Source organism: Rattus norvegicus, chromosome 3, assembly GCF_036323735.1.
Source record: "Rattus norvegicus strain BN/NHsdMcwi chromosome 3, GRCr8, whole genome shotgun sequence".
Classification (NCBI taxonomy): Eukaryota; Metazoa; Chordata; class Mammalia; order Rodentia; family Muridae; genus Rattus; species Rattus norvegicus.
The window spans coordinates 135,281,260-135,351,567 of NC_086021.1; the positions used below are offsets into that span (position 1 = coordinate 135,281,260).

At 47.4% G+C, this 70,308-nt stretch overlaps 2 protein-coding genes and 3 long non-coding RNA genes across 8 annotated transcripts in view; 4 read left to right on the forward strand and 1 right to left on the reverse strand.

Moving 5' to 3' along the window:
- Mrps5 (mitochondrial ribosomal protein S5) overlaps positions 1-9,318 on the forward strand; it is a 16,245-nt gene extending 6,927 nt beyond the window's left edge. Inside the window, exons 4-12 of the mRNA NM_001106505.1 lie at positions 300-425; positions 1,470-1,703; positions 2,694-2,728; positions 4,064-4,154; positions 5,795-5,841; positions 6,610-6,667; positions 6,898-6,960; positions 7,353-7,489; positions 8,325-9,318. Coding sequence (NP_001099975.1) covers positions 300-425; positions 1,470-1,703; positions 2,694-2,728; positions 4,064-4,154; positions 5,795-5,841; positions 6,610-6,667; positions 6,898-6,960; positions 7,353-7,489; positions 8,325-8,549 — 1,016 coding nt within the window. The 3' untranslated portion in view covers positions 8,550-9,318. The remainder of the gene's footprint in view (positions 1-299; positions 426-1,469; positions 1,704-2,693; positions 2,729-4,063; positions 4,155-5,794; positions 5,842-6,609; positions 6,668-6,897; positions 6,961-7,352; positions 7,490-8,324) is intronic.
- Positions 9,319-16,991: 7,673 nt separating this feature from the next.
- Positions 16,992-19,770, forward strand: LOC108350459 (uncharacterized). Of its 3 annotated transcripts, none has more exons than XR_010065368.1 (3): positions 16,992-18,645; positions 19,032-19,284; positions 19,366-19,770. It is a non-coding gene; the product is annotated as an uncharacterized LOC108350459 (long non-coding RNA). The 3 variants fall into 3 exon arrangements; XR_005502427.2 differs by having other exon boundaries at positions 16,992-17,984; positions 18,545-19,284; XR_010065367.1 differs by having other exon boundaries at positions 16,992-19,284.
- A 16,634-nt stretch (positions 19,771-36,404) lies between these two features.
- Mal (mal, T-cell differentiation protein) lies at positions 36,405-60,164 on the reverse strand. Its single transcript, NM_012798.2, has 4 exons — positions 59,995-60,164; positions 43,709-43,876; positions 42,112-42,237; positions 36,405-38,212 (listed from the first exon to the last, which is right to left on the reverse strand). Exons 1-4 carry the CDS (start codon positions 60,085-60,087, stop codon positions 38,138-38,140), a joined length of 462 nt encoding a protein of 153 aa, NP_036930.1. The 5' UTR covers positions 60,088-60,164; the 3' UTR covers positions 36,405-38,137.
- Positions 38,267-41,673, forward strand: LOC134486437 (uncharacterized). The gene is made up of 2 exons (XR_010065371.1): positions 38,267-40,868; positions 41,096-41,673. It is a non-coding gene; the product is annotated as an uncharacterized LOC134486437 (long non-coding RNA).
- Positions 60,165-63,359: 3,195 nt separating the features above from the next.
- LOC134486436 (uncharacterized) lies at positions 63,360-69,646 on the forward strand. Of its 2 annotated transcripts, XR_010065370.1 has the most exons (3): positions 63,360-66,105; positions 68,521-68,607; positions 69,516-69,646. It is a non-coding gene; the product is annotated as an uncharacterized LOC134486436 (long non-coding RNA). The 2 variants fall into 2 exon arrangements; XR_010065369.1 differs by having other exon boundaries at positions 63,360-68,607.
- Positions 69,647-70,308: the final 662 nt, after the last annotated feature.

The following is a 70,308-nucleotide window of genomic DNA, read 5'->3' on the forward strand; positions in this document are numbered from 1 at the left end:
CCAGCGGAGTAATTAATGTGGAGGAAGAGAACAGGGAAACACCCTAAGTCATAGCTGACCAAACAGAGGCTGGTAAAGACCTGGGCTCAAGTGTCGGCTGTCTTTTGTGAGGAGTAAAAGCATTGTCTCTTCTTGGGCTCTCCAAATGTAACTGTGTGGTACACAAAGAGTGACTTTGCTGCTTTTCTAATGTCACTGCAAGGGTATACATGAAGAACTTCTGGCTTGTTCATTCAACAGAGACTGTAGAATTGCTTTTAGAATGCAGAATTTAAGTCAGCAGACCTGTTTCGTTGCAGTGACTGCAGAAGAACTCTGGAAAGGTGCACTAGCAGAGACTGGAGCTGGAGCAAGGAAAGGCAGAGGCAAAAGGACAAAGAAGAAGAAGAAGAAGGATTTGAACAAAGGCCAGATTATTGGTGAAGGTAACTCACATTTAGAACATCTAATCCCATGTTTTTTATATCCCAGGCTGACCTTGAACTCATGATCCTCCTGCCTTAGTCTCCCTGAAAGTAGGATTACAGGTCTGTGCCAGAACACCTAGCTAATAAGCTGACCTTTGTTTTTTAGAATTAGAAAAGGACATGTATATCTTGCCAGTTAAAAAAAAAAAAAAGCAAGAATTGCAGAGAAAGTTGGACCCCTTTTCAGCGCCCCTAAATGCCTTTCTAAAGATAACTTAATTATGCTGTATGCTGTGCAGAGGTGAGTTTTGACATACTCCAGAGTTACCTGGGAAGAGTCTCTGGTTGTCTAGGTCTAGTTGGCCTGTGGGCATGTTTGTGGGGTGCTGTCTTGCCTGTCAGTTGATGTGGGTAGACAGCCTAAAAGTAGGAGGCACTATTCTTTGGGTTTGGTTCCTGGACTGTATGAAAAAGGAGAAAGTGCGCTGTGTCTGCTCTTGACTGTGGCTGTGGCTCGATGCATCTTTGACGTCCTGCAGTGATGGACGGGAACTTGACTCTGAGTTAACGTAAATCTTCCTGTGAGTTGCTTTCATCAGAGTATTTTATCATAGTAGAAAAGGAAATAGGATATACCGTCTTAAAATCTGCTTGTTTTGGCCAATAGTAGGTCTTGGAAATCAGTCGACGCCCAACCTTCGACAGTGACTTTGTTCTGTGGATTCCACACAGTATTTCCTACATACCAGCTGTGCCTCGCCTGGACACTTAGAAAGCGCTATTTTGGCTTTCACAGTAACAGTTCAGTCGATATGCTTGTCCAGGCCCAAGTATGCCTTGTCCTGACAATGAGTCTTTCCTTAGGTAGCATGGATACAGGGATTGCATGGATACAGGGATTTATGCATACATTGACAAGTTTGATAGCACAGAGTGACATGCTGAGCAGTCATGTTACTTAAGCTCCACCAGCCTGGGTTATCTGTTCATATCTTGCTTGGCATTTTAATACTAGAAAAATGAATCTTCAATTTCTTATTTGTGAGTGTTTTGAATCTTCAGGGCGTTCTGGTTTCCTGTGGCCTGGTTTGAATGTTCCTCTTATAAAAAGTGGAGTTGTTCAGAACATTGGCCAGCGAAGCAAAGAAGAGCAGCAGAAGGTGGAGGCCGACATGGCTGAGCAGAGGGAAGAGTGGGACCGGAAGAGGAAGATAAAAGTTAAACGGGAGCGCGGCTGGAGTGGGAACACGTGGGGAGGTGTCAGTATTGGCCCCCCAGACCCGGGACCCAATGGAGGTACTGAGCTCCCGTCTTCTTTGCCAGTGACAGTACTAGGGTAGCTTTTGAAATAATTTTATTTACTTTCCTGTTTAAGGTTTTCTTTTTCCTGAAAAGGGTTTGAGCATCTTTGAATAAAACTACTTTATTGTCCAAACTATATGATAGAAAACACTGCCAAGAAGTGTGGATAGAAATTTTCTGTAACAAGAAGTTACACTCGTGCAGTTTGCCTTAACTAAACTCAATGGTTTATTATTTTCTTTTTAAGGAAAACAAAAGCCATGAAAGTAGAAGAGAGAGAGAGATGCTGGGAAGAAGGGTTTCAGGCGAGCATGAGGGGAGTGAGCGTGATTCTTATCCCAGACGTTACACACGTGTAAATTTTCAAAGGATAAAAATGTTTTAAAAAGTGAGAAAATGGAATATGGAGAGTGAGCTGGGAGGCCACAGGCAGGGTGTCAGCAGAGCTAGAGACATGAGTTTTGAGTGGCTAAGTGTGTAGTGCCTTGACTTCTGTCCTGCCATGCCCAATAGTCAGGGTGTGGCCAGAGAGCTGCACTGCAGTATCCAGGGAAGGGAGTGTGGGGAGACGCTTAGGGAGTCTGGAAAATGACAGGCTTCGGTGTCTTGACCCAGTGGCAGATGGGGGTGCAGATGGGGGTCAAAGCTCTGGAGCTGGCGCAGACTCAGAGTGATGAGGAACACTAAGGAGTGGGCAGAGGGTGACCCAGTCATGAATCCAGAGGTAGAACCATCTATTGAGGATGGGGGCTGGGGGTGGTGGTGCAGGATGTAGCCTGAGACGGGTAACAGAGGACCCGAGACTTACTAACATTAGAATCTGTGATGGGCTGCAGCTCCTTGGTAGAAGGCTTGCCTAACAAGTACAAGGCCCTGGTTCAATCTTCATTAATACCCCATCAAAGAAAAATATCTGTGATGGTGCCATGTTGAAATGTGTTAATACTACGGACTCATTTATCTATATGCTTTCTCTTTTTGTAGAAACCTATGAAGACTTTGATACCAGGATTCTTGAGGTAAGCACCCTGCCAAGCCCACAGGAGAGGCTGGGATGTAGGAAGTGGGTGAGGCTAGTGCAAGAAGACTGGGAAGAAAAGCCTTTGATGATGGCAGTGTCTCAGATGCAGAGCTAATCTGGGTAAGAAGATAGCGAAACTCCATGCTACGTTAGTTAGCACAGGCTGTCCTGTTTCCCTTCAGGGGTCCATAGTGAGATCTCATGACAGGGTGACTGACGTCGTGGTTGTTTAAGAACAGATTTGGAGCTTATGTGTACATGTCTCCATCCTAAACTCAGGAAGGGTTAGCAGTTGATCACTGAGTTAGAAACTAGGTGTAGGCAACACTCAGACTGAGGGATAGAGGAGGTGAGCACATCACTGGTACAAAGCCGTTGTGAAGCTGGCTGATTGTCTAGCTTCGCTGGGAAATAAGCTGTGGGCCCTTTCCAGCCCTTGCAACTGAACCCTGCTCAAGTGAGCTTGCAGAGCGCATTGTTGTCTAGTGCTGCACACTTGCTGTTCAGAGGCCTGGGAAGCAGTCGCACGAGCTGTGCTGTGCTGAGCTGAGCATGCGTGTACCGTCCTGCCAGCCCTGCCCCTCGGCAACATTGCTGTTATCCAAGATGGAGTTTGAACACTGACTTCTATTATACGTCAGTAGTTTTTATGTGATTATCCACAAGAGTAGGTGCAACCTCCCTTCCCTTTAATTCCACTTCATAGTAAAGGAGCACCCTGAGCCAGGGGTGTAGCTGCCCTGGGAGTGGTAAAGTGAACAGTTTCATAGTTCTTGGCCTTTAAAACGGGCCAGCTTAAACCAGACAAAACCGCGTGCGTGCGTGCGTGCGTGCGTGCGTGCGTGCGTGCGTGCGTGCGTGCGTGTGTATGTATGTATGTGTGTGTGTGTGTAGTTCATCATAAGCAGCACTACCATTTTTCCTGTTTCCCATTAAGCCTGATCCTTACCTGTCACCCCGTCCTATGCAGTTACTTTTATATGCTGTGTTTTACCATATGTAGATAGGTGGACATCTGTTGCTGGGCTGTCTCCTGCTCACTGATAAGCCATTCTATTTTTATCCAAAGTGTTTGCTTTCCTGTGGCATATTCATGAAAGTAGGCCACTTAGAGTTGCAAAGTTTCAAGTTCCTTTAAACATCTTAGTTGAATCTTCCACTAAGCCTGTGAAATAGAAAGAAAGTCTTACTTCCATTCTCTTCCTGAGGAGATGACTCTTGGGGCAGGTATGGGAGCCTTTGTTTGGAGAAAGTCTGTTGCTTGCCTCGCAGCACAAACTGGTCTCTTTCCAAATCTTCCTAAGGCAATATTGATGAGACATTCGTCTTTCAGGTAAGAAATGTTTTCAATATGACAGCAAAAGAGGGAAGAAAGAAGTCAGTCCGTGTCCTGGTTGCTGTTGGGAATGGAAACGGTGCTGCAGGTAAATGGATGGTGGTGGTTGGGCTTGACCTGGCCTTGCTGAAAAGAGAGTCCCATGTTGCTGGCCAGATCTTTCCTCCTGATTACATCTTTTAGTGGTTTGGGCTTACGGACCCAAATTTTCACTATGTAACAAAACCCAGCACACCTCGTTTGTTACTTTTGCTGCTGGTGCAGGAGTAGGGGAGACTTCTTCAGTAAGGTCACTACCCTTTCAGGTGCTGATAAGGATGTCAGGTCGCCTCCCATCATACCCCTGTCTGACACATCAAGTTTCAGTGATTGACAGCATTCTGTGAGCGCCATACCTTTTAGTTTTGGTTTGCACATCTTTAACTAGGAAGTGTGGGCACAGTTTTGCTTGTTTATTGATCATGACATTTTCTTTTGAGCTTTGCCAGTTCCTGTATTTGGCCTAACTCTGTATTTATAGAGTTTTTCCTACCTGATCAGCATAAGCTTTTTATAAGTTAAAGACATCAGCTCACTGCCTTTCAGATGCTTTGACTTAGTTTTAGTTTCCCTCTTCACAGTGTTAAACCCAGGGATGTTGTAAGCTTTTACATAGCAAACCTGTCACTCTTGCATCACTTCCACCTGTGCTTTGGTTAGAGTCTCTGTTTGGAGATTGTAAATAAATCTGCTCATATTATTCTCTGCGATATGTTTTGTTTTATTTATCTGAAAATTAGAAAATGGAATTTCTCTGTCCGGGTCTCAGGTCTCTTGCGTTTCATGTCTTATGTAAAACCTACAGAGTCACAGTCACTGAACTTCACACTCAGTAGTTGGCAGTGACAGCAGATGCCAGGAGCTTTCCAAGAACCTACGCAAAACTTTACTTAAAATACTCTCGGGTTGAAGGACCACTGATCTCATCTCTGGCTAAATTACAACGTGATTCATCTTGACAGTCCCAGTGAGAGCAGGTTGTCCGTCCGGAGCTCCTCACTGTAGTCTGTTTCCGGGGTGTGCAGGATCATTTGCCTAGTTTTAAAACTGGAGTGCAGGGACTGGCAGGATAGCTCAGGGGTTCAGGTCACTTGCTGCTCTTCCAGAGACTAGTGTTTAGCTCCTGGTGTCTGCATGGCACTCACAATCATTTGTAACTCTAGGTCTAGGGGATCTGACGCCTCTTCTGACCTCCTTGGACTCCTGCATGCATGTAGTTCACAGACATGCACTCACACACATACACAGAAAATTAATTAATTAATAGCCCGGAGCCTTTAATCCCAGAACTCAAGGAGGCAGGGGCAGGCTGATCTCTGAGTTCAAGGCCAGCCTGAGCAGCAGAGTAAGTTCCAGGATAGCCTAGGGTTACACAGAGAAACCCTATTTCACAAAACCAAAATATATAAATAAATTAATAAGCTAAGCTCACTTCACTTCAGTAGAAATTTATTGAAGGCAATGCAGTGCCTCTAATGTTAAATTTTATGAACATATTCAAAAGTGAAATGTTCACAACAGACCAGTAAGGGCCTGTGGCTCTGTGCTTGCTGGTTGTGGGAACAGCTTTTCTGTGGGTGGTGGGAAGATGGAATGCCTGGGAACAGTGGGAGCCCAACTGGGACTGAGGTGGAGAGCCTGTCGTGTGCAGGGCTGTCTATCTCCATGTCTGTGTCTTTTCTTTGAAAGGTTTTGCCGTCGGGAAAGCCGCTGACCGGGCAGACGCTTTCAGAAAGGTGAGTGCTTTCTCTTTGTCTGAGAGAGGGTCCTGCTAGCACCTGAGCAGCTCCAGGCCCTCCTGCCTCTGACTCCAGAGTGGGAGTTCACGAGTGTGTGCTACCACATCCAGCTGCAAACACTTCCTTTTGCTTTTAGTAAAAGAGAATGAGCCTTGCCTACGACCTGGGAACCATAAGAAAATAATTTGTTCTAGAATGTTCTCCTGGGGCTTGCTGTCGATGGTGGTTTATCCCATAGGAAGCCGTTTCTCATGTGCCTGTCACAGGCCTGTGATTGCTGTCTGTGATGAGCCTCCGTGGAGGCTTGTGTTCCAGTGGGCTCTTAAGAGCCACTCAGGAAGTTCACCTCGTGGAGCTGTGAAACTTGCTTGTGTCTTTTGTTGTTTTAAATACTAAAATTTTCATATAGGTAGAATTGCTTGTAATAAAATATTTTATAAAAGATGTTTTTGAACTCCAGCAAGAAGCTCAACGTGGTGATATACCTCTTTAATCCCAGTACTTGAGAGGTTATGGCAGGAGGATTTTGAGTTTAAGAAAATATATAGTGAAACCCTGACTCAAAAACAAATTTTTTTGACGGTGAGGTCTCTCTAAATAGCCCTGGTTATCCTAGAACTTAGTATGTAGACCAGGCTGGCCTTGAATTTCCAGAGATCTGCCTGAATCCGCATCCTGAGTGCTAGGATTAAAAGTGTGTACAACCATTCCCAGTTAGCCAACAAAATAAAAAATATTTTCCTTCCCTCCTTTTTTCTTTTTTAGGCAAAGAACCGAGCGATTCATTATTTGCATTATATAGAACGATATGAAGGACACACAAGTGAGTGGGGGCACTTCTGAGGTCTGCAGGAGTGTATCCATTGCAGACCGTGTCACTAGGTGTTTTTGTGTTCTCCGATATGTATGTGAAAATAGACCTAACCTGGAGGCCACGTTGTCTGTCCTTGGCCTGTGTGCTGCCGGGCCAGTGCCAGGATGGGTGGCTTTGGGATGCTCAGAGGCCGTTGACGCCTCACACCTGAGCCTTCCTGTGTTTGCTTTTACCTCCAGTATTCCATGATATTTCACTAAGATTCAAAAGGACACATATCCGGATGAAGAAACAGCCCAGAGGTAAGCAGCCCTTGCTGTTTGTTGACTACACAGAGAATGGCAGCAGCCCAGGCCTCTGCCCCTTTTTGTCACCTTTCTTAATCTTTTGGAGGCATTCTGTCACCTGAGGTTCCCTCTGCTCTTGGTGGCACAGAGCTGGCCAATATAACCACTAAGCTCTGTCTCCAGATTCTCTCCCGCATTGAGCGCTATCTTCTGTGGGGTCTCTGTTGAAGCACTGAGCGTGCAGAAATGGCTCTTCGCCTCTGTGACCCTGCATCGCCTTTTTTTAGAGAGTTGGTTTAGACACATTTGTTCTCCAGTGTGGAGACCAGAGCCACATAGGAGACAGCGGATGGAGTGAGACCTTCTCCAGGAGGGTTGTTGGGTGTTTCATTTTGATCTTCTTGTAGGTTACGGCCTCCGCTGCCACAGGGCCATTATCACCATCTGCCGCCTCATCGGCATCAAGGACATGTATGCGAAGGTCAATGGGTCCGTGAACATGCTCAACCTCACCCGGGGCCTCTTCCATGGCCTCGCCCGCCAGGTAACCCGGCTGGAAAGGCACAGTGCTAGTTTATGTTCCAGGCTGTGCTGTTGTGGCCTCCTCAGAACCTCTCCAAGTGAGGCAGAGGGAGTCTAAGCCAGGCCCGGGCCTAGTTAGACAACCCAGGGCTCTCATCTGTTAGGAAATACATCCTTGCTTGTTAGTGGTCATAGTTCTACCTAGCTCAGTCAGTGTGAACCCTGCATGGGCAGCACAGACTGATGTGCTCCTCCCAAATGGAGGGGCCCTAGGTGCTTCGCCAAATCCAACAGATAGGATTAAACTAGCGAGCGGGCTTCCTCTTTTCATTTGGCATTTTCATATGATAGACCAAGCATGTTTTATGATAGAACAAGGTGATTACTGACCTTCTAAATGTTGAAGTTTAAACTTGAGGAAGTCCATGAGGCATTTGTTTAAAAGTTGCTTGAGTGGCGCAGTCACTCTGGTGTAGCCATAGAAGCAGAGGGTGCTGTGTCCTCCCAGAGATGGGCCCTGAGTTGCTCTCCAGGGGCCTGGTTCAGGGTCCTTCCACCCTCACAGAGGGGTGGTTTGTAACTGTGAGGCTGGCTGGTAGCCCAGAGACTTTGGCAGGTGCGCCTTCTTCCATATTCGTTTGGTGTGTTGATATTAGGCTGAGGTAAATCTGTGTGGACTCACCCTCCCCGTCTGGCCACACACATTTCCCAAATCAAGTAAAATAATTACTTTACTTTCCCAAGCTGCTAAGGGCTCTTGATGCTGCCTTCCTTCCAGTTGACAAAAGCCCTGATCCTTATATACGTTTCAGGAGGCCTTCACAAATCTAGTCTTTTCTCTGCTTGCTGTCTTCCAGGAAACCCACCAGCATCTGGCTGATAAGAAGGGTCTCCACGTGGTGGAATTCCGGGAGGAATGTGGGCCTCTGCCTATTGTGGTTGCCTCCCCTCATGGGGCCTTGAGTAAGGAGCCTGAGCCCGAACCTGAGGTCCCTGATACCAAACTGGACTGGCAAGACGTAAAGGCCATGCAGGGAATGAAGCGCTCTGTGTGGTTTAACTTAAAGAGGTCGGCCACCTGAACATCCAGCCTGCCCCGCCTGTGCCGGCTGCTGACAGCACCTGAAGACTCCACCCCTCGCCTGGATGTGCTGTCTTTTTTATTTTAAAAAAGTCTAACCTTTGTTTTCAAATAAATAATTATAGACTTGGTTTACTGAGCGCATGGCATATTGCGGTGTGACAGGAAAGTTGCATGCAAATAGCAGGAGCGATTCCTTATTTAAACTAGTAAGGACGAGTGAACTGGAACAGCTGTTGCCGTGACAACTAAAGCTTTACAACTAAAGTAGTAAAGTGTTTACTACTGAGTCATCCAAAAATGAATGCTTTCAACTACATTTTACAGAGAAGTGGGGTAGCCTGACCCACTGAGCCACTCACCTCCAGGCAGACGCCAGCAGTGTGCCGTTTCTGTTCTATAACTTCTGTACCAGGCTGTGGTCTCACCCCTGGCTCTGTTTACTGGTCTCTGGGTGATGGTGATTCCGGTGTGTCTGAAGTTGTCTCCCTGTCACCTTCACTCACAAGCCCCTGAAAGCTAATGGTGTTGTGTCCTCATTGCTTATTGGGTATTGATGCGGCCCATTCAGATCCTTTGCCCACTTAGAAAACTGGGCTATTTGTGCTTTATTATCAGCTATAATTGTTCTTTGTTGTGCATTTAGACACAGCTCTATCATACAGTTGGGTTCTGGGATTTTTGTTGTTTTGTTTTTTGTCTTCTCTGACAGACTTGCCTTACTTACCTTTAATTGGCATTTTTAGGTCATCAGCATATAAAGTGGCTGTTTGCAGTGGTCAATATCTGCCAGTATCAGTTAACTTCCTTGTCTTTTGTAGTTGTTCTAGAGTTTGCTCTGTCTGTTTACAACAGACCCAGGTCTCTCTCCCCTGGGCAGCACCATCCTGCTTTGTAGCCAGTGTAGTCAGGTACCTTACAGTGCTGGAGGCTTGGGTTCCTGTCCTTTCCCTCATGCTCTGCTGCCGTTCATTCATAAACATGAGCAACGCTCGTGGGGTCACCATTTCTATTACGGTTTTGAACAAATATCTGTTAAATCTAATAAGAAAGTTAAAGGGTTTTGTTTTTGTTTTTACTTTTCCTTCTCATCCTTTTTTTTTTAACGGAAGTCTGTGTTTCTGACCCCCATCTCCTCATTTTCTTGTATCTTAGTTTACACGGCAGGTTCATTGTTTGCCTGAGTCTTTGCTTAGTTCTAGGTCCGTGAGACTTCTCTTTGAATATTTTCTCTCACACTTTCTGAGAGGTTGGGTGCACTGCTTATTTCTGCCCCTCTCTAGGTAGCATATCTCTGTCGCCTTGCAAGACTTCTTTCCCCTTTTCTGTGCTCCTTAGCAGACAGACTGTGAGGTGCCGAGTGTGGGTCTAAGGCTCAGCCTCCCCTCCTCTTTCCTGCTTGTAAGGTTCTCTGGATGCAGCCTCCAACTAGAAGTCCTTGTGTTCAGTCTAGCAATAAACCCATCAAAGATGCTCCTCGCTTTGATTGCGGCTTTCTGGCTGTTTTGTCTTTGTTTGTTTATTCATATTTTGAGACTGGGTGTGGTGGTTTGAATGAGAATGGCCCCCTTGCGCTCATACGCGCATATATTTGAATGCTTGGTTCTGTTAACGGAACTATTTGGGAAAGATTAGGAGGTGGGGCCTTGTTACCGGAGGTGTGTCACTGGGGATGGGCCTTGAGGTTATCCTTGTGCCTGTTGTCTGTAGATCAGGATTTAAAGCTTCCAGCTCCGTATCTGCTGCCTAGCGCCATGCTTCCTGCCTTGATGGTAATGAACTAACCTTCTGAAAGTGTAAAGAAGGCCCTAATTAAATGCTTCCTTTCATCAGAGTTGTCCGGGTCCTGGTGTCTCTTCACAACAATAGATCAGTGACTGACTCCCCGTGTGGCCAGGGCTGGTCCTTCTGCTAAGTGTCGTGATAACGTGGTGTGCCAGTGTGCGCCCCTTAGAATCAGATACCTTGTTTTCAGCTTACGGTCAGAGATAGAGCCCGGAATCTTGGCCGAGCTAGACAGGTGCTCTGCCACGGCACACCCCTAGCGTGCGTTTGATTCTTTCATAGAATCTCCCTATCTGTGCACATCACTGTCTGTTCTTTGGTGGTGTCCTACCTTAACATACTAATCTTAGTTGTGTTAAACATGGCTGGGGTGGTGACTCTAACGACCCATTTCTACTGTGTGTCAGGCCTGCTTTGTTCAGACTGCACCTCTGCTTACAGTGTGCCTTGTCACTGTTGCTGGGAGCTAGACATGATGTACCGGGTAAGGAGCTGAGTAAGAAGGCGGTTAGTGATGTAAGGGCTGAGACGAGGGAGCTGCGAAGTTTTCTGTGGCGATGGGGTTAGTTCTTCTGGTGAGCCTGTCACTGGGTTGCTTCTCAGTTCTACCCCATAGGTTCTGGAGGAATCCCCATTCCCAGAGTCACACAGTCTAATAAACCAGCAGTGATTTGTGTGCTAAAGCACCCTCTCTTCCCCTGCCTAGTGTGTTCAAGGCCCTGGGTCCAGTGCCCTGCTCATACATACGTACTCCCAAAAGAATGTTTTCTCGAGTTACATTATTCAAAGGTGTAGATAGAGGCTAATTACTGGGAAAGAATTACCTTTAAATTAGATATGTTGGAAACATCGAAGATTTTTTCTTTTCAAGTAGAATCCACAGAAAAATAGTTGGGTCTGGTAGTGCTGGAGTGTGAGGGCAGAGCCTTGTATTCTCCATTGAACTGTGCCCCAGACCTCTCTGTATTTTTGAAATTTTATTATTGTCCTAAAAAAGCAATGAGCTTTACTGACTTCTATTAGTCTAATCTGTTATTTTTTACACCTCTTTTTAAAATGTCATTTTTCCAAATTACTAACAACCACATTGACATTGGGGAAAAACTGTTTGAGACTAGTTTGGCATCTAATTTTCCCTCCAAAAAACTTAGCAATAAAATGGAAATTGAAGTAGATGTTTGTCTTGAGAGCAAAGCCTCATCACTAGCAAGGCTGTGTCTCAAAGGATGCTTTTTGCTCCTCCCACCAGAAGCATGATGAACCCGCTGAGCTGGAGGTAGAACGCCAAGTTCTGTAAGTGTGGAGGCCCTGTGACTTGGAAGCCTGGCTTGTCAGCACAGCCTCTAGCTTCCCTCACTGCCTTGGACGGCATGCAGAGAAATGCACCTAGGAGTGATAGTTGTAAGCAAAAGGGTAGAGATGTGCCAGGCGACCGGACCCATGGATGCCCTGGCCTCAGGAGGCATTGCTGTATCTGGAGCATCCGTTACTTAGCAATGGAAGGAACCGGAGAGTGATACCTAGCAGAATAATTGTGTTGAGTGAAAGAATCCAGGTTTCCTTAAAACGAGATGTGAAAGTTTCCCAAAGTATAAACTATAATCGTGGAATTGGGTTAATGGTTGTGTAGGGATGGAAGTGGGCGTTACTGAGGGGCATGAAGCGGCTTTTGGAATAGTAGGTGTCGGTGGTGTGGTAATAGTGTCACAGTGTGTACAAACATCAAGACTCCCAAGAGTATGCTTCAAGCATGCTGTAGAAAGGGGTCTTAGCTTGGGCTCTTAACCCTCCCTGCAGAAATGGAGAAGGCAGACAACAAAGGATGAACAGACAGAGGTGACTTTTTAGTGGCCGGTCAGTAACAATGCAAATGCAAAGGTAATATTCTGAGCTCATCTCGGGCCACAGGATGCAAGCCGGGCCACAGGATGCAAGCCGGGAGAGGTTTCCAGTGTGGCAGCTCTATCCTCAGCTAGCCTCTGGGTGCCAGGGAGAGACTGCCGATAAATGTCAGGGTTCTAAGCTCTTGGGTAAGAGCAATTCTTGGCAGAGCCAGTCTGCAGAGAGCAGATCCCTAGTCCCTGGGAAATACAGAAGTCTAGGGCCCTGCCTCCTCCTTACAGGCCAAGTGGCTTCTCAAGGCAGGATCCGCTGCCCTGCATGTGGAGCAGGCACAGTCCTAGCAGGAGTGGGCACCAGTTCCTCTGCATGTGACAGGCCTACAGGTTCCACCTCGGGGTGGGTGTCCCAGGAGCATCTTCCTTCCCTGAGAGCCAGACTGAAATCTTTAGGTTTCCTTGGAAGAGAACAGGTAAGTAAGTCTGGGAATTGTCCCCAACCCCAGCTGGGACCCAGCAGAGAGATGGCATCCCCCATTACATAGTGCCTGGCGGGGGCCGTGTGCAAGTGAAATTAAAAATGTAAATTGGGAGAGAGCTATCAAACCCAAGTGGGGAAAGAATAGGCCAGGCAAACCTGAGTGAGTCCTCAGTGAGAATGCAGCCCTCTCCCCTCTGAGGCAAAGGAAACAGACATGTCCCGCAGGGCCTTGTGGGTATTAAATGCAGCTAGGAGTTTTCGCATGGGTCTGTGCCAGTTGGGCTATTAAAGCTTCATTCATTAGGAGTAGATACCTGGTTGTTAAAGGGGCAGTTCTTATCATTAGTGGGGTGGGTTTAATTCATTATGACTGCAATCTGTCAAAGGTAGCCCTGGGAGCCGGGGTTTGCATTTGGAGGTCTGATTGGTTGCCTTAGCACTCAGCTGTCCACGCTTGGCTGTTGTGGAGCTCAGACAGATGTTGGGGGCCTCCTGAAGCTCTAACCAGCTAGGATAGCTGTAGTGGGAGGGTGGACTCTTCACTCTATTATTTAAATTGCGTTTGTGTTTCAAGATTGCAACCACTAGAGGGCAGAATTCCTCAATAGACTTCTATCATGTAGATAGAAATCCAGCTGTCTTGTCACAGAGATGTGCAGTTTGAAGTGACTTTCTACTAGAGAGGGGGTTGTTCTTTCAAATGCAGGATACCAATTCCTTTTAAACATCCACTTTGCCTCACAAATGCGCTTTCTTCATAAGGTGTGGGGGTGTTTCTGGCATCTTCCAAGTCACAGATCACAGGGTGTTCAAACAGGTTTATTTAATTTTATTATTTATTTGAGACAGAGTCTCACTATGCAACCTTGTCTGGCTTTGGATTTGCTATGTGGATAAAGCTGACTTAGAACTCACAGAGATCCTTTCCTGCCTGTCTCCTGAGTGCTGGAATTAAAGCTGTGTACCCATGCTGGGCCTCAGACAAGTTTATCCCGGGTCCAACTTGAAGTCAGGATTGTGGGACAACTGCAGAGTCATTGACCTGCAGGTGTGGCATTGTTCAAGTTGAATTACTCTCTACCCCTAGACTCAGCTTAGCTTTCTAAGAGTGAGTAGTGAGGAAAGCAGAAATACACAGAGCCTACATTTCCTGCCAGGGCAGCACAGGTGAGCGAGTCAATGACAGATCAAGGAGCTGAGACTCCTTGGGCTCTGGCTTGTGAGGCACTGGCATCTTAACAGCAGGCCATTGTTTCAGAAAAATTCCAGAAGTGACTGGGGTGAGAATAGAGAGAGCCTGGCAGAGGCAGGAGATGCCTCTGGGATTCTTGGGGAGCAGCTGAGTGTCAGGCACCCAGCTGTGTCACTGCTGGGGGTGGGGTCGGATGCCAGTGGAGGCACTCAGTGCTTAGCATGAAATCCGATCCCTGCCCTTCAGAGATTGGCTGCTACTCTGATGTTGTTGTATTGGACCCTCCTAGGAGCCAGAAATGCTACTGGGGGAAGGGGTGTCTCAATGCTTTTACAATGGATACAGAAAGGTCAGCATTTATTGAGCATTTAACACGTGACATATGCGGTGTTTCAGTCCACTTGTGCAAGTAAACTAAAAACCCTTGAGTACTGAGATTCCTAGATTAGATGGAATTTGCTCAAGGTAGCAGCAGGTTAGAGGTTGCCAGAGCAGCTGGCCTCCAGTCAGCTCCTGAGGCCAGTATGCTAAGAAGGCAAGGTGAGTGCCTTTATCAGGGTTTTGCTTTGTTTTTCTTTGGGAGTTGGGATGAGGTGGGAGAGAGAGGTACAGAAGACAGGAGGTTTCCAGGGAAAGGAAGTAGAGTTTCGAGGAAGGAACAGTTATTTCCTTAAGGTCTTGAGTGCAGACGGGGCTGTGTGTGTGCCTGTGGTCACACTATGCTCCATGTGAATGAAGAACACAGCTGGGGGATGCTTGAAACAGCAAAATGAGGAGGGGACAGCCAGCCCCTAGCCGCTTCCTGCAATCCCAGTCCCCTGCCTGGTCAATCCCAGCAATACAAACTCTGGGTCACTGCTGGAAGGTGGCACCTAGTAGGGACAGCTCTTGAGGCAGTGAGGCAGGTTCACCATAATTTGAGCTGTGAATGGCTGGCTCCTGGTCTGGGATGGACAGCTGGATTCATCTGCGGGAGGCTGCAGCATTGCTGTCCAGGAGGGCTTCTCCCGGAAGGCTCTGCACCAAAGGACTTCTCCCAGGCTGTCCTTGAGGAGCAGCTGCGTGATGAGCACTGAGCTGGGGCAGCAGGACGGGGTGGGCGCTATGTGTGGGACCTAAAGTCCTCAGGCAGGAGCTGACAGTGCCACCTGGCAAACAAGCCCCTGGCTGTGTACCACTGCGGGGCGCCAGGCACCAGGCACCCTGGGACCTGGCGACCTGATGTCTGCAGAGGATGGGGAGCAGCCAAGGCCAGAACTCTGTGGTGACTGATTTTCAAACACAATTGGAAGCAGTAAACCCATGAATTTCACACTTTCATGTCCAGATACAAAGTGGGCAACAGAGTTGGATGGCATCAAAACTCTGGGAAGTTTTTAAACACAGACTTGCAATTGATTTAAGGACTGAAAGAGAATACATCTCTTCCTCATGATGAGTGAAAATCCTACCCACATGAGTCAGTGAATGAAAAAAAAAAAAAAAAAAAGGAACATGTGGCCAGGCTGCTCTTGCTTGCTTCCTCAGTTTACCTAAGTAGAAAGCTAAGAGGCAGACGGAGTGGTTGACAGACTAAGAGCATGCTGTCAGGGTTACAGCAATCTGCCTGGGGAGAGGAGAGACTGACTCTGCACAGGTGGGGTCGGGGTTGGGGGGGGGTGGTAGGGGGATGGGGGATGGGGTGGGGCTGAAGCTCTTAGCCGAAGGCAGTGTTCAACAATGGGGATTCCTTGAACGTTATTCCTTGTTGGGGAATGTCCATCCGTGTCCACACGCCAGGGCTGCATGACTTTTGTCTTATTCCTGCAGCACCTAGTAAGTAACTAGAAAGTTCTCTAGTTAGCAATAGTGTGTGGGTTGGCTAGAAAGATGGCTAGTGATTAAAAACACAGACCGCTCTTCCAGAGGACCTCAGCTGGGCTCCCAACATCCACAACTGCCTATAACTCAGGCTTTCAGGAAGATCTGTAGTCTCCAAGAGCACCTGCACTTACTATACATACATGCATGCATGCATGCAGGCGTGCACGCACACACACACACACACACACACAAACACACACACACAAACACTATAAAAATAACCCAAATAATATTAAAGCTGGGTGTGGTGGTGCACACCTTTAATCCTGGCACTCTGGGAGGCAAGGCAGAGGCAGGCATATTTCTGTGAGTGCAAGGCCGGCTTGGTCTACAAAGGGAGTACAGAATAGCAAGGGTTACAAAGAAACCTTGTCTTGAAAAACCAAAATCACCATCATCGTCTTTAAAAAGAATAGTACAGATACAATAGAAAAGGCAGGATGAGGATTTTGCCTTCCAGGCTCAGTCTTCTCCCAAGTGCTGTCCAGACCCAACAGGAATTCTAAGGTACTGCCCTAACCCTAGCCTGAACCCCTGAAGATCAAGTCTTTCCCTCTAACTTATAAGAAGGGCCAGGGTGCCAGCACAGACTCTAAAGTGTGTAAGAGGTACTTGTGACACTGAGGGAACCTGGAGGGCAATATGTGTCTCTCTGCCAGTGATTGGGGTAATGGCTCCTTTTGGTAGAGAGCAACCAGCTTCATAAGTTCCTGAGGAATTCTGGCTTTTGTTCAACCATCAGAACTTGGGGAAATAGAGTTTCCTTTGGACCTGACAGGTTCCACTGGGTCCCTCCCTTCCTCTGGTTGAAGAGAACATAGAGGAATTGCTTGTTCTCACTACCACATAAAAACTTCAGAGAACAGTAGGTCTTCAGAGAATGTACACAAGTTCAGAGCGTTCTGTTGGTTCTCACAGGGCAGAAGAAAAAATAGACCCTGAAGCCTTTTTGAGAAGGTAGCATTTCTTTCTTTCTTTCTTTTTTTTTTTTTTTTTTTTTTTTTCATTTTTTCGGACCTGGGGACCGAACCCAGGGCCTTGTGTTTGCTAGGCAAGCGCTCTACCACTGAGCTAAATCCCCAACCCCGTAGCATTTCTTTCTTAATGACCACATTTACCTGGGACCAAGCAGAACTGCTCAGCTGAGGAGAGTGGGGCTTAGAAAAGATGATTTGAAAGGGGGTTCAAGGTAGCTTAGGAACAGTATCTCACCCCAACAGCACCTCAGGCCCGGGGTTTTCTCAAGGTCTTTTTTTTTTTTTTTTTTTTTTTTTTTAAGAAATACTTTGCTTTTAAGAATTTAATGAGCATTGGTGTTTCACCTGCATGTGTGAGGTTGTCAGAACCTCTGGTGCTGAAGTTACCGGCTGTTGGGAGTTGCCGTGTGGGTGCTGGGAACTGAACCCATTGGAAGTGCAGTCAGTGCTCCTAACCACTGAACAATCCCTCCAGCCTTTCTCAAGGTCTTTATGAGTTTGGCTTCTTGTGCTAGAGCGATAGACTCAAGGGAACAAGGTCTGTTCTCTCAGTGGATAGCCACGAGAGACTCGGAGTCCTGGCTCTTGACTAGAGTCTTTAGGGTCATTGACATCCAGAATCTTCCACTTGATGCTGGACAGGCTGAGAACTCTAGAATTGAAGCCAGCCTGTGTCAGGTAGTGGTGAGGAACTCACTCAACATGGCTGCTGTGGTACTCTCACCCCCACCCCAAGTTGTTCTGTGGTCCAAAGGCTCACTCTGTCCTCTCCTCTGAGATGACATGATGACACAAGTTCTGGAGAGCACCCAAGACAGCTGGTCACCAAAGTGGGGTGGGAGGAATGGGGTGATGGCCTGCCTGGTGGTCAGGCCACTAGCCACCAGCCACTGCTGCTCCAGAAAGGCTCAGACCCAAAGAATTCCCAGCCTGTCCCCATGTGAATATCCCGTTAAATATCTATTTGTTATCTGTAAAACATGGCTGCTGTTACAGCTCAGTCGGTTGAGTACTTTCCTAGCATGTGTGAAACTCTGGGTTCAATCTTCAGCACTACATAAAACCAGGCATGGTGGTTGTATTAGTCTAGAGTTACAGAATCTTGAAATGTCTCTATATATTGACAGGAATTTATTGGAATGACTTATGGTCTGCAGTCCAACTAGCCCAACAATGGTCAGCGGTGAATGGGAAGTTCAAGAATCTAGTAGTTGCTCAGTCCCATGAGGCTGAGTGCCTCAGCTGGTCTTCTGTATAAGAAGTATTTCCAACAGAGGTGCTAGGAGATAAGTGCCACCAGGTAATGAAGAAGGAACCCTTTCTTTTTCAATCACCCTTATGTAGGCCTCCAGCAGAAGGTATTGCCCAGATTAAAGGTGTGCACCAGCACTCCTGCACCTAAGCTGTTCTTTCCTTGGAGCTTGCTCTGTCCCAGACTGGTCTTGAACTCAGAGACCTTCTTGCCTCTGTCTCCTGGGACTAAAGGTGTGGATCACCTTGGCTGGGCCTAAGCTTTTCATGGCCACTATACCTCAATAACCAAAAGCATGTGTCATCCCAAGTCAAGATCTGGATCAGAAGCCTGCGTCTTCCAACCTAAAGATCCAGATTAGAGATGTACCTATTTCTGGATTGTAGTTCATTCCAAATGTAGTCCAGTTGACAACCAGAAATAGCCATCACAGTGATGAATGCCTATAACCCTAATATGAGGGAGGTAAAGGCAGAAAGATCAGATATTCAAGTTATCCATGTCAACATAGTAAGTCTGAAGCCAGCTTGAGCTTCCCTCTCCACACACACACCCAATTTTATTTCATTTGTTTTGTTTTGTTTTGTTTTGTTTTATTGGTTAAACAGTTGTCCCTCTACTGGTGTGGGGCAAGTGGACTGCGCCACCAGACAAAAGAACTGGTAAGGTTGAGTGAGCGGCTAACCCTGTGAACTCAGAATTGAGTAAGGTAGGTAGGCGTGGGACCAGCTCTCTGCCAAACTACCTTCTCTGGACCATGTAACCACAATAACCGCTGAGAGGGCCATGACACTCAGTCACGTAGAGGAAATGCCTGAAGTCCATCCCCATGCTCATAGGGCATCACTAGCATTTCAGAATGAGCCAATGGGAAATGTCTACCCCTGGATCCTACCCTCTTCTGTAACTTTACTTTTTTAAGGCTTATTTTTAATGATGGTTCTTAAACATTTTGACCTCCCTTTCAGTCCACCATCCACCAGAGGTAGTGGAAAAGAAAGGATATGGGGTGTGTTTGGGGGTGGGTGGACCTGTTTAGAAAGGGTTCTTTGGAGCAACTCCCATCGCCTATCTGCAATGTCTGGAAATTGATAGTTCTGTTCACAGGTCAATAGTGGCAGCTCGATCTACTTGCAAACATTTTACCAATATACAGCAGTCCAGTTTGGTAGAGTGGGGACAGCAAATGAGAATCAGCAGCAGTGGCACTTCCCAGCAGAGACAGCCTCAGCACAAGACAGCTAGAGAGTCCATGGAGGAACACCAGAAAAAGTTCTTGGCTGTGCCTCTCTAGCAAAGTGAAGATCAGCAAAGACTCAAGACCAACAAGCCTTGCACAGCGAGCTCTGTAAGCAAGCCAAGCTTAGCCTCCATCACTGTCCATTGAGTCCTTTGTATACTGTCTCCAAACATCACGTGTCCTCCACAGGTCTTGGGTCAGCACGTGAGTCTGTCTCAGCTGACATCACTCTGCCAATCAGCCCCGATCCGCAGAAGTGGCAAGAAGCCATGCACACCACCAGACGTTTTTTGGTGCATGTCTCTCTATGGAGTCCTGACAAATGCAGCTCAACTTGTCAGTGTAAGGCGGGCCAATTCATGCATGTCTTTAGCAAAGAATCCTTCATCACGTGTGCTTTCACATGCTTTCTTTAGCAGAACATTCTTTCTCCTGTGTCTGCTTCAGTGAAGTGTTCCTTCATGAGTTTGTCCCAGCAAAAAACCATCCAACACAACTGACTTCCTAAAGAACTTTTGAGTTTCCACTTCACTACTCAAAGTCTATAAAGTCTTTATCTACGTGGAATAAAGTGCACAAATTATTTTACTGAAAGTCATCTGAGAGTGGCTGTTTTACTGAGTTGTAATACTTTGGGGAAGAGTTTTCTCTCCGGAAACATTGATCAATAGACCTTAGGTCCCCAACCCTCCCCAGCAGGCTGAGCTCACACCCCTGCTGTTCCTACCATCCCTGCTGCTGCCATCCACTGCTGCCACTGCCTCTGCCACTGGCATTGGCACTGCCACGGTAGCAGGTGAGACTTGGGATCCCAGCTACATGCCCCTGTTTGGGCTTCCCTTCTGAGAACTGTAACACTTTGGCCATTTCCGGCTGGAACAGAGTCCTACAGAACATCTGGTTCCTTGAAGGACAATACCTGGTGACAAGTATTGGTAATGGGTATACTTCCAGTGACTGATAATAGAGGGAATTAGAATCTAAATGTTGCTTTGACTTCAGCGACGCTGTGAATATGGGTATCACATATATTTGTCTATATTTGCAAACCAGGATTATGCGCTATATGGACTTGAGTTGGGCAGGAGTAGGGGGCTCAGATCCAGTTCAAGGTCCCTCAATGTATAAGCCACAGTGGTTTTTGTTTGTTTGTTTGTTTGTTTTTGTTTTTGTTTTTTAGATTTTGAGACAGGTTTTCTCTGTGTAGCCCAGGCTGTCCTGGAAGTTGCTCTGTAGACCAGGCTGGCCTCGAACTCACAGAGATCTGCCTGCCTCTTCCTCCTGAGTGCCCACCATGCTTGGCAGAGGGAGGTTCGTTTTAAGAAGTGATAGGCAATGAAGATAAAGAGTTGGCTCAGCAGTTCAGAGCACTTTTTGCTCTTGCAGAGGACCCAGGTTTAGTTCTCAGCATCCATACGGTGGCTTGCAACTCCAAATAAATCATGGCGCATTCAAAGCCTGGCATTTGGGCTGCAAATATAACTCAGTAGTGGTGCATAGTCTATCATGCATGAGATTCAAATCCCAATACTTTAAATAATTAATAAAGGAATAAAGAAATTTAAAACTGATAAAGCAAACCTCAGAGTGTTTGTCTGATGGAACTTGCTGCAGTTCATTGATATTTCTGTTCTGGTGAGGATATACTTAGATGTCTCTGCTGTCTGGAAAGAGAAACTGCGAGACAAGAGGTGAACACTCTGAAGGGGTTGCCACCTCTGCCACCTCTGTCAGTGCACACTTTCCCCCAAGCCTGAACATCCTTAACTTCACCATGGGTGACTCAGTGGCCCCAAAGATTGACACAGAGGGCTGCAATCCAGAGCCAGGCTCTGAGGGCCTGGTTGGCATGGATATGTTCTCGGTGCTTCCTTACAACCCGTAGAACATGTGACATGGAGTTGGGGGCTCAGGCTAATGAGGCTCATCCTTCAGGGCCTGGATCTGAACCTGCTCACCAAACCATAACCAGGCTCAACCTCCAAAGAGATGAGAAAGCTTCACGGGTCCATGTACTACTGCGCCTGTCAAGAGGGACTCATTGGAGTGAGATTGAAGGTTTCTTCTGCACACCCCAGATCCTGGTTCAATTCTTTGTGAAAGAGAAACCATCACAATACACACACACACACACACACACACACACACACACACACACACACACACACAAACTACAGGACTGGTTCAAAGAAGAGAGAACATGAGTCGAGTGGGTCCCATGGAAATCAGGCATGGTGCTGCACACCTGAGAGGGCCAGAGGTTTCAGATCAAGCTCAGCTACAGGTTTGAGTTCAAGGCCAGCTTGTCCGAGAGAGAGAGAGAGAGAGAGAGAGAGAGAGACATACCTGGAATCCCAGCAATTCAGGAGGTAGAGGCAGGAGGATCAGTAATTCAAGGCCAGTCTGAACTATGAGTAGAACCATCTCAAAAAACTTTTTAAATGTCAAACTCGTAGAGGTAGAGCAGGATGGTGGCGAGCAGACGCTTGAGCGATAATTATGACTGTGTATGTCCACTGAGCAGATACTTGAATGATGACGGTTACGACTGTGTATGTCCTTACATGAGAGAGGGTTGAGCAGATGCCTGGGGGATAATCATGACTGTGCATCCAAACTCGAGGGCTATGACGACTGCAGCAGTTGCTTTATGATGGGCGTCGGCCGAGTGCTCCACGTGGGACAGGGGTCTTGTGGACCACCTTACCTGTCTTAACCATCAACCTCTCAGCAGCTCCAGGAAGTAGTCAGCAGACCAGACAATTACCGTTCACCTGACTGGTTAAGCCCAGGCAATACACATAAAAGGCTTATTGTGGTCTTAGCGGAAATGCTAGGGGAGCACGTTTGTGACCTGGACATAGAGAAGGTGTGCCAGCACTGTGGAGGACACCAAGCATTCTCCACCCACACAAACTGCTTTTCTACCATAAGGCTGCTGAGGTGGTTCTGGGTAAAGGCCTTTGCAGCTAGCTTGAGTTGGCTTTGAGCCCCACCTCCACTCTACCTACCCCTCCCCCACAGCCACCCTCGACTCCACACAGTGGACAACTGACTTCCACAAGTTGTCGTCTGTCCTCCACACACTTGTACCCACCGCATACATATACGCAAGATAAAGTGCAATACAGTTTCTTTAGAAATAAAATAAACCCTGCTGATAATATAAGGTGAACCACTTGGAGGGGAAAAACAACCCAGTGAGAAAGAGACGTGGGTTGTAAACGAGCGACCCTCATAAGAAAGGGCACAACTAATATGTACCTGGAAGACTAAAAGCCCAACGGACAGACAACAGAGTTCAAACAAAATCATTTTGTGCAAAGAATAAGAATGGTCATGACCTGTTGGGAAAGGACAGAAAGACAGGCTCTTTTGTGTACTCTGGAGCCGCACTTAAACATTACCTTTACGCTCTTTTCTTTTGTGTTATGTGTATAGGTGCTTTGCCGGAATGTATACCTGTGCACCACATGTGTACAGTCCATAGAGGTCAGAAGACGGCATCAGATCCCCTGGAACTGGAGCTACAGACCGTCATGAGCCTTTATGTGGGTGCTGAGAATTGAACCTGGTCCTTTAAAAGATCAGCCAGTGTTCTTAACCACTGAGCCATCTCACTAATCCTTTAAATATTATCCTCTTTAAACCAATTACTGATTACGGTGTGTGTGCATACACAAGCATGCCGTAATGCATTGGTGGAGGTCTGACGACAACTCTGTGGAACTGATCCTACCTTTCTGTAGGCTCCAGGGATCTGACTTAGGCTGTCAGACTTGTGTGCTGAGCTTCTTTACCCACTGAGCCATCTAAGAGGTTCCTGGAGGCACAGTCAACACCCTCCATGTTTTAAATGCACTGATCAGGAATTTTAGTCTTTTGTGTCTACCCTGGAAGGGCACTCCTAGAAGGAGATTTGTTATAACTCATCTTAAAAACAGTGACAAATGTCATAATTAAATGACCATCGAAAGAGAGTCTAAGCCAGTAGCAAATAAGCATGTCCCTTGACACACTGAATGCTAAGAGTGTGACTGTGGAGCGGGGACGCTGAGGACGATCTGAATGGCTTGTTTCCATTTGTGTGATGCAAGCAGAGACAATGCACATAAATGCATAATTGCCAATGCACGTCTCCCCAGCGCTTTACAATATGTCAGTTTTACCAAGGACTTTGCTTTGTAAATTGTAACTGGTGTAATCCTGCATGCTAGGAGGTAAGGGAGTGATGGCCTTACATTAACCTGATGGTCATAGCCACCTCTGGGGCAGGGCCAAGCTGGGGAGTGATGGGAGAAGAGGAATTTATCTGTGACTGTTTCATTTGTTTCCAGAAAATCTGGTTGGAGCCTCCATGCTTGCTTCTGATGCCCTTCGTGGGCCCATTTTCCTGTCGTCCCTTTCACACACACATGTGATAATGGTTAATGGACTACTTCCCCAAACCCATGTGCTGAAGTCATAGCCCCAGTATATCTGAGTGTGATTGTAGTTAGAAACAAATCTTTTAAAGAAATGATTAAGTTGTAATGAGTCCCTTAGAATAGGCTCTAATCCAAGGTGACTGGAGTCCTCAGAAGAAATGTGGACAGGAGACGCTAGGAGTGTGAGCATAGACAGGTGTCTACATGAGGAAGCAGTAGGACTGTCCCTGGAAGCCAAGGGGAGAAATTCCCGACTGAAACAAATCCCTGAGAACGGAAAGCTTTTCCACTGAGATCAGGAACAGGATGCCCACGTCTATTCAGCAAAAAACTAGAGTCTCTGCCAAAGTAGACAAGAAAAGGAAACAGTGCAGACTTACATTGAAAGGAAGAAGTGATATTATCTTTGGGAATGAGAAGATCACAAATAAATAGAAACTCCAATGACCACACATGAACATACAAACACACATGCACACAGACACACATAAGCACACACACATATAAACACACACACATACACACAAACATACAAACACATGTGCACACAGACACACACACAAACACACACACATATAAACACACACATACACATAAACATACAAACACACATGCACACAGACACAGACACACACACACACACACACACACACACACACACACACACACACACACACACACACACACTTTACTAGATTACAGGAATTTGACAAATAGAAAGACACCAAGTATTTTACTCCACTATACTGACGAGGAATAATTCTGGAAAGGAAATTTTGGGGAAAGTTCTGGTGACAATATCACTAGCATAGAAAATACCTAGGAATTAATTTAAGGAATTGTAAGACATACTCGGTGAAGACTACAAAACCCAGCGTGAGGGAATCCAAGCTGTAGCAACAAACCCGTGTGTGCAGACTGAGTCTTACCATCATCCTGATGTCAGTTCTACTCCAAATGGTCCTCACACTCAGCGCGGTTCCTAGCCAAACACCAACAACAGGTTTCATCTGTAGAAAAACTCTTCTCAAAAGTTAGTACGAGACACCAGGGGATCTCCAATAGTTACAGATAACTCCCAACCCAACTGCAAAAGAAAGAAAGTATCTCACTAAAAATGAATCAAAGATTTAAGTTTGACACCCCAGACTGCAAACTCTTAGAAGAAAGCATAGGACAAAACGTCCGTGTCATCGGATGGGGGAGGGTGGGTCTTTTGGGTATGGCAGCTTGAAGAAAATGGAAGTGCTTTGTGAGTATCACAGTATCAACGGAGTAAGAAGCCAACCTACGTAATGGGGAAATCATGCAAAGTTCACATCTACTAAGAGATTGCTCTCCAGAGGACGCAGAGGCCACTTGGAACCCACAACACCGACAAACAACCTGGTTAAAAGAGGCAAGGATGTAGCTGGTGGCATAGTGCCTGCCTAGTGGACCTAAAACCCTGGCCCCAATCCAAACACCACATAAAGTCAGATGCAGCGGAAGACGCTGTGACCCTTGCGTTTGGGAGGTGAAGGCGAGAGCTCTAGAGTTTAAATTCCATCTTCAGCTTCATGATGAGTTTGAGGCCAGCCTGAGCCTGGCTGTATGAGATCCTATCTCAGTAAAACAAAGAAAGCAGGGAGGGAGGGGGGAAGGAATGGGGAGGAAAGAAGGGGGATAGGGAGTGAGTGAGAGAGGGAATGCTACAGGCAGCAGGCTGCCTTCTCCAACACTCTGGTCAAACTTCACTCCCCACAGGAAGTATTAAGGGTTGGAACTTTAAGAGATGACTAAGGCCTTCAGGAACGGACTAATGCATTCTTGCAATTAGATTAATGAACCAGTAGGTTATCTAGGAGTGAACCCACTATAAGAAGCCAGTTTGGTGAGGTTGCTTGCGGTGTAATGTCCTGTGCCAGCCAACTCAGGAATGCCAGCCAGAAGGCCACTGACCTTGGATTAAAACTATGAGCCCAAATAAACCTCTTTTCTTTATAATATATCCACGTATAGTACCACGTTATCGGCAAAAAACAAAGCAGGACGCAAACTGCCCAGTTTATCCTGTGGTTCAAGCAAGCAAGCCAAATGACACCATAAGAAAGCTAATTTCTGCCCTTATAAATACTTTCATGAAAATCTTCAGGCAAAACACTTAAAAGTTGAAGCTTGCAAGTCAGGTGGTGGCAGCACACGCCTTTAATCCCAGTTCTCAGGAGGCAGGGAATCTCAGAGTCCTGAGTTCAAGGCCAGACTGGTCTACAGAGTTCCAGGACAGCTAAGGCTGCACAGAGAAACTGTGTCTCAAAATACCATTAAAAAAATAAAGTGTGTGTGTGTGGGGGGGGGCTAAAGAGATGGCTCAGCGGTTAAGAGCACTGACTGCTCTTCCAGAGGTCCTGAGTTCAATTTCCAGCGACCACATGGTGGCTCACAACCATCTGTGATGGGATCTGATGCCCTCTTCTGGAGTGTCTGAAAACAGCTACAGTGTACTTACAATAACTAACTAACTAACTAACTAACTAACTAACTAACTAACTAACTAAATCTTTTTTAAAAAAGGAACACTACAGCATACACACACACACACACACACACGCACACACGCACGCACGCACGCACGCACACACACACACACATATACATATATATGTTCCAGTGCACTCCAGGAACACTAGAGCACAGCACCTGCTCCATCTCCATCAGCAGTGGATAAGTGTTCCTCTTTCCCACATCATCCCCAGAATTTGCTGTTGTTTGTTTACTGGATAATTGCGATTCTGACAGGTGAGAGACAGACTCTCAAGTCAGTTTTCATTTATGTTCCCTGATGGCAGAAGATGTCCAACCCTTTCCCCAACCATTTATCAGGTATTTAGATTGAGATTCTTTTGAGATTTTTCTAGTTTAATAGCCCAGTTTTAGATCAGAAGAGTTTTTTCTGTGTGTGATGTTTGCATTTTTTAAAATATATTCTAAAGATTAATTCCTAACTTATGTTTCATTGGCAAGGATCTTCTCCCGTTCTGTAGGCTGTTGGTCCTTTGCTGACTATTTCCTTTGCTGTAAAGAAAACACGGAAAAGACTGGCAATCGTTGTGCTAAGTGAAATAAGCCAGACTGGGAAAGAGAAATACTTAATACTACATGCTTTCTCTTATATGCACACTTTAGGCTGTGTGTGTGTGTATGTGTGTGTGTGTGCGTGTGGTGTGTGTGTGTGTGTGTGTGTGTGTGTGTGTGTGTGTGTGGTGGATACAGGTCATGAAACTAGAAAAGGGACTGTGAGAGAGGAAGAAGAGATATTATGGAAGTGGAGGAAAAGAGTGGAGTTGGTAAACATAAAAATCAAGGGGAGAGCATCCTTGAGGGAAGAGCAGCAACAAAAGGATATCATGGTGGCAAGAGATGCTTAAGGGCAGAGTAAGCCTGAGACCAGCCTGGGTACACGGCGAACTTTAGATCCATGGGGAACTGTGTGTTTGGTAAGGATCCTACATTGAGTTTGGCTCATGTATAAGCAACATGAGTTATCCTCATCAGTTAACGGTGCTATATTTCACAGTATTATGAACAGAAATGTGTTCATAATGTGTTTATAGTACTGAAGCCAACATAGTCATATGTGGACATGTGTGCAGGGACAGAATTCTGAGTGCTCTGGGTCAGACACCACAAGGCAGCACTCTGCTTTCTTGATGTCACTCTCAAACTTAAATAAGGTTTCATGTGGACATGAGATTTTGTTTGTGTCAAGTTGACAAGGGGTGGGTTGTAATGGCTATTCCTGGTTGTCGACTTGACTATATCTGGAATAAACCACAATCCAGAATTGGAAGGCTCACTTGTGATCCTGATCTTGAGGCTGGGAGATACAAGTTTCTGACCTGGATCTTGCCATGGAGATCTTGAGGCATAGTGGCTATGAATCCCAGGAGACTAAGGCAAGGAGATCTCTGAGTTAAAGGTCATCTGGGACAAAGCAAGTCCCAGACCCAGGCTTGGTGGTACACACCTTTAATCTGGGCCACACCTTCTGCTGGAGACCTACATAAAGACATCGGAAGAACGAAGACTCTCACTGCCTGCCTGCCTTGTGGGACTGAGCAATTGCTAGATCCTTGGACTTCCATTCACAGCCGCTGCTGACCATTGTTGGAGAGTTGGACATCAACCAATTCTCTTACTATATAGAGACTACCCATAGGTTCTGTGACTCTAGAGAACCCTGATTGATATAAGGGGCTTTCCAAAAACTTTCTGGGATTTTGACATCAGATTGACATCAGATTGGGACTACAGGGGTGCCCTGCCTTGTGGGCTGAGTGGCTGCTGGTTGTCACCCTCTCTGTGAGAAATAGCTATTTTAGAACTACTCAGACTGTTGAGGCAACAATTTCAAGGGCTGAGTAACCATTGGGCTCTCAGCATCTCTGGTGTGATTGGCTATTGTTGCTATTTAAAGCTAGCTTAATAAATTCTGAAATATGCACACATGCATACACACACCCCTCCTTGTTTCTGTTCCTCTAAGAACCCTGACTAAAACGATAAGATATATTAAATAAATAGTGTCTAAACAGAGATGAATTTAAATTTATATATTTATCAGATGACAAAAGTGTGACCGTAGGTTCAAAGGAACCAAACCCTATACTCATCCTAAGAGCAGTACTTCAGTAGTCAGTCACTTCATAAGACACAACTCTGTGACAGGAACAAAATATTTATTACCTGCCTTCTATTATCTATCTATCTGTCAACTATCTATCAATCATCTATCACCTAGCAATCATCTATATCTATTATCTATTCATCTATTTATCTAAATCAAACATCTCCAAATAGAAAATATGTAATAAATGTGAAGTTACACTTCATTTTTAAAAGATCTAAAAATGGTCTTTAGAGCTGGAAATCTGTCCAGTAAAGTGCTTGCCTTGGAAGCATGAGGATCTGAACTCGATCCCCAGAATCTACATTTAACAATACATAAGCTAACAGAACGGCGTGCGTGTGAAATCCTGGTGCTGGGAGGCAGACAGAGGCAGACCCCTTGGGCTCGCTGACCAACCAACTTTGCCTATTTGTCATCTTTCAAGTCAGCGACAGATCCTGTCTCAAAGGAAGCACAAGTGTAACTTGAGGAATAATACCTGGGGCTGTCCCCTGGTTTCCACGCACATGGGCACATTATGAGCACATGTGCACACCAAATATACATGTGCATTGGTACATACATGGACAAATACATGTGCACACACATATGTATACACACAGGTCAATAATGGCATGAAAAATTATCTAACATTATCAGCCACTGAGAACTACATGTTAAAATCTCAGTAGGACACCACATATGAAAAAGGATAGCACTAGAAAATACTGACAACACCAAGTGTTGGTGAGGACATGGAGGAGTTGGGAACATTTCTAGTGGGAACTGTTTTTAATGGTTTCCTATGAATCTAAAGATTCACTGGCCTGTGACCCAATCATTCAACAGTTAGGCACTTATCCAAGAATAAAGAAAATACCCTCCTTCAGAAAAGAGATTTTTACACCATTGTTAACAGCTTCTTTGGAGTAGTCACAATGATCTAACTCCTATCCACTGAGGAATGAACAGATCGTCTAAGACATACGAATACAGTGGAATACTGGGGAACATAGCAGAGAGGAAAGAACTGGTGTTGGAGAGACAACTCAGCGGCTGTTCTTCCAGAGGACCTGGATTTGATTCCAAGCACCCAGACGGTGGCTTGCAATGGTCTGTAATTCAAGTCTCAGGGGAACCAATGTTCTCTTCTGACCTCTACAGGCACCGGGCACACATATCGTGCACAGGCAAGCATGGAGGCAGAATACCATACACATACAATAAAAACAGAAAAAGGTGAACTGTGGAAATCTTCAAATGTGTCATCCCATGCAGCAGGATGAGAGATTTTCTTGCATAATGTCAAGGGTCTCCCCTAAAATGGAGAGTACTTAGGGGCAGTAGACCCTTTATGTTGTGGTAAATAATAAAAAAATGGCGGAAGTTTTTAATCCCATTCTAGTGCCAGCACCTGTAGGGCCACATGGCACTGTGGGGTGTCTTTACTTCAGTGGCTCCATGCTGCCCCCAAGTACTCTCAGACCCAGGCGGTCCGCAAGCCGTTCCAGCGTGACACCTTGCCGCCATGCTGGTCTCTAGGGTCAGCTCTGGCACCTGTGTGGCCCTATGGAACTAACCGTAATTTATCTCTGGTTAGCATCTCTCCCGGCGGTTCTATACTAGCCACGAACTCTCAGGTTCCAGCTACCCAGTAAAATCAGGGCTCTAGAAGTCCAGCTTGAGCTGGCCTATCACGGCTCCCTGCCATGGACTCTGCCCACACTCCCAATACCCGGTGAAGTCAGGACTCAATAAGCTGTAATTTTATCAATCAGATTTATGTGTTAAATTCTCAATCCAATACACCCACACAATAAACTCATAACCGATTGATAAAGATATAATCCGCCCACCTAGACAAGATAAATTGACCTATAGAAAACCGTCCTTTAAGAAATATTCATAACAACCTGTATCTTTGTAGAGATAAATGACAATGGATCGTTTATGTCTGCCTCCGAGTTGTTTCTCCTCCTTTCTACCTCTCCCTTTCCTTCTAAAACTTTGTTCCTGCCTCCCTTTCTTCTTGTCCAATGACAGGTCTCGTTTTATCTTGTGTCTGTCTTCACCTGCATAACGACATCAACCTACACCTTTAAACCATCAAGGGGACCAAAATAGCTAAGCCTGCCTAAGGGCCCAGACTGGGAAGTGGACACAGCGTCCTTTAGTCTACGTGATTAGTTTCCGGTGTGAATTGTTCTGGGACAAATCTCTGGTGTGGCAGGGGTGTTTGCTAGGTGAGATTCAGGCCTAGTAGACCTGATTCTTCATCTACACACTGAAGACAGCAGTATACATAGTGGGGTTATCACCGGTGACACCAGACATGTCTGGTAACATCCTTAACTCCCACCTTATGGATAACGTTGTGAGGATCTCCCAATAACACACGAGGAGACCACATCCAGCTAAGGTCAAGAAGTGTCTGAACCGACCAATGGCTAGCTATCTCTGCTCACCCAGAACTCCTCTCCCCACACCATGTAGTCAAGAGAGGACAGAATCCTTTCCGCCTTATTACAGAAAACGCTGGGTCAGAGTGAGAGAGACAACTCCCTTACCCACTGAGAGCCGGCCTGCTTAGCCTGTACGCACTGTGACCCAGAGCATTCTGCTCAACCCAGAGGAGTTGGGTAAAGGGCAGGGCAGGTCGTATCTCAGCATCAGGCCAAGGCTAGCATGGCTGAGCATGCTGTCTCAGGGCGCATTCCTGTCATTATTTGTCCCTGGTGGGGCACCGGCTGAGACTAGAGGCCCCAACCCTAATTTTAGATGTGAGAAGTCTGTGAAAATATGCTGCCTGTCCACTTGTAGCCTCCCCACACACCAGTTCTTCCCTGTTCTGTGCAGGGGAGTGAGTCACAGGAATGGCCCATGAGCCAATTCGTTTCCTCCTATGTCCACCACAACCAGTCCTTGGACCTACCTGGTAAATTTCTGAGTCCTTTCAGGCCTATTCAGCTTTACCGAGAGCAGCAAGCTACTATCCTGGGTGACCAGAGAGTTTTGGTAGGAGCAGTTTCTTTTCCAGAGGGCTGCACTGGTTTTGTGAGGTGGAGCTGTGGTAAATGCTGCTATTTCTGGGGCAGGAGACCATAGTTATAATCCAAATTTATGGCAGGATATCAAGAACATGGCTAACAAGGCATATAATTGGTCGCATGTCCAGCTAGAAACTTCTGGAATACCCCAGACTTTTCCCTTCATATTTTTGATCAAATATACAGAGAGCATCCTTGATCTCAGGTCTTAACAGAATCAAGTGCTCAACTCCTCCTGATACCCCACGGGGCAGAATTAATATTCCAACTCTGTAGTCAGGGAATTGAGCTGAGAGGAAGGACACATTCTTGGGCCAGCTCAGGAACTCATGCCCTTGGCCACACCCTTCCACTGGTTGCCTTAATCTAGCTGTATCTACCTCTTGGTAGAGGCCTGCTGGGCATCCCTACCCTATCCCAGTTGGGAGCCTACAGGATCTGCTTCTCATTAGAGCCAAGCTTTAATTTTTCCTGACAGAATTCAGGCCCTTAGAAGCTCCTACAAGTTCTGCTCTCCAAGACCAAGAGAGGAATGGAGTCTCCCTCACCTGAGATTTACCCACTAGTGGGGCTGGGTTCCTGTTTACTCTGCATTCCTCACGAGTCTCTTAGAGTCTTTGGTATTAGTGAAGTCTATCATAAGTGTGATACATCTGGGGCCCCAGCTTCCAGAAAGTTGGGGATCCTCTTGTGATGGGACACACTACGCATGACAGACCACTGTCTTAGAGAGGCCCTCTTGTGGTGTGACCACAGACAAATCATTTTATCACCCCATACCCGAGATTTCTTACCTCAATGATGTGGATCCTGACCATCCCCCAAAGCCACATGTTGAAGGTTTGGTCACCACCTTCTTGTGTTTGGGGAGATAGTGGATGCTTGTGGAGGTAGAGCCATGTGGAAAGAAGCATTGAGGCTGTGCCCAGAAGGCATTGAGGCTGTGCCCATGCTGAGGCTATTCTGCCATGTGCTCTGGTCATCATGTGCTGTGTCACCACATCCCCAGAGAAACAGGGCAAAAGACCATTGTGCACTGAAGTCTTGGACATGGTGAGCCAAGATAAACCTTTTCCCACATGCAGTTAATTGTCTTGGGTATTTTGTTACAGTAACAGAAATGAGGTAGGAAAACATGGCTGCCAGAGATCAAGTGAAAGGTTTCCAGTATCCCGGCATCCCCCACGCAGGAGTAGGTCTTTTTGTTTGGCATCTGTGTACAAATCAGAACTCTCTGGATACTCCAGTGAGCCTGGGTTTGGGAATGTACCCAGTTACCTCCCTAAGACAGAGGAGAGAGAGGTCCCAGTTGGGAGCTCTGGTGTCCCCCTCCTGCACCCGACTCTTATCCACTATCACTGCATGTGGTGAACATGGAACAAAGGCCACTGCACATGGTAGGCCCAGAACAAAGGCCACCAGATTGCACACTTTAAATCTGTTTTTTCAAATTGTGTTATTTGAAATGTTCTGGGCCGATGCCCACGTGTGCAGGGACACTTAGCCAGGCCAGAGGCGCTTTGTCTCTTTGAAAGGCCTTCATTGTGACCCCACAGTGGCCCTAATTGATTCTGTGAACAATAGGTCCTTATATAGCCCCAAAGGCATGCTTGCTCCAGCCCACGGCTGGCAGTGCGAACCCTTTACTGTCTCTTTAAGGCCCATGTAGGGAGGCCTTCAATGCCCCATGGGGACTGCTGTGCTGATGCTGATTCCTGAGGGATGCCCACACAGATGCCTTTACAAGGCTCAGATCCTATGAAGTGGTCTCTGACAGACTTGTCTGATTGGACTTACTGTGTGCAGAACGAGATGTCAGAGGTTGGCTCCCAAGCGAAAAGGGCTATATGTGATGAAGCCCTTTCTATATTACCCTCCTTTCATGGGGGAAGATCACTGGAAAGAGAAACAATGGCAGAGAAGTTACAGGCAGGAGCTCCTATATCCTGGATGGATTTGGCACATATTGCCTTTTGCTGTGGGCCCAGCCTTGGTGTCCACCCTCCTCTGTATTGGCCATTTCTATTCACCAGCCCCATGCAGTCATCTCTGGGACCACCAAAGGCAAGAAGGAAGGGACAACATTAACTCACCCCCTCATTGTCAGGTCCAAGTCATGCCACAGGGTTCCATACAACTGCCCCAAATACCCAACTGTATCCCAGAAGCCCCTGTTAATTTGAAATATGGCCACCATAGGAACTCTGCTCTGCTATTGCTTGAGAGGCTGGATGACAGACTGCATGAAGGTAAGCCAGCTGGAACTGCCTAGAGCCAGACCCTGCTCACCCATGCAGTCATATTTATGGGTCCCTTTGGCACCTGTCAAGCACTAAGTGTTCTTGTGAGCTCACGTGGGACCCACATTTGATGGGTACCCAGTGGGCACTCTGGCTCCATGTGTTTCGCCAGCTGGCTGCTTCTTAATCCTCCAATGGGGGTCACAAGAAGAGATTTTGCTTGTTCTTTGTGATAAGAGTGTCTTTAAAATTTACTTGTATCGGGGCTGGGGATTTAGCTCAGTGGTAGAGCGCTTACCTAGGAAGCGCAAGGCCCTGGGTTCGGTCCCCAGCTCCGAAAAAAAGAACCAAAAAAAAAAATTTACTTGTATCTATTTGAGTGCATGTGTGTGCGCGCACATGTGTGTGTATGTGTGTCTCCAGGCACACACAGGTGGGAAAATGGTTCTCTCCTTCCACCTTGCTGATGCAGAGTTTCTTGCTGTATCTGTTGCTGCACTGTGCTACAGTCTTGCTGGCTCTGAAGCTCCTCCTCCTCCTCCTCCTCCTCCTCCTCCTCCTCCTCCTCCTCCTCCTCCGTCTTTCCATAGGTGTGCTGAGGTTACAGATGTGGCCACTGCTTTGGCCTTTTTACAACTCCACCTCCCTGGCCTTGCTTTTTTTTTTTTTTTTTTTTTTTTAAGATAGGGCCTTGTGATGGCTTGTATATGCTCAACCCAGGGAGTGGCACTATTAGAAGGTATGGTCATGTTGGAGTAGGTGTATCATTGTAGGTGTGGGCTTTAAGACTCTCATCCTACCTGCCTTGAAGCCACTATTCTGCTAACAGCCTTCAGATGAAGGTGTAGAACTCTCAGCTCCTCCTGCACCATGCCTGCCTGGATGCTGCAATGTTCCTGCCTTGATGATAATGGGCTGAACCTCTGGACCTATAAGCCAGCCCCAATGAAATGTTGTCCTTATAAGAGTTGTCTTGGTCATGGTGTCTGTTCACAGCAGTAAAACCCTAAGACAGGCCTTAAATATCCCAGGCTGGCCTTGAGCTCCCTATGTAGCCAAGGATGATTATGAACTTCTGCTGTACCTGCCTCTATCTCTGAGTGCTAGGCTTACAGGGGTGTGCCTGACACATTGTTTACTTGGTGCTGATGAAGGGGACAAACTCAGGGCTTCCAGCATGCTAGGGCAAGCGCTCTACTAGCTGCATCATGTCCCCATGGTTTCAACTTTTTGTTCTTTAAGAATACCCAGTTCTTCATCCCCTTTGCACGGTATCCACTGGACTGGGTCAGCTTTTGGCTCTTTTGTTGCAAAGTGAATGTAGGAGACATTCAAGCTCTCTCTGGGGGTGATGTTACAACTCAGAGCTGCCATCTTTCTTGAGAAGAGGATTAAGCCCTGTGCCCACCCTTTGAGCCCTACTAGTCATCTGGCATTGTCCTTAATGGCCAGCTTCACTCCCCACTACAGGCCTCGGCTCACAATCATCCTGTCCATGAGGCCTCACAGGTCTTTGTACCCAAGGAGAGAGTCAGTGCCCAGGACCTATAGGGCTGGTCCAGATCCCTGTGCCACCATAGTGTGAGTCTTGGGGTCATCACTTGTAGAATAATATAGAGGCTATCAGTCACTTGTGGCTACCAGGAGGGTGTCAGGAGACTATATTTACTTTGAAAGATAATTTTGAGGTTGCCTGGCCCCAGGCAAGAGCTCCAAAGATGGCCAACGAGATAGTTATACAGGTGGGAATTGGAATGTGAGTAGTACTTGGCCTAAGGCCAACCAAGAGCATTTTCTTGCCCTTGCTTTTTGGTTATGAAAACACCAACATATTTTCCAGAATTGACTTTGTCTTAGCCAAGACCCCAGGATAAATGTGGTGTGTCATGTAATCAAGAAGCTACCTATCCTCCTTCACTGAGGAGGGAATGGAGGCACACACTGGTGCTTGGTGGCTGCCTGTTCTGCGCAGCTAACTTCTGTTTGTCCCTTCCCAGTAGTTTCTCCATGCTGTTCCTCTTAGGTATGGTGGTTGCCCAGCAGGGTAGACCCCAGTAGGTATGGCTACTATCAGCAGTCCCTTGTAGCTGCAAACCTTGGACCCTGGGAGGAGTGAAGAATGGGCGGAGGGCAGGTGGTGGGCTGGGTCTGGGGGAGGTAAAAACATGCTCACCCCTTTAGAGTTCCAACGAGGCATTCTGATTCAAATGGGAATCGAAATGGTAAACTTCCTAAGTAGGTAGCATGTGCACACAGGAACTCTTAACTGGTCAAGGCTGAGAATAAGTGACTGGTGACTGCTTAGCCCTAAATAGGACATCCACGTCAACACCCCACCTCACCTCTCCCTGCCACCCCATGGCTGGGGAAACGGAAGAGAAGGTGGAAAAGCTGTAAGAGGCAGAGGACTGGGAGGAGCACTGTGATGGCCATCTTCTGAATGTGGCATGGCCTTTGTTCTCATGGACTTACTACTGCAGCTATGGTTGACGGACACAGGAGCCAGCCAATAAGATCTGTCAACATTCCTTCAGGCAGCACCAATTGGACTGGATGTGTTCAAAGGGGGCAGGGCCATGAAGGTGGGCAGGGCCATGAAGGGGGCAGGGCCATGAAGGGGGGCAGGGGATGTGCTGGGAGTAGGAAGGAGGGGGTGGGGGATGGGTAGGATCAAGATACAGTGTTTAGGTGTATGGGAGTGCCGTGGAACAAATAAAAGGTTAAAAAAAGAAAAGAAAGAAACCACAAAGTTTAACAGACCCAGGGCAGAGTGGATGAGAGTTGTCAGGACCATCCTCAGGGTCTTTAATCTGGGGTTTTTAGTGACAAGAATTTGCAGTAACAACAACAGAGGGAGACAAAGATTGTATGAAAGTTTCTTTTAATGATTAAAAATCTGAAACATTGAGAAACCCTTGGAAAATTCATCTTAGTCACCCTTCCTTTGTTCCTTTCTTCCTTCCTTCATCTCTCTTTTCTTCTTATCAAAAAAAAAAAACAAAAACAAAAAAACCAACCCTCGCTCATGTTGAGCTGCTGGTTAGTGTAATGTTATGGTTCAGTTTTGTTGAAAATATAAGACGACCCCAGTCAGCGTTCAGTTACAGACTTTGTTAACCATTATAATGAACTTCATATAATCTCTTAGTTTATATTTTAATTTTTAAAAATAAATCCCCCTAATCTTTTGCTTGCGTTTTAGTATGAAATTTTGACTGTGTTAAGTGGGGCAAATGGCAGATTTGGGTACCAGTATGGCTGGGATAACCAAAGGCCTCCTGGATGTGCCACTGGGACTCAATTTGGGGCTGAAGATGGGATCCAGGAGAAGAGTGCTTACCCAGCATGTGTACCCCCTGGGTTCCATCCTCAGAACCAAGGTAGAAAACTCCCCAAATCTAATTTGGTTGTAGGTCTCAATCTCCCACTTTGTTGGAGAATAAAACATCAGCTAGTGGAAGCTGACCGAGGCTAGAATCCTGGCAGTCCTGGTGGCTGGCAGGACGTCCCTGCATCTGGGGTTCCAACTCTAGTTTGTCAATCCTTTAAACTGTGGGGTCCAGGTGAGATCTCCTAGCAGATGTCTGACTTTGCAGGCTCTCCATGTCCTTCCTAATTATACTTTCTTCTTTCAGGTCAGATGTCCCTCACCTGGAATGTGGCAGCCAGAAATAGCCATTGTCTCTCCCTTTGCTCTGGAGTCAGGTCCCTCTTCTCCCCGAAAGAAATGATCTGAGAACATGCCCAAACACAGACTAGAGCATTTTAGATCAGCCCTAAGAAGAGAAGGAATGCCCACACCTAGTTTTCTGAGCTTGAAAAGATTCTAATTTAGCAAACTGTTGTTCCTTGAGCTCCCTGGGATGCACCTACAAGGGAGACACTGTCCTGGTGGACACTGTTGTGAGGGTGGCATCCTCAGTGAGTCATTGTGGGAAAGACTGGCCCAGCACACACATCTGAATTGTCCCTTGAGGTTCAGGTTACATCAAAGGACTCTGGCAGGAAGAAAGTTGAGTAGAAAGGTGTCAGTCCCTGATTCCTGAGAATGAAAAACATCCCAGTTCCCCACCCGAAGCATGAGACATAAAGGTATTTAATGAAGTATTTCAAAGGGGTTCATCTTCCACCATGAACATCTATCTAGAGACCTCTGTTGGGTGAATTTCAGTGCCTGTGACACCTAGACTATCCACAAAATCTAAGATATGCCAGGGGATGAGTGGTGCAAAGAGCTTGTGGAAAATTCCGAAAGGCAATTGTTAGGACCTGCTCCAAGGGTCAAGGGGAAATTGTCATTTCTTCAGATCAAGGTTCCAAGCTCCCACCCACTGTCCTGGTCAAGGGCAGAAAGGGCCCCCGCCAAGACAACTCTTTCCTCCTTTGGCTGGAAGTTAAATTCAGCAAGCCCTAAACCCTAACAGAAGGTAAACGTAACACCCAAGAGACTCGAACATGGTTTCCTTTTGTTTTTGTGTCTGTTTTGTTTTCTTTTGGCTTGTTTTCTTTTCTCCACCATTCAGTCTGTTCCAGGAAGTTAATGGGGAAGACAGGCTGACCAGTTAATTGCATCTGGGTTTCAGCTCCCAATCTGCTGTCCTATGAAGACTTCCACCTGATTAAGGAAAACACAGCATGGATCACGTAGAGCAGAGTAGCCACATAGGCGAACACCTGGAACCAGAGAGAAAGTCATTAGTGTGTGTGTGTGTGTGTGTGTGTGTGTGTGTGTGTGTGTGTGTACATGGGGCTATGAGGCCTGTCTATCACTGTCACATGCCCCTAGAGGACAGATTCAGGGTGTGTGGACCACCCAGATTCCCAGTTCTGGTTTGCAAACTACCTTTCGTGTCACACTAGGGTCATCTGACCTGACTAGGGACATCAAAGTCCCCTCCAATAGAAGCATCAAAATTGGGTGTCAGTGACTCCAGAAAACTTTCCTTCGCACACCAGTAAGACCAACACCAGTATTTCCCAGCTATGGTCCTAGAAGCTAGGCTATGATGTGCATGGCTGGGTTTACTGCTTCTGGTAAAGTTCCCTGTGCTGTTTGTACATGATTTGCACTAGTGTGTGTGTGTGTGTGTGTGTGTGTGCATGTGTGCATGTGTGAGTGTGTGCATGCGCATTGTGAGTGTACGTGTGTGCACGAGTGTGCATGTATGAGTGTGAGTGTACGTGTGTGCACGAGTGTGCATGTATGAGTGTGCGTGCGTGTGTTGCATGTGCAGGCTGGAGGAGGGCATCAGATGTTCTCCTCTATAAGGAGAACCTTTGAGGCAGGGTCTATCTGTGAACCTGGAGCTTACAGTTCACAGCCCACTGAGAGCCACTGAGTGCTAGTGGTCCCCCTGTCTCTGCCCACTGACTGCTAGGGTTTTACAGCATTTGAAGGATGTTCGGCTTGTTACGGGAACTCCGATCCTTAGGCTTATACAACGAGCTCTCTTAACCACTGAGACATCTTTCCATCTCTCAAACCCTTCCTCTTATCTCAGCTTCTCCATTTCCCAAGCACAAGTGAGGTAACCAGGCTTGGTGGGAAGCAGAGAGAAGCAGGGGGACACCTAGCTTCTATCAATAGGAAGTGGTGCACAGAGATGCTATAGAGACAGCTCAGTCCTTCACCTGTCACTTGCTGGGTTCACCTGGGCTCTGTGTATCTCCGTCACCCTGCTCTGGGTGGCTGAACTCCCTGAAGGCTTGACTACTCCCAAATCCAATATTTGCACTGTTTTTGTGACCTTCCTTGGGCAAGGGGTCAAGAGTTTCCAGCTCAGGCACATTTAGGGTGGCCACGCTTCTGTGAATCTTGGAAATGCTCGCAAACAGCACCCACAGTGCACAAGCATGGGTGAATGCTCCACCTCCACTGCCAGAGGCGATGTGCAGCCTGAGTCAGCTAGTGACCAGTTTCTGAGAACTGAGGAACTCCTAACTAACCAAGTCACCTCTCTCCCTCAGGTGGAACTTCCAGGCCCAAGGAGAACCCTTGGCAGAAGCGCCCCAAGAGTTCCAGAAGGGACAGCAAATAAAGATTTAGTTTGCAAATGAGATTCAGATATCCCCCAGCACACCAGGGATATTCACAGTCCAGGATGCTCTGAGGCATTTTGACTTTCAGAAGCCCTTTCCTGTGATCTTCTGCCATAATTGCCCACCACGGTGAGAAACCTCCTTTGTCAACTTCCATCAACTCCAGAGGGTTTTCTGGCAAAGGAGCTCCACTCACTGCCACCAAAGGTCAGGGTGAAAAAATCTGAGCTTCAGAAACAGATCCCAATTAGGACCAGAGAGGGGAGCATGAGGCAGGCCGGCTGATGTACAGGAGGCTCCAAGATCAGGTGTCAATTTCCCATGGATCAATCCGGAGAAGACTGTGAATTGAGGTAGCTCTACTTTGAATCTGGTCCAAGTGCCACTTTATTGGTTCCAGCCCAGTGCCCCTAACAAATGAGAACCTCTGGTTTTTGATTCTAGCACACCTGACTGGCTGGGCATGCGCATGTCTATCCAAGCCCCAAAAGAAGATGTGGGGATAGAATCAGCTCTGGAGTGGATAAGTAAATAATGTGAAAGGTCTACAATGGAGTACTATACAGCACCATAAAATGCAATCTCCATCTCCATCCAACCACACTGATGACTCTCACAAGCATAAGGTTGAAAGACAGACAGATAGACAGACAGACACACAGAGAGAAACAGAGACAGAGAGAGGCTAAGCATAAAAGAATGAGCCTTGCATAATTCCACCTCAAGAGATGGGCAAAACTGAATTGGCTCTCTCTCTCTCTCTCTCTCTCTCTCTCTCTCTCTCTCTCTCTCTCTCTCTCTCTGCGTGTGTGTGTGTGAGTAGTAGTATTCATAGTTGTAGTAGTAGTAGTAGTAATTCTGGGGATTGAATCCAAGGGCTTGAACATTCCAGACAAATGCTCTACACTGACATATACCTCAAGGCCTATGTCCTAGTTCTTTAAAAAACAAATTGTTGAAAGTAAAAATATCTGTGTTTCTGAGGGAGGGTATGTGCATGTGAGTGCAGCGCCCATGGAAACCCAAAGAGGATGCTGGGTCCTCTGGACCTGGGGTTATAGGCAGTTGTGACCCACTGGATGTCATGCTGGGAATGGAACTCTGAGAGAGCAGTATTCTTTCTCAACTGCCGAGCCATCTCTCCAGCCCCAAGTGTCTTATTTCTTAATTATAGGAGCATTCATCTTCTGAAAATTCATCAGTACATCTGCTTGAACCTGTGCACTTGTCTGGGTGAAGGGTGCTTTTTGATAAAAAGTCAGAGAGGAAAGTTGGGCTGTAAGAGAGCCAGGTAGCGTTCAATCTGTTCAGTGGGAAGGGATTTTAACCCCATCTTCCTACATGTTTCCATCATGTACTGACTCAAACCACGTCTAATCTACAGCACACTGTTGTCCTGAAGACGTTTAGGGGAATTGTTGTCAAATGCTTGGATTTCTGTGAACTCAGAAGTCTTCTGAGTTAGGGAGGGGGAGGTCTAAGGTGCTTGTCCGATGGCAGATGAAACTGTCTCTATAGATGGCAGCAGAGAGGATGGATCTATGCTGTTTTCTGGAAACTCCATGTTGGGCAGTGTTCCGTGGCGTAGGACAACTGAAGAGGACAGGAACAAGATCCTCAAGGTGGCCAGGTTCATGTAAGTTGCTTAAGGGGACATGCAGCTTCTTTAGGGTTGCACAGTGTCCCATAAGGATGATGCTTTGAGGAACTTTCTGCCCAGACTTTCCCTCTAGATCCAGGAATAAGCACACCACCCAACACCCATCCCTGTGGACTGCACCCAACCTCTGTTCCACACTTTGAGCAAATGACACGGGTGCAGGCGTCTTTGGGATTGGCCTGATGCACAGCTCAATTTCTAGAAGCTGGAGAAGCACCGTTTCTAACTTTTGATCCTCATTTTTCATATGTCACCCATAGTTAGAAATAAGTTTTATATTCATGATTCTGAGTTAAGTGCATCAATGTATTGCTCCAAGGGTACCTACCACTCAGAAAAACATCTTTCTGAAATAACACAGCCTCTTGCTCCTTGTCATTTGGATCTAGCCCATTAGAAAGAAAACCCATTAAAAAAAAAAAGAAAGAAAAGAAAACCCATCCTTTCCTCAGTGTTCCTTGTCTTGACTGAATGTCTCTGTGGAAATGCTCAAGGAAGGTATGAGATCCAAGTGGCCAAACTCACTGCTCGAAACTGATACTAAAAGCCTGGGTAGGTGGTCAAGACCTTGGCTTTGACCCTTGCCTATTGTGGAAACAAATTCAGGCTGCCCGTCCATCTGTGATGTGGGTGTGACAATATCTCACAGGATTGCTAGTGAGGGTCAGATAAGAACACTTGTTGGGTACTTAGTGGTAGTCACCCCTCAGATGTCCACCCATGCACAGCCAGTCTGCCATGAGCTCCTGTGTCTACTGAACCTTGGACCATGCATCCCTGAGAAGACAACCAAGGGACTTTATGTCTCCTCTCTACAGCAGGCTGTGAGAGCCGCTTGCTCCGTGTGCTGCAGGGCAGGCCGCAGTGAACTTACCACTGCAGCGATGTTCTCATGGTAATGCCTGTAGGTAAAGCCATCGAACATTGTGATGGTGGCCAGGGCTTCCAGGACTGAGGCACTGAGGTAAAACAGGGCAGCCACACAGTGGTAGGCTGCATCCTGTGGAGGAAAAGGGTTGTGTCAGAGATGAGAAGGAAGAAACACCCCAACCTCGAATTACCTGCTCCCATCTTTGTTTCTGACCACTGCCTTTGAATCATACCCATACCCCTTAAGTCTACCAGCTTAATCGAGGTTTGGGGGCTGTTTGCTGAGTTTCCTTTCCCTGGGTAGATCACACAGGGAGCCCTTTAGTGGAAGAGGATGCTGTTTTCTCTGAGGTTATTACAGAGGGAGAGTTTATAGTGTGTGCTGATTGCTCTTCATTATTAACTTGAAAGGTTAGAAACTTCTCTGAGAGACACCTCTGGGTGTGTCTTTGAGGGTGTTTCCACAGAGGCTTAACTGAGGACGGATGACTCACCCTGAATATGAATGGCACCATCCCATGGGTTGGGGTCCCAGACTGAACAAGGAAGAGAAAGCTAGCTGAACACAAACATTCATCCTTCTGCTTTCTGATTGCTGGCAGATGAGATTAGCACCTCACCTTTCCTGCAGCTAACCCTTGCCCACCATGTTGGACTATACCCATAAACCATGAGCCACACAAACCCTTCTGTAAACTATTTTTTATCAGGTATTTTTCCATAGCAACAAGAAACAGAACAAATACAGGATTACAGGTAGAAATAAAAACTGGTTCTGGACCCCAAGACAACTGCCCATGCTACAGTCCTGGCTTGGATGCAGGCTCTTTGTCCAGGGAGAGAAGTCTGGGCCATTTCCACTGCTTTCATTTTGTTGTGTTGGTCTTATTTATTTCTTTTGGCTCCTGGTATATTTCAAAGCAAAAAGGAACTACGACAATGTTCTGTGTGGCTGTAATTTGGAAGTGATTTCAAAAGTTCAAGTAGAAAAGCCAGGGAGAGGTATCAGTCAAGTGGCCTGACCCTCCTTGGTTAATAATAAGCAAATCCCCTTGTATTTATTTGAGGCCTGTCTCCAGGACCTCAAAGCAGAACTTACTACAAAGGAAAGAACACAGGCCATTTTGGCGCCCAAGTCTTCTGGAAAGCGTGCTTAGACGTTAGATGCCACCAAGCCAGGCAGAAGGCATGGTCTGGCCACTAGGAAGCCATCAACTTAGGCCCAGCCTTCAGGACTCTGTTCCCCAGGACAACAGCCCTCCTGGATGGTGTGAGTACCTGAGAGCTGTCAGGTGCATGTGGGTTGGGGTGCTAACCCTGCTTGGAAAGGCCAGAGTAGCCAAGGAAGCAGAGCCCCCATGAGATTCGGCAGCAAGTATACAGCTCCTGTCTCTCTACTCTGACCTCCTCAATGCGGGGAGCCCTTACTGCTATGGAGAATCTGAACCAAGGCCAGGCCACCTCAGCTTTGGATTGTGCTGGAAATGTTCCCAGGGAAGCCTCAATTCAGGGTTGGAAAAGTCGTCTTCCGGTGATGATGCTGTGATGCGGTTCCAGCACCACCCCCCTCCCCAGACACAAGTTCCCTGGGCAGTACTCACCAGTGTGATCCAGGAAGTCTCCCCACCATGAGTACCAATTATGTACATGACCATCAGGGAAGTGGTGGCCAGGAAGCAGAACACAGACACAAACATCACCCAGCCCTGGACCAGGGGCATGGGTACCAGGGAGGAGGCGATCAGGATCCACACCAGGCCTCCAAAGATCTGCAGGAAGGAGATAGAGAGAGAGAGTATTGGAACAGGGCAAAGCACAGGGGCTCAAACCATAACTCCCAGCCACAGCAGGAGTTCATGGACTCTGGGGTTGCAGATCCACAGAAAGCATACAAAGAAGGTGGGCATGAGCCTCAGCTCAGCAGAAACGTCTCTTTTATCCCCCAATGCCAGAGGCTAGAACTCCACTCTTGCCCTTTGCCATTGCCTGCTGGCTACTTTGTTTCATTTCTTAAGTAGGATTTTCATTTATTGTATTTAATAAACACTGTATCACACTGGGCATTGTATTAAAAGCCCCATTAAACATTAACTGGGGTAACTCTAGCAACAGTGTGATGGGCGAGGAACAGTGGGCGGGGAATGGACACATTTGTCAAATGGTATAAGGGAGGAATGGGAAAGCATTGCCAGAACTTACAGTATTTGGTATCAGCATGAATGCCTACCCTGCCTTCCGAGTGTCTGCTCTTCTCAGCTGCCTTGTTCCTTATATTATAAAACAGTGAGCAGCCAACTGGGGGTAACAGTGCAGGTCTCCAATGCCAGTGCTAGAGAGGTAGAGGCAAGTTCAGGGCCAGCCTAGGCTAAACAATGAGTTCTAGGCCAGCCTAAGCTACATAGTGAGCCCCTCTATCAAAATATCAAAGGCTGGACATGTAGCTGATGATAGAAGTCACTTGTCTAGCCACTGCCAAGACTCCGGGTTCAGTCCCCAGCAACAGAAAAAATTGTAGCAATTAAGAGACATTTCTTTAGGTTATTAATGGATGAACTTATTAGTTATACTACACTACTGGCATTTTTTCCTCAGACTCAGAGTCTTAGAAGCTCAAATGTAGGAAGTTCTCTGACTGTTAGTATTGAAATTGATGTGGAGAGCTCACAGGTTGGCCTTGTGTTTGAGAGGAGCACACCTCAGGGGATAGCCAAAAGATATCACCATTGATGTCCCCAGGGCTGGAGAGTTCCCATTCTCAGAGGGGAGCAAAAGAGCTTCCAGAAGCCAGCACTGTGGCTCAGCCACATGAGCTTCCCTGGGATTGTCCCCACCTCTCTCTGACCCTCTTCAGCCCAAGCCTCATCTCTCTGTCCCATGTAGATGAGGACTGGGCAGGATCCCGTGGAGATCGCTCTTCAGTAAAAAGTCTGGAGAGCACTGTGGTAGAGCAGGGCACTTCCTTCTCAGCATCTGGGCTGAGGGCAGGCAGCATTCCCAGCCTTGTGCTGCAGGTAGAAGGGCTCCTGCTTTTACGAGGCATTAGAGTACAGTATGGAGAAAAGCAATGGTCAGTCGGGTCTGTCCATCCAGTCCTTTAGTGTGGGATATTTCTCTCCTATGTGCCCTTGGTCTGGCCACTATCCAGGGCCAATCTAAGTCAAGCTACTTCTCTGCATGCTTCAAGGGAATCCTGTATCTGGCAGGAGGGCAAAGGGGCTTTGTCTGATCAGGTAGTTTTGGGAGTGAAGTCTGCCTTGATCACAGAAGCTGGTTCTTTGGGGTGGGGCAGGAGAACCCACCCACCCCATCTCCCAGCCAACCATCTTCCATATAACCATCCTCCCAACCATGCTTGTTAAATGGCTAGACTAAACTAGAGTGACTCATGAACAAGACCATCACAGGAGCGGCTCAGGGTGCCCGTGTGTATAGGAGCATTACTATATAGAATCCGTGTGGGATCCTGTGGGCCAGAAGTGCTTATGGGTGGTCATAGGTTTGACCTTGAAGGACACTGAGTGCCACAGAAGAAAAGAAGTCTCTTTCAGTTCAATCCACTCCCCCAACTCTTGCCAAAGGGCTGAGTGGATCGAGACACGCAGAACTCCCTCAGAGCACAGCCAGAGAAGGTGGACTAGGAGGTGACTATGTCTTGTTTACTGTGCCTGTATCACTGCTTTTGGGACAAACTATAAAATGCAAAAGTTAAGTCAGTGCGCATGGGCACCTGAAAATGTCAGACTTGGAAATGGCTTTGAGCTCCCGGTCGGCAGAAGTATGACTAGTATTTTATGTCCCTTATATCACCCCTTTCAACTCTGTTCTTCACTATGGGAACACACAGAGGAATTGAGAGTGGAAGTTCAAGGCGGGGCAGCAATCAAGCCAGAGTGAAATGACACAGGATTTGCCAAAGTCTTCCTAGATGCCAGCACTGAGCTGGTTCTAAGTTTCTGGCCGATACCTGACTGGGTGCTTGAGTCAGGGCTTTCTTAACTCTGCTAGAGACTGTGCTCTGGTTTCCCTCCCTCTGCCTCTCCCTCTTTCTCTCATGCGAATGAACACACATACACACAGAAAGACAGACAGACGAGAGACAGACATATACATACATACATACATATGTACATATGGAGAGACAGACAGACAGAGAGACAGACAGACAGAGAGACAGACAGACAGAGAGACAGAGAGACAGAGAGAGGGAGAGGGAGAGGGAGAGGGAGAGGGAGAGGGAGAGGGAGAGGGAGAGGGAGAGGGAGAGGGAGAGACTGAATCTTGGAGTTCATTCTGAACCCTTGTTGTCCACACTTTCCAGAGAACAAAACCCATCTTGTACATAAGTCCAGCCTCCAGCCCCTGACAGTCCTCAGGACCTGCCTCTGAGCATGCCACCTGGCAAAGTGGCACTTTTGAAAGTTAGGTATCCCTCTACCTTTTGAACAGTATAAACAGCAGTAGGTTTCACAGTGAGGTACTGGGAGAAAGTTCTCTCTGTCTGCCTTCTTCCTTTCTCTCCATTCAGTTTTTGAGATAGTTCTTTCACTAGAGCCCAGGCTAGCCTGGAACCATATAACTTCAGTTGGTCCCTAGCTCATGTCAATCATCCTGTCTCCACCCCTGGGAGGTGGGATTACAGCCCTGAGCCATCACGTCCAGCTCTCTTTATAACATTGTTAACGAGATGCAATGCACGCATGGTACAATTCACGCACAGAAGATCTACACTTCAATGGCGTTTAATAGATTCATACATAGAAACTAACCATCACCATGGCAACTTTAGATAACTTTCATAAACTCAAAACTCTACCATCAGTAGCCTTTTTATCAAATATTGAGCATAATGACTCCAAGGTGAATACTTCTCTTCAAGAGGGAATCCCTGGAAAGCAACTCTATTATCCCAATTCCCACCAGTCCCTTGTGAGGTGTCAGAAAGCCGCAGAGCCACTGGCTCCTAGGATGAGCTGGCCGTGATGATGGCGTGCATCTGGGAACTTACCAAACACATCCAGATTTACTGAACACTTAGGGACATTCTTCCATCAGTTTCCTGTTTGTGCTACACCTCAGAGTTGGGGCATGTAACTCTGAAGACATCATTGCCAGCCCTGGCTTTGGCCCTCCTGTATGGGTCTTTCCTATGCCCGCTACTGCCTGGCTTAATAGGTGGGTGGCTTAATAGGGAACTCGGGATGGAGCAGCAGGGGTGGGAGTGGGGAAGAGTCTGCGAAGGTGTCTAGGTAGCATCGGAGGGAATATGGGGCAGGGGGCTAAGAAGGCTCACAGCCCCACTGAGAAGGCAAGAGGATGAGGGGAGCAGAGCTGAGGAGAGAGTGCATTCCCAGACAGCGTTTAGAAAACGTGGCTTCACTTCTCATTTGGAGAGCCGCCCTCTGCTACTGTCAGTTCCAGTACGGAAGCTTCCTGTTGACAGCTGCAGCAGCCGCGGGGCATGAAGGTTTCCACATCCGTGGATTTAACCAAATGCAGATTTTAAAAGTGTTTGGAAAACCCAGGCATGGTGGTGGGTACCTGAAACTCCAGGAAGCTGAGGAACACTTATGAATTAGAGGCCAATCTGAACTACCGACTAGGAGACCCTGTGGCCAAATTTACAATGAAATATTTAGGGGAAAAAGCTGCATCTGAACTGGACATAGTTTAGACTATTTTCCCTCCGGCCTAAGTGAAGTTGAGTAGCTGGCCCTGGGCAGGTGAGGTGGCCTGGAGAATGGCTTTCGTGGTGCCTTAGTGCCAGATTTAGCTGGTTAAGGTGGACATGGGCCCAGGGTATGCTTCTCCACTAGGAGGGCAGAGACTATACCACAGAAGAGGATGTTGGAGCAGGTCTCAGGGCTCCAGAGGGTGACGTGAGAGGGTGATGGGAGAGCAGTAGGTAGCAGAAGCTGGGCTGGAGGAAGAGTGAGCCATGGAGAGCTGGTATTTACCATGAATCATGGGGGCCCAAGCCTGTTTGCACCCCACTCCACCTTCAGGTTGTCCAGAGGGCAAACAGAGAGAGCAAGCAAGGCACCCACGCCCGGGAGATAAGGTATTCCTGGGCAGTGAGCAGTCCTCTTGGGCCTCGCTTCAGGACCCCACTGGCCAAATATTTGTCAAGTGCACGGGGATAGGTGAGGGTTCAAAACCATTTCCTTCTGTAATGAAAACTCTAGGTGTCTTTCAGCTCACAGGCTCCAAACCCCCAGATGCAATTGTTTAAAAGCAAACATCATATGACCAGGTGGGGGTAGGACTCTGGGGTCTGTTCATGAAAAAGCCTGGTTCCCCCACCCCCACTTCTATTCCATCATACCAGAGACAGCAGGGTAACTGCAAACAATCACCTCAAATGAAGCTCTCTAAGCTGCTATTCTGGGAGCTACACGGATTGACTGACTGGGCCCCGGTGCTCCAAGCTGGAAAGTGGGAGTAGAACCTGGATTGATGCTCTAGGGTCCTAATCCCTGACTAGGTATCAAATTATCTAGGCCACCTTTAAAAACCAAACAGCAGCATTCAGGCCCAGGCCTGGAGTCAGAATAAACTGGAAAGAGGCAGACCTGTGGGACAAGAAACAGAGGAGCAGGCCCCTTGCCAAAGGCTGGAGCATGTTTTCATAACACGGGGCTTCTGGCGACATTCTGCATGTTCCTGACAAAATAAAAGGACAGCAGTCACCATCTCCAATCCTGGTTTCCAGCAGAGCCAAAGGGAACTCCACTGTTGGTCCTGTCTGGCCTTGTGATGCAAAACCATCACAGGGAACTTTGTTTTTCTGTCTTCAAGCTTCCCTCCCTGTCTTGCTTTGTACATGAGACCAGCTTGTTGCTGGTTATCCTCTAAGTGCTAGGACACAGCCTTACTGACTGGGTGGAGAGCTGGACCTGGGGCAGGAATATTGGGCTGGACACTGCCTGGCATTGGGTGCCAGGAAGAGGTGTAGGGATGCTTTGAACGCAATGAAAATGTTTAGGTTTAAAAATGGTTCTTATGGGGGCTGGAGAGACGGCTCAGCGGTTAAGAGCACCGACTGCTCTTCCAGAGGTCCTGAGTTCAATTCCCAGCAACCACATGGTGGCTCACGACCATCTGTAATGGCCCTCTTCTGGTGTGTCTGAAGACAGCTGCAGTGTACTTATATGTAATAAATAAATAAATAAATCTTTTTTTTAAAAGGTTCTTATCCATAATTTACTCAAATGGTCTTTTTGAAAAATAGTTTCCTCAGAAGATAGTTTCTGGGGGAGCTTTCATATGAGCCCCAAGAAGATTGCCACTGTTTTAATTTTCTTTATTACTATTTATATGTGTGTGCACATTTAACAGAGGGAAACTTTCAAGAGTTGGTTCTCTTTTTCTACCATGGGTTCTGGAGGTTGAACTAAAGTGGTTAGGCTTAAATGGTAAGCACTTTAGCCTTTGGGCCAACTCCTTGGCCTCCTGCTCAGTTTTGTGAGTCACCTATGGGAAGCAGACCAGAGCGGGCAAGGGTACAGACTTCAGGCTAGAGTTCTGGGTTTGAATTATAAATAGCTTTGTCATACCATCTGGGCCACCCAGTACCCTTGGGGAAATTACTTAGCTTTTCTGTTGTTCCTTTATGTATGAAATGGTGACAAAGATACCTATGAAGAGAGTTGACATCAGTGGAGATCTGTTGTGTGTAAAGCAGTCTCACCTGTGACCACATAGAAGTTCACGGCCTGTGATGTCGGTGTGTATAACTGGTCACTTGCTAACTTGCTGGGGGCTAGAGTTAACTGATTTTGCAACTATGGTTATTTCGTTTTGTTTTGAGACAGGGTCTTGACGTGTAGACCAGACTGGATGCCTGGGTTATAGTCTAGGATTACTGGAGCTAGGAGTCACATCAAGAACTGGGAATGTAGTGTAGATTATAGAGGGTTTGCCTAGCATGTGTGAAGCCTTGGGTTCCATCCCCCAGCACCTCATGAATGAGCACACATGGTGGTACACACCTATAATCCCAACCTTCAGGGGTGGAGGCAGGGGACTCAGGAGTCCAAGGCCATCCTCAGTTACATAGCAGTTTTAGGCAGGTCTGTGATATATCAGATCTTGTCTCAAAAAAAAAGTGACTATATAAGCATCAGAAAAGAAAATACCATGGTGTGCCCCAAACTGAAAGTTGTATAAAATGTGCCTGGCTAAGGGAATATAATGGCCATGTAATATAATGGGGCCATCTTTCTTACAATGAGCTCACTCATAAAAGAAGAAAGGAATTCTCCAGGACATTCTTGAGATTCATCTGGAGTTTCTATTACTTGTGGAGCTGAAAGAAAGCTTCATCCCAGTGCGTCCGCTTCAGGGATTGGGTAGCTGAGGTCAATGCCAAGGATTTGTTCCAATTCTCTGGCTGTTTCCTGAGAGCACAACTATATGTTGTCAGAGTCCCCACAGCAGAAAGTCTGCCAGGGGAACATGCCAAGACAGAAGCCAAAGAGTATGGCACCCACACGCAAACCCTTGGAGTGAGGCATCAGGGCTCCCAACAGCTTCCTTACAGGTAGATGTGACCAGGAGTTTGTGTATTGACTTTTTGGAAGTAAAGCAAGTGGTCACAGAACACAGGCTGTGCATCAAACACTAGTCTTCCCTTTATCCCCTGGGAGGAATAGGGAAGATGGCCTCATCAGCTGAGAAGTGCCAGTTGGCACACCCAGGCTTCTGGGAGGGCTGCCAGGCTCCATTCCCATGAATGCTGTCCCGAGGCCACCAGGAACGGCAATCCCAACTCTCTGTTGGCCATGTGCATGCTGAAGCTTTCAGTAGCCAAGAGTTATGTCAACACTGAGTGTACTGGTGAGTTTTATGTCAACTTGACACAAGCTAGAGAGTCATCTGACAGGAGGAAACCCCAATTAAGGAAATATCTCCATCAGATCTGGCTGTAGACAGGGAAGCCTGTAGGGTATTTTTTACGTTATTGATCAATGAGGGAAGGTCCAGCCCGTTGTATGTGGGGACACCTCCTGGGCTGGTGGTCCTGGGTGCTATAAGCTATTAGGAGCAAGCCAGTAAGCAGTATTTCCCGATGGTCTCTACATCAGCTCCTGCCTTCAGGCTCCTGCCCTGTTTGAATTCCTGCCTTGGTTTCCCTCAGTGAACAGTGACTTGGGAGGTACAAGACAAATAAACCCTTTCTTCCACAAGTTGCTTTTGATCATGGTGTTTCATCAAATCAATAGCAACCCTAAGAGACCAGGATTTTATTTGAGGTAGTGACTTGAACTGGGTAATCACTGTGTGTTCCAGCAAGCTGTGCCTATAAAAAAGGCTGGATGGCTAAAAGAACCATTCTGTAAGCCAGAGAACAGGGGACCTTCTTGTTCTGTGTGTGCATGGGTGTGTGTGTGTGTGTGTGTGTGTGTGTGCATGTATACAAGTGTATCTGTGCCTTATGTATGTCCACATGACTTCATGTGTGTATGCATGTGTGAATGTGTGTTTGTATGTATGTATGCATGCGTGCACACACCTGGACACACACTTGCATAGCATGTGTTCTTATGTAGGAAGACAGATTAAAGATGAACTACTGCCCAGGAGGGAGATGGCACTGTGGCACTTGGATGGTCAGGCCTTGGGTGGATGAGATATATATATATATATATATATATATATATATATATATATAGAGAGAGAGAGAGAGAGAGAGAGAGAGAGAGGGAGAGAGAGAGACAGAGAGAGACAGAGACAGAGAGAGACAGAGAGACAGAGAGAGAGAGAGAGCAGGCAATATCCTTGACCACCAAACAGCACAGCTTTCCCAATGTTCCTTGGCTTTGCCTTCAAAAAATAAGTTTGGATGGAGCCTGAGAACTCCTTTCTTATTCTGAGAGGTGAGGCTGACAGAGTTGAAGCAAACCCAGGGAAGTTCTCCAAGATGTCAGTTCCATCTTCTGGGTTGGGAGAAACTCAGCTCCTAGTGAGTCAGAGGGCAGCCTTCTTTCACTCTCCCAGTTGCTCGCTCATGCACTGAACAGGCACAAGAGTGACCATGTCAATACTGTGACAGGCACACCCAGGGAGCCAGGCCTTATTCAAAGAAACACACCAGGAGATGTGCTTGCCTAGTATGAAAAAGGTCCTGATCTGGATCCCTAACACTGATCTCTCTCTCTCTCTCTCTCTCTCTCTCTCTCTCTCTCACTCACTCATGCATGACACCTCTGCCTCCATCTTGGGGTCCTGTCTCCTGTGAGAACAGTTCTGGGTTTTCCAGTACAGACAGACTCAGGCAACTAGTCAAAGTATGATATAATCAGAAAGAAGCTTCCAAGGCTTCATCCAGGACAGGCAGAGGCCAGTAATCTATACTGCAGCCCAGTACTGACCCCTCCCCTGTGGGCAGGGTACAGAGGGGGATCAGAGAATTCCATGTCTGGGAATCCTGGCTTATTGGGAGTCTGACTTCTGGGTCTGTCAGGGTGAGCACTGGGTGTGTTAGGAGAAAGGCTGCCTTAGTTCATCTATGTCAGTGACTCTTTATTTAGTATTACTATTATTATTATTATTATTATTATTATTATTATTATTATTATTATTAATTTATTTTTATAACCCCTTCACTACCCGGCCCTTTACCCCAAGGGAATTCATGGCATCACCATTCCTCCTGAGGAGGTTAGACAGTGAGTGACAGAGTCCTACTTCATCTGAAGGGAAGAGCAGGGCTTAGGGAACCTTTGTTCTGTTTGGCTGAATTCAGGACCTCAGTTGATATTTTCAGGATGGGTGGAGAGGGGATAAAGCCATTTTCTGGTCTTCAGTCCCTTCTCCCTATAGGACTAGCTAAGTCCTCTGTCCCATCCCACCCACACAGGGAAATACAGCTGACTTAAGTCACAGCTTCCTCACAGCCAGGGGTAAGCTGCCAGTCCCGGAATGACTAAAGGCTCCCTCTGACTGGCCAATGTAGGTGAATTCCACACACATGGTCTCATTTGGATGGAAAATTTTGTACCACGCCTACACTCCCTGGCTGTGCCCAACAAGATAAACAGAATCAGAGTTTCTGTAAAAAATACCAGACAAGCCACCTGTAAAAGACAAAATCCATGGAAACACTAGACCAGAAAGGAGCGGCTTCAACACAAGAAAACAAAAGGTATAACAGCCATCATCAAGTAGGTTAGTAAGTCGGTGAGCACACAAACAAGCGTGTATCCAAAAACACCCATCTGAGTCCCAGCACTGTTCCTGGGGGCCTGGGGGCCTGGGAGCATTCTTGGGACTTGGTGGCCATTGCCATTTTCTCCTTTTATCTGCCTTTAAAGTCAGGGCCCTCTTGTGATCTGTAAATGCTAGTCAGGTGAGAGTTTCCTATCAGCTTTGCTGAGAACAAATCCTACTTTCAACAAGTCTTGTGGAGTGCCCAGTCTTCAGCCATGGTCTCAAGACAAATCACAGAGGCCTGCAGAACATGAGTTGAGCACCAGGAAAGGGTGCTATTAGGGCAGCTTATGGGTGCATCAAGACATGAGAGGCTGAAGGGAAACATTTTCATATACCCCCAACCCCCCACCCCACTGAGCTATGTGGCTGGTTTTAGAAGTCCTAAAACCCCAGAGCTGGGTGGTTTCCTACCAGGCTTCCTAGTCTTAGTATGCCTGACTTGTTACCATGCTTCTGCAGGACAGGACAGAAGATTAGGAACATGGCAGCACACTTCCGTGCACTCCTCCCTGTACCTGTGCCCTTCTAGACCCTCTGGACACTGTCACGCACTTGGGAGAGGTCAATTCCATTCCCACTAGCAATCAGTCCCTATGCCTGTAGGGTGACACAGCAATCTGTGTCATGCTTAGAGTCCCCACAGAAGCTTTCTCCACCCATCCTGGCAAAGGCTGGCTGAGTGGCGCCAAGAGCAGCTATGATAGCACCCAGCCTCCAGGACAAAAGGCAGAACAGGGTTACTACCCACCCGCTTCTCCTTAGCTACAGCAGCAAGCTGGCTGGAGGGAGTTGCTAACTTGGTTGTTGAATCCCTGTGGGGAAAAAAAGAACAGCAGGGAAGGCCCCACAGAAAGCATCTGTGCAGGACACACGGACTGGGAGATACAAAGGTGTCCTTCACAGCCCACCTGTCCTCAAGATTCATCCTACCCTGCCAGGTCTTGAAACAGACAGAGAAAATGGTGTGGGTTGGCTAGACCTCTCCGTGCCTATCCTCTGTGGGCACGAGATAACCAGTTGACCCATGAGCAGTGGTTGAGTTATTAGCTAATTAATAATAGCTGTATCTAATAGCTATTGAGTTGTAACTATATCATGTTATTTTAAGAGTTATGTATATACATTCTGTAATTCGTCATGGCATTGTGGTCAATGACAGATACACACATGAGTAGTTCTGTAAGATTTTACCATCTGGTGATGTCATAGCCATCTCCATTTGTGAAATAGACACTGTGGCCCTCACGCTGCATTAACATTTCCTAATGAAGCTGTGACGGTTAGCTTTGTCAGCTTGACACAACCTAGAATCACCTGGGAGGAAAGTGTCAAGGGGAATTGGATTGGTCTGTGGACATGTCTGTGGGGGTTGTCTTAATTAAGTTAAGTGATGGGAGAAGACCTAGCCAACTGTGAGCAGCACAATTCCCTAGGCAGGGGGTCCTGAATTAAGCCTGAGCCCAAGCAGGCAAACAAGTGAGTATGTGTGTAACCATTTCTCTCTGCTCTTTACTGTGGATATAATGGGCCGAGCTAATTTGAAGTTCCTGCTATGACTTTCCCACGGTGATGACATGTAACTGGGATTGTAAACTGGGATTTTGTAAACTCATTTCTTCCCTAAGTGGCTTTTCATTAGGGTGTTTTATCACAGCATCAGAAATGAACGTCACATTTACTCATGGAGTCTCACTAAGTGTACCATGAAATCAACCCTGTAGCTTGGATTGGCTTTAGACATGGCCGTGGGACTGTTAGAACCGAGGGAGAGGAGATTAGTCCCTTGGTCCTCGTAGACTTGTGACAGGAAGGCAATGGCAAAGGAGAAGATTTGGGAGGCAACTCATGTCTGCACCTCCTGCCATGAGACAGTGGATGCCAATAAGCTCTGTTCTCTCCCAGGAGAAGAATAAGAAAGTTTGTGTTTACTACCCAAATAACAAAGGAAGGAACAACACCCAGGGGCAGCATGTCCTCTTCTGTGCTCCGCCCTACTGGAGGATGTCATCTTTGGCTCTTCTCTGAGGTGCCCATTCTCTGAAACCTGTTCCTTTGGCCTTCAGGGGCCTCCTTGGAAGTTGAGCCAAGAGTTTCAGAGAGACCCGTCCTGCTTCCTGCCCTCCTCTTGACTGTGTCCCACGGGTTTTGTCCTTTGCCCATGTATCAAAACCTGTCACAAGTTATAACGAGGCTTTCCTGCCATTTTGCAGGCCCAGGGACCTTGATGTGTTCCTGTGATCCACACTGGGGTTATTTTGCCCAGACGAGAGAGCAGAAAACCACCAACATGTGAAGCATTAATCGCACAGAGCCTGGGGCTGTGAGACCAGGAGTGAATCAATAACCCTGGGAAATGCCACTGCTGAGGCCCAGCCAGTTGCTCTCGGGAAACTAAGCCTCCCACCTTCATACAGAAGGACCCAAGCATTATGGGACCAATCAGGACCAATTGGGATCTGCTGTCTGTTCCTTACTCTTGGGATTAATCTAAGCCAATGGGAAGGGGTCAGTCACACTCTCCCATGGTGCTTTGCTTCAAGGATGAGGGTGCCTTTATCACTGGCTTCATATTCAGTGACTCCAGGAGAGACAGCCACTGGAGGAAGCAGACCTTCCTCTGGGGCTGCAGGTCTCAAGCCATGCCAGATCTAGGGACAGACAATGTGAGTTTTCAGGGGGGAGACTGAGACTGGCTGTGCTGGGAGATCTTAACAGGTCTCCTACCAGAAAGTATTTAATTTATCATGAGTCAACCTCTGGCTCCCTCTAGCTCAGGACTGGTACCTCCTGGTCCAGTGTCCATTCCAGCCCTTTCTCTCAATGATGGGTCTTGGTGTCAAAGCAAAGTGCAGTCATTCTCAGGTGGGCGGCTCCAGGGTCTCTACCTGCCCTGCACACACATGCAGGGACTCCCAGCTGAGAGCTGACCTTTCTCTCCCCTTTCAGCATTTCATTTTGTGGGTGCCCTTCCCCTGCACCTGCAGGAGGCTCTCAGGTAGGGAAGGCGCCTCTGCTTCTAGGCACGAGCAATGTGGTGCAGCACTGTGACCCTGCCCGGCTCCGAGTTACCAACTCCTGATCAAAGCAGGCCACTGACCCTTGAAAAACTGGAAAAGTCACTTCGGAAAGCCAAGAACTCCTCTCCCCAGACCTCTATAACTCTGCCTTTTGAGGAGAAGAGAATGCTGGGGCAGAATTTGGCAGCGCTCCCCTCTGAAGAGCTCAGAGGGGACCCAGCAACACAGGACACACACCGCCATATAGCCATATAGCCTAGAGGAGCCTTAGCACATCTTTCTGCCCCACTCCCTAGGGACACCAGGGACATTTCTCCTCGAATAGAGAGCACCCAGGCCATGGAGCTGTGAGAACCTCAGGACACCTGGGAACTTCAATCCTGCCTCTCAGATATCCATTCTTCTATCCACTCTTTAAAAAGGTCTCAAGAGGTGGCCCAGATTACATATGGCCACACCCACTGAGTCAGTGGACAGTGTAGGGTTTATTGTTATTGAATGAAGTGACTAAGTACCCATGGAGAATATTTTTATGTAGTGGTGTTGTAACCACCAGCTCCGGAGGGACTCTGAGCTGTCCCTACATTCCCTGATGAGTGAGAGAACCCAAGTGGGTAGAATTACCTGTTCCCGAACCCCTTTGGTGTAAGAAAACAATTGTCCCAACTTAGGCAAGTGGCTTCCTCTCTTTCACAGTTTCCACCCAGACCTGAAAGTGCAGGGTCTGGGATTCTGTATCTCTTGTGCTCTGGTGGGCTGGCTGCTTGAAGCACTCAGGAAACTGCTCCATCGTCTTACGACCCAGTCTGTGTGGGGCTGGCTCGTCCTCAGCCTGGTGAAAAACTAGGACCTGTCCAGTCACTTTCAGACAATAGAAAGTTCCTCTTTATTCTGAGACTCAGAAAAGCCATCATCTTAATAACTAACAGGTCCAGCTCAGTGTAGGAGTCAGTACTGCAAACCAATTCCGGATGGCCCCCTCATCCTGCCTCCACCCCTAAATACGTACCTAAGGGGTACCAGTTGTCACCAGGGGCTGACCCTGCCTCCTTCCCCATACTTCTGAGGTGTGCAGGGGTGTATAAACCGCCTCTTTGGGAGTTTCTAGTATCCCTTTTTTAAAAAGCCAGTGTATGACTGTGCAGCCCAGGCTGGCCTCAAACTCACGGCTCCTGACTGAGATTACAGGTATGAACCATCACACCAGGCTCCTAGCACACTCTTCTCCAGGAAGTTTTGTCATGAACTTCTAGCCATTCTTGATGACAGCTCACCTCTTGGGGAAGGCGTAGATGGGGTGATGATTGTATTTCTAGCATGTCTGTTAGGTTCCATCGAGGTGGGGGGGATTATTTTAATGCCTTTGCTTCTGGATCTGTTTTAAAACTAATAGTCCATCTAATGGGTGGGAGGTGACGCCTCAGTGAGGTTTTGATCTCCTTTCATAGATGACTACCTCAGCTGAGCATCATCTCATGTACCGCCCATTTGTGTTTCTTCCTTGAAGAAAGGTCTGTTCAAGCCATTTGCCCACAGTATAGTTGTGATGTGGGTGTTGAGTTATAATACTCTATCCCAAGAAAACACCCCTGAGGTAGACAGTGCCCCTTCCTGGCTTTTAACTTTCCAGCTTTCTGTCAAAGTGCATATTGTTTCACATGCACGGTCTATGAGGACCACTTGCCGGACTGAGTTTGCCTTTTCCCTCTTCTCCCAGGCAGAAAGCCAGCCCTAATCGACCCAGAAGGAAAGAGTCAGAGATGGCAAGTGAGACATGGCAGGCCTCCGGAGAATGTGACAGATGTGGGAGGTGGGCAGACATAAGCATAATGGCTGAGGTAGAAGAGACACATTTTTTAAAACACGAAAGGATGGATTCTGGTTAGGAGGGGACCCTAGAGACTCCCGCTACCACATACGGGAGTGGACAGCACACTAGTGGGAGGCATTTTCACTAAACAAGTAGTACTGAGATTTTCCACACCAGGCAACTCTCTTCACAAAGATGGTGGGGTCCTCCTATCCTCTCTGTAGATTTGATTGTCCTGCCTGGCTGGCCCTGTTCCTATCCTCAGAACTAATCTTTCTGTCATAATAACTAAAAAGTAGAAGAGGGAGAGGGCCCTTGGAGGCTGTGGACCTGCCATCACCAGAGGGTCCCCTCGTGTGTGTGTGTGTGTGTGTGTGTGTGTGTGTGTGTGTCTGTCTGTCTGTCTGTCTGTCTGTCTGTCTACAACCAAAGTCTTTGCAACTGCCACTTTTTCTCACAACTTGGTATGGTCTTCAAAGAGCCAACAGCAGTTACTAGAGACAAAGATTTTTTTTTTCTTAAAAACCTCCCTGTCCCATCATACCGCAGGCTGAATTGTGCTCTTTTGATCAGGCCTCTGTAAGATCCTCTTTGGAAAATTCACCCATTACTTATTCCCAGGTCCTAGATACCATTTACTCACTTTTAGAAATCCAATAATGGGCAAACATAGGCTAAGAGATGTTAAAGACAAGACACCCCTCCAGCACCCAGTAGGTGCTTTATCATATGGGCCTGATGCCGGTGTCAAATACATTAAGTTGGCACTGTTCCAGGGTTTGCTTGGCGATCCTGAACATAGAGGGAACCCAGGAGACTGGAAGGTTTGCTAAAGACCTGGATGACCTTGAATAAGTCCAAGCCAGCTCTGGGCCTGGGTACTCCAATTTCAAGTTGTAGGGCTTGGCTTGGTGGTGTGCAGGGTTTCTTATAAATGTTCCTGCCATAGCCTTGGCCTTCATTATACTTGGGTGTGAAATCACTTCAGAAACATCCATGTTTGGGTTCAACTCAACATTCATTTCAATTTCAGTGACAGCCTTGATGATGGAGTCCACTGTCTTTGGCATCCACATACTCCCTTCCTAACCCTCTGGTTAGAAGCCGGGATACAGTTGTTAAAATCACCTACAGTTTTTTCTCTAAGCCAACGATCCACACAAAGGCTTCTGGTGGGAGCCCAGGAAATGTTGTTTCCATACCCACAGAATAAACAAAAACCCTCTTGTCCGGGTGAGTGCTAGAGGTCTCTGGGGACTAGCAGTCTGAAGCCTTCCTTGCCTTGCGACATTTACAAGCTCACAATAGGAAAGTTTCTCGAAGCTAGAGGGTCGGTTCTAGAGTGTAAGGCTAGTAGAACCCAGCCCAGGTGCGGAGTCAGCCCAAGGTCAGCCAAGGCAGGCAACAGAATTCACCTATTTCCCCCAACTCCTCCCGCTCCTCAGCAGACGACAGCCACTGCTGCGTTTCAAATTTGGCACAGAGGCATTCCCTTTCCAGAAACTCTGAAGTCTCTGGCTTCTCTTGGTCTCCAAATCTCTGTCGGCAGCATGGAAGGGTTCTTTAGCTGGGTTTGTTTACTCAGAAGGACTCTCAGTGGGAAATGCAGGGCACCTTGAAAGGAAGCTGTGCTCAGATAGGAGCAAAACTAGGAAGAGGTTTTTCTGCACCTGGTTGGGAAATCGGTCCGCTAATTTAGAAAGGAACAGACCACCAAGAGATGGAGAAACTTTCCCGACTTGATTCCTTCCATGCTGCTGGTGTGACTGGGGACAGCGGTGCAGAGCTCCAGAGGGAACCACTCAACCCACCCCATCCCTTTCCCAGAGCAGGGCGCTCTATCACTCACAAACTCAAAGATGAAGAGCAAGTCAGGGAAGGTGACGAAGACGGAGAAGCCACTGGGCAGGGTGCTGCCACCCGAAGCTGCTGCCGGGGCCATGCCTGCGAGCTGGCGTTGGAACTGGACAAGCTCGCCTCCGGCTCCGCACTGACCTCTCGCTTGCTCGAGAGCCCAGTGGCCGCGGCGCCCTCCCGCGCAGATTAAGAGGTGAAAAGGCTGGGTCAGAAGAGGGCGGAGCTCTGGCCACCGGTCCCCGCCCGGGTCTACTGCCCCAGGGGACACGGCTGAATCACCTCTGGCACAGCCCTAAAACCCAACGGATTGCTTTCTGGGGATTTACAGGGCTGAGTTGGGAGTCTGTACTCTCCTGTCCCACCCCTGGGTGCCACCTGCCTGGGGGCAGTAGATGGAGCGGCTCTCGCACGGCACTTCCCTGTGTTGAGCGCCACTCAGGTGATCACTTCACTATTCATCAATAATCTATCTGAGACCTCCACACTTTGGCACCCATTCCCTTTAATTCCAGTTGTGTCTCCAGTCATCCACTGGGTGCGTCGGTGAGCAGCCTTCACACCCAGGCGCCGGGAGGGCACATTTATAATTTTGATCTCAGCTGCAATCTGGAAGTTCTAGAGGCAACTGCAAGACTTGAGACTTGTCATGGGAACTATGTGCCAGCAGGAGGAAGGAAGTGGTTCTTAGGGGAATGAATCTGGGAGGCTGTCTGGCGGAGGCGGCGGCCTCTGTGGTGGTGGTGGTGACGGGAAAAGTTGCAAGGGAGATAATGCTAGGGGAGATTCTCTCATTTCTGGAGATGGGGCGGACCTCTCCCATTCTGTGTCCTTTGACTTTTTTGACTGCCAAGTTGTTTGTGGGGTTTTACTACTCTTGTACCACAACTTTAACGTTTTATTTTTGCCTTTATTTTTAAACAAGTATCACACTCCAGCAACTTCTATTTTTATCACACCAATACTTTAAAAAATACCCTAAGGCTAAACTCCCCCTAGTTGAGAGGGGAATTGTCTTTCTTAACCTCCAGCTCAGATTCTGAACTTGACCTCCACCTACCCCAGCTGGTCTACTGTTTAGGATCTCCCTCTTGTGTGTATAGGGTCCCTCCCACTTCCTCTCTGCACAGTCTTACTCCATTTCCTACAAGAAGTACATGTCTGGACATATTTTTCAAAAGCAAGACACGATGCCCATGCCTTGGCTGTTCAGAGCAACTGCTCATGGGAAAGGACCAGAGGTTTGAAATAGGAAGAGCCTCTGTTCTACTGCGAGCCTCTCCAGATCTTCAGCTTTGGATACCTGTGAGTGCCTCTGCCAAATCTCCAGGTCCCCAGGTCAAGACCTCTAGACAAGATGGACTGTGAGATCCTCAGGGCCCCTTCCCCTATTCCCTCACCCTGGACAACTTACAACTTGTTAGCCCTGCTGGATCCCGAGAGTGCCTCTTCCTCCTAAGGAGGGAGTTCATGGAGATACTCCCAAGCAAAGTGGCCACAGATACAAGATGACCAACTAGCAAATCCAGTTGATGTTGGTTAGCAGTTTCTAAGGGAGTGCATACTAACTGTAAAACCCCACAAGGGTGCTGTTGACTATACAGTGTGTTTACCTGGCTTTGAGAGTCTTTGGTTTTGCTTATTTCAAGCCTTGGTTGCTAAGTCCTTCACATTTGAGCCCATGGCTTAAGGGGAAAGTATTGGCTCACTCAGGAAGGTTCAGCAGTCCCAGCCCCTACACGATAAAGGGGGGAGGCTCTAAGTCCTGAGGGAGGATCAGGTGGTCATCTTGGCCAATGTCAAGGACATTTGCCCCATCTTGGTGACCCTCTCATCTCACCTGGAGCCCTTTGCTTGATGCTCACCTTCCTGACCATGTTCTGTCCGACCTGTCATCTTCCCCAATACAGAGGGCCCCAAGTATTAGCCCAAGGATTGGAAGTAAGGAACAGGGGGGCTCAGCTTTGTCTGAACTGAGCTACAAAGGAAGCATTAGAATGGCCCATTTGAATACAAAGCTCCCTGGCTGTGTGGATAGGTCCTGTTCACGTCCAGTGAGCTTTTCCAGGCTGCACTGGGCCACTTGCAGATGGCTCATAGTTATAAAAATCCAGGGCCATAGTTAGGGTTCAAGAAAGATAAAGACGATGAGCTCTAGTCAATAATCCACTGCAGAACACTCAAGTCTCTCTAGAAGATTGTCGAAGGTGGGTCTGGGCCTTTCGTTAGACTATATGGTGGCCTATGGTATCTCTCTCCAAGGTAGGAACTGAGAGGTTAGAATTGTTGCATAGCATAGCAACAGTTAGAATCAGGAAGAGGTCACCTCTCTCTCTCTCTCTCTCTCTCTCTCTCTCTGGGGAGAGGGGCATGTTCAGGAAAATATTTGTGTGGCAGGAACTGCCATCAAACAATAGCAGGTACAATTTTGTTTCGAGGTTTCAAGTAAGGTAACTTCCAGTTTAATGGTGGCTTTATAGAAGGGAAAGGCAGCTGTCTGAGTCCACACTGAGCGGTCTTCAACATCAAACCCAGACTGGTGCTGTCCTGTAAAGCTTTAGGTAGGCACTTGTGATCGATGCTCCCAAAAGACCACCCCCAGTCTCCCAACTTCAATCTTAGTCATCTCAGTCATGGCCCCAGGCACTTGTTCCCTGAAGCACTTCACCCACCAGTAGGGCTCTGTACCTTTCAATTTCCACCTTAGGATCTCAAGGAAGTTGGGAGGTCATTATGCTCACAAGGATAGAGAAGCTTTTTGCAGGCCTGAAATTAGGGTGCTACGTTGAGTGGGCCCTTAACCCAAGGATTTCTTTTATCAACAGTTGCCCACAGCTACGGGTTTTGATGCATGGTGTGAAGGTCGAAGGCCCCTGCTGGGTGGATGGTTTCATGGCTGTCCCAAGCCTTGGCCTAGGTGAGGAGAGCTGGCATTATCATCCGGCATTGAGTAGACACTTGGCTTGGATAATATTTCATAATATCTAGCGCTGTTTCATCTGCCATTACCCTAGCACACAGACTCACAGTGTGTGATGATATGCCCAGGCTAAACAGTAGGCATCTTGGATCCAGAAGGCTCTGAACCTACTGCTTCTGGGGATGCTGCACAAAATCCACGTCTCGAAGACTGGAAGTTGTGGCTGGTTCTTAGAAGGCTATGGTTTGGTGGACCCAGAGGGTGCTGTGTGTTCAGCTGCCTCTAAGGACCAAGGGCTTCACCCATTTTTTTTCTTTTTGCCTTGCCTAGCTTCTTCTATGCCCACATTTTCTAGTACCAGAGAGACATGATCCTCCGCCTCTGAGGAAGCCGTCACCAGGTTTCTACGGCAGGAGTTGGCATTGTCTGGGTGAGTCAGAATCTGCATGAAGGGTGGAGGACATTTGAGTAAAGTCCCTGTTCCCTTGGAGAGTAGCATCCAAAAGGTATACGACATGAATGCTCACAGATACTTGATTACCACCTTCTTCGGGGTGGGTCTGCACAATATACCTCCTGGTCACCGTCGAGTAAACCATGAAGGGTAGTGTATGAGTTGGTTCAACCTTTTTACTTCCTGTTACTGTTACCTGGGGCAGGGAGAGGTCAAGCTTCAACATGCATGCAATGAGGGACAGGACCAGGATTCAGACCACAACACATGGCACGGGTGATACACCACCAGTCCTTCTACAAGAAGGCTGGGTTGAGGGCTGCCTGCACAGTGGGAGCAGGTGTGGCAACAAACTGATAGAGACCTCAATACCCCCTCAGCCCAAAAGTCAGTTGGCGCTGCTGAACAGGGAACCCATGGAGCAAGGTTGACCCCTGCCTTTTTAAGCTTGTCCTGTGATGCAGGAGATAGCTATCAGTCAGACACAGCATGTAGGTATTTAGTGTGGGGTGCAGAGTACAGAGAGTCCCAGGGGTATCCATTAGCAGAGCCAATACAGGCCTAGGTTTGTGCAACTCTTGGGAGGAAGTGCCCTTCAGTGGGTAGGCAACAGTTTGACAAGTAGGGGGAAAACTTCCTTCTCCACATGGGGCCAACTGCCACAGGTCTCTGGCTGTTTCTTGGTGATGTCACAGTGCTACCACTTACACCACAGGGCTCAGAGCTCATGAAAGGAGACAGTGAGATTGGAGGGAGCACACAGAATACACTCAGCCATGGGAATCTGGGGCACCATAGAACTGAATCTGAGACCTAGAAAACTGACACAGGCAGGGGAGGGTAAGAAGCCTGTGTGGACTTGACGAATCAGATGAGCCCTGAAGAAGGAGAAAGGACAAGGGAGTGGTGGCCAGAGAATTCAAAGGCAGAACATCTTTAATCCTTGTTGGCAGGGTGAGGCCCTAAGGCAGAGCAGGAAAAGAGCCAGGGTTGGGGGGAGGAGGCAGGACACATGCGTGAGTTGTCTCCATCTGTTCGATCCTTCAAGGGGAAAGAATCCTTCACTTCCCCTCTGCCTAGACAGAGCCCATCCCCTCCACCCTAGGTAGGGACCTCAGATGCAACTCTGCTCAGCAGCCAGAGTTTGTCAAAACCTCAGGAAACATCAGGGTCCCTTTCGTTGAGAGAATTTGCAATAGCTCTCAGACGACCTTGGTTGCACACGGCATTTTTGCAGGGCGAGACACTTGCTGGGTAAATGCTAAAATTTAGCATGTGCTCCTGGAATGACCTAGGCTTTGAGTTTTTCTGAAACTCAGTCTTCTACCTGAGGCTACCTCCATTGGCCACCCCGCCCTGGGGTTGGCAGAGGACATGCACGCACGCACGCACGCACGCACGCACGCACGCACGCACGCACGCACGCACGCACGCACGCACGCACGCACGCACGCACGCACGCACGCACAGACTCCCTCATGAAGGACTGGGAAGGAAGGAGAAATCTCTGTACATCTTGCCATTGAGTGTCGCAGTGGATACTCTCCAACTGTAGATCTTCTTAGCATTCCTGTTTTCTTTTGAAGGAAAAGATAGACCTATACTTAGAGAAACAGAAAAGAGAACGTTTGACTAACACTCCCTGATTCTTCCCATTCGGAGTAACTATTTTCATTTCTACAAATTGTTTCTTAGAACTCACATAGAGGTGAGAGTAGTTCTCCAACCTTTTATACCAACGGAGGAACATGTCCATTCAATCGGCCTCAAGCAAATTCCTCGAGCACCATCTTCAAGCTGTGGGAGCCTAGGGAGCCAGGCTGGATAGACAGGTGGCTGTGGTGGTGGTGGGTGCTGTGGTGGTGATGAGGATATGGTGGTTTGAATTTACATGATCCCCATAGACTCATAGGAACTGGCACTACTGAGAGTGTGGCCTTGTTGGAGTAAAGTGTGTCACTGGGGGTGGGCTTTGGGGTCTCAGATGCTCAAGCCAGACCTAGTGTGGTATTCTCTTCCTGCTGCCTGCCGATCCAGATATAAAACCCTCAGTTCCTTCTCCAGCACCATGTCTGCCTGTGTGCTGCCATGTTTCCTGCCATGGATGATAATGGAGTAAACCTCTGAACTTTAATCCAGCCCCAGTTAAATGTTTTCCCCAATTAAACTGTAAGAGTCGCCGTGGTCATAGTATCTCTTCACAGCTAGAGATACCGTAACTAAGATGGTGAAGCCATCCATCATACCTTCCATCAGGGTATGCGTGTGTGGTTGATCTTGAAGCCCTTTCCAAGGCCAGTGTGGACTCCTCTGAGGGAGCAGAGTGGTGTCAAGTAGCAATGCTTCTCCCGTCCCTGGAATGGCTGGCCAGTGCTGATGTACTTGGAATAGAACTAAAGGCTTTGGGAGATTGGCAAGCACATGCTGGGGATGTAGCCTAATTGGTCAGCTTTTGGCTCACATGCACGAAGCCCTGGGCTCAATCTCTAGCACTGTATGTCATGGTTTGAATATACTTGGCCAAGGGCGTGGCACTATTTAGAGGTGTGGTCTTGTTGGAGTAGGTGGGTCACCATGGGTGTGGACTTTAAGACCCTATCCTAACTGCCTGGAAGTCAGTATTCTGCTAGCAGCCTTTAGATAAAGATATAGAATTTTCAGCTCCTGCACCATGCCTGCCTGGACACCGCCATGCTCCCGCCTTGATGATGATGGACTGAACCTCTGGACCTGTAAGCCAGCCCCAATTAAATGTTGTCCTCTATAAGACTTGCATTGGTCATGGTGTCTGTTCACAGCAGTAAAGCCCTAACTGAGACACTGTATAAACTAGGTATAATAGCATACACATTTCATCCGGGCACTTAGAAGGCAGAGGCTAGAGCATTAGGAGTTCAAGGTCATCCTATGTCAATCTTAGTCATATTGAGTGTGAGGCCAGCCTGGGCTATCTGAGAATCTTTCTTAAAGAAAGGAAGGAGGAAATGAAGGAGGAAAGAAGGAAGGAAGGAAAGAAGGGAACAATGAAAAACAAGGAAGGGGGCCGAGAAAAGGGATGGTACCAGCACAGAGGTCCCTGACTTTGGCCCTAGAGATCAGGAACATCATGAGATCAGAAATCATGGTGAAGCCTCAGACAAGCTAAGCTGACAAGATACCGCAGGGATGCGTGGACTGTATATGCTCAGCTGGGGGCCTGGTCCAGGGCTTCAGCAAATGGGCACTTACTCAAAACCAAGGAACCCAGACAGAAGGGCACGAGGGGAGAGATCCACATATGGATGGGCTTTGGGGAAGCCAGTGATGCTTGGGCTCCACAGATGGGCACTGCTGGATCCCTAAATCTACCACCCATGACACAGAGTGTGGCATGCCTTCATCCTTTGTAGGGCCTGAGGAAGAGGAAGAATTCTCCCCGCCCCTGCCCTGGGGTGTTGACTTATGATCAGGTAGCTGATCCTTGAAAGGAAGGGAGAGACCTCACCACCGCCCTACGTGGATGATGGGGAAGGCTCCCAGAGAGAGGCACTGCTCCTCATGGGTGTATAAAAAACAAACCTAGCCCAGGAGGGTGACAGACCAACCCACCCTGTCTGGGGAGTTTCCCCCAAGGGAAGACCTGGTTATGGTTTTACAAGTGTGGCTTAGACCCACCCCTACCTGTACCTCTGTATCAACATTCCAGAACCCACCACCTTCCTCCCAAATCACCTTCTCTCCTAAACTCAAGGGGAAAAAATGTCTAGGGTCCTGGCCTTCCAGGGTTTCCTGGGAAATGTCAGTTCCCCTTTCTCCTGCCCACCATTCCTATCCAAACAGTTGCTTCTTATATGGAGCCTGAGTCCACTTTACTCATATAGAAGTCAACAGACACAGGAGGCTCATCACCCAGGAGACAGCAGAGCAGGGTGTAGAAAAACTTGTATTTCAAGTAAAGTAAACCTTCAAAATTTTTGAAAATTATTTTTTTTGCAAATTTTATGCAACGTATTTCGATCAGGTTTATCTACAACTCCTTTACCCAATTTCTCTCTGTCTCCCACTCCCTACCTGTAAGAAAAAAATTTTCTCCCATACTATTTAACTTTATGCTTCTAATATGTGTGTGTGCGTGCGTGTGTGCCTGTGTGTGTGCCTGTATGTGTGTGTGTGTGTGTGCATGCATGCGTGTGTGTGTGTGTGTGTGCACGTTTCAGCATCTTGTCAAGTCCAGGTGTTACTCAAAATGTACATCCAGGACAGCTCCGGAGAAGCCACCCCCAGATGCTCCAACCTCCCTTCACAAGCACAGCCCCTTCTACTGGAATTTCTCCTTCCTACTCACCGATGGTTCCAAAAACCCTGGGCAGCAAGGACCCGTGTTTGTTTAATTTAAAAAGGGGAAACTAGACAAAGGTGATAGGGAAGTAGAAATAGCATTATTGTGAAGCAATACTATTGTGTGTTTCTGCTGACTTTGGGGTGCTGTATCTCTGGGAAACCTAAGAAAATGGGGATGGGATTGTAAAAATTAAAATTTTTTTGTTAACTCCACTACAAGCACTCAGAGACCGACTCGTACCCAGCCTGGGGGACATGGCCTCCTGTTCCAAGAAATAGGCTAACCACAAGTCCATCTGGCCCAGATTAGGGCTGGTTCAGTAGTTCTGAGAAAGACAAGAGCAGGGAAATAGTTTGCTTAGGTAAGTTGATTAAACTTGTGTTATAGATAGAGTGTGCCAATTTGAATGAGCCAATGAAATTGTTACGTGCCTACTGCTTCCCTCCTGAGTGATTTTCTCTATAAAATGAGCCCCAAAATTGAGTTCGGGGTTGAACTCCTCTGCTGCTGTGTGGGATATGAGTCTCGACCCCAGTGCACTGGTTCCTATCTATAAACCTCATGTGATTACAGCAAGGACGGTCTTACATGAGCTCTTGGGGGGTCGAGTCATCCCGAGACTTGAGTGAGGGCCTCCCCACTCGGGGGTCTTTCAGGATGTTGTTCCAAATGCTAAGGGTTCATGCATCCTGGGATTCATATGTCATCAAGTGTTTGTACACTCTGGCCCCCTGCGTAGACCAAGCCTCCCACCCACAGACCAGCTCCCTGCTTACTTTAGGAGGTTCCTCCAAGCCTGATGCCATTTCTGTTCTGGTCTCTGCAGGGACACTCACACCATGACTGGGAACAGAAAGGAAGGTCACACTAGGCTGCCAGCTCCCACACGTAATCACAATGGCAAGGAGACCAGGTACCACATCTCTGCTATCCAGGATATCAAAATCTTCTTCTAGTGAGATCCGTGGGATGAGTCAGGGTCCTGCCCCAGATAGCCACAGAAGTGTTAACTTAGAAGCATCCCAAAATGCCTGGCTCAGAAAGTGCCTTGTGAGTGGCACTGAGCTGCTCACCCTCCCCAAGCTGTCTAATGGGCGTAATTGATCAGTTCCGCTCACTTCGGATATTCCCCACACTGATGACTCAGAAATCATTGGCCAAACCAGAAGCTGGCAAACAGGCTATAGGGGAAGTGGGAGTCTATTCCCAGGACTGCCACAGTGGTCTGGACCCGATGAGGAGCTGAGAAGAGTCCCCAGTGCACCCTGCAAGTCGGTTGTCACAGTACACCATCCTACTCACAGCCCTGATTGTCTTATAGAGTTTTTGATGGGGGACACAAAAAAGCCACTGGACAGACAAGAGGCAGAACCCTTTGTTACTTTAAGCAAGCTGCCAGGCACACCCAGACTCAAAAGGCCAGCAAGCTGGAGCTGTAAAGGCAGCTGATAGCTCACGCCTGTCTTGCCAGATGCTACTCAGCAGACCAGGTAGAAGGGTCTGGGGTTCAAGGCCTCATGGACAACTTAGCAAGACCATGTCCCAAAAGGGAGTGGAGAGGCACAGCTTAGTGGTAGGGCCCTTGCCCAACGTTCATGAGGTCCTGGGTCAATCCCCAGAACTATAAAGAAGAAGGAGAGGGAGGAGGATTCTTGCCCACTGTCGGGGTCTCAAAGCTGTGACACTACAATCCTATCTCTGCTTCCGTATCCCTATCTGTTAAGGCAGATGCTAGACCCACACTCAGAAGGCATTTCTGGAGGGTTATCCAGATGTGTTACGCAGAGAAACCATGTCTACCTTTTATTTTCTTTTACACAGGAAACCCAACCCCGCATGAACAGAAATCCTACAGAATGCATGTCGAGGATTAGAACTATTGAAGTCTCAAACACTGAGGACAAACATTTGGTTTTATTTTTCAGTTAAAAACTTGTTTACTGGGTTACAAAGAGTTAAGTTTCACTACTGCATTTTCAAACATAATTTGTTTTGTTATTCCTCTTCCCACGCTTTCCACACCCTCTCTGCAACCCCGAGCCCCACACCCTCCCTGCATCCCCATGCACCACACCCTTCCTGAATCCCATGCCCCATACCCTCCCTGCACCCCCTTGCACCACACTCTTTCTGAATTCCAAGCCCCACACCCTCCCTGCACAGTCAGTAACCTCTTTTCACTTCTCTTGTTACATGTGACCTTTGCCTTCCCTTCTCATGGTCCCCTAACTACTTTGATAGTTTATATCTCTTGTTACACACATACACACATCTCTTATTACACACATGCACACATTAAAAATTAGAATTCACATAGGAGAGAGAACATGGGATCCATTTGAGACGGATAATTCTGAGACTCCCTCTATTGCCTGAACTGCCGCTTTATTTATGCTCCTCTCTTGACAATATAATTCTTTCTAGTTGCAACCACTTTCTTACAGATTTCATAATTTTATTTTTCTTGACAGCCAAGTAAAATTCTGTTTTGTACACATGTCACCTTTTCATTATCTGCTCCTCTGTTGATGGGTATTGAGGCTGGTTCCATTTTCTTGCAACTGTGAATAGTACAGTAGTAGACACAGATATCTCTGTGGTATAGTGAAAGCTC

Coding starts and splice junctions, on each gene's coding strand:
- Mal (NM_012798.2), bottom strand. CDS start 60,087: ATGGCCCCGGCAGCAGCTTCGGGTGGCAGCACCCTGCCCAGTGGCTTC. Junction 42,238..43,708: donor AGACTTCCTGGATCACACTG/GTGAGTACTGCC, acceptor TTTCCTCCACAG/GATGCAGCCTACCACTGTGT. Junction 38,213..42,111: donor ATGAGAACATCGCTGCAGTG/GTAAGTTCACTG, acceptor CTCTGGTTCCAG/GTGTTCGCCTATGTGGCTAC.